Source organism: Bufo bufo, chromosome 2, assembly GCF_905171765.1.
Source record: "Bufo bufo chromosome 2, aBufBuf1.1, whole genome shotgun sequence".
Classification (NCBI taxonomy): domain Eukaryota; kingdom Metazoa; phylum Chordata; class Amphibia; order Anura; family Bufonidae; genus Bufo; species Bufo bufo.
Window position 1 is genome coordinate 821,393,200 of NC_053390.1, and position 72,089 is coordinate 821,465,288.

Sequence of the window (72,089 nt, forward strand, 5' to 3'; positions counted from 1 at the left end):
GTGTGTGTCCGTATTGATCAGAGGCTCACCGAGAGAAGGAAAGAAAGGCTCTGGTTCCAAGGCGACAGACCCACTTACTCTACTACCCAGCAGGTCGCCCAACCTCCCATCGAGCCGATGCTGGTTGACGGAGTGCGCAAGACTCTGTCCATTGCAGAAAAAGAACGACGACTGGCCTCTGCCTCTACTGTGGGGAGCCAGGGCACATTGCCATCAAATTCCCCAACAAATCCCGCAGAACCATTGCCGTCACTAAACTGCGAGAGCAGAGGCAGGCCGCAATCCCACCGGTGACGGCAGAGACAACTGAGTTAGCAGCCACCGGGTCCCACTTCACCATTCCAATTGTCTTTACCATCGGGGATCGACAACTTCTCTGTTCTGCAATGCTCGACTCCGGGGCTGGCGACAATTTTATGGATCAAACTTTTGCTCACGAGAACAACATTCCGCTTGTAATAAAGACAGCCCCCATCGATCTGGAAACGATGGATGGGTCCCCACTCTCCTCGGGACCCGTTACACATCAGACCACAGATTTACACTTCTCTTTGATTGCCTCCCCCAAGTTTCCGGTGATCTTGGGCATCCCGTGGTTAGCCACTTCAGTGGACTGGGAAACCCGCTGTCTACGGTTCACATCCGAGTTATGCTCTTCGAACTGTCTGCATGAACCTGCTTCCCCAACACCCAAAGTATCTATCATCTCGAAACAAACGGTCAAGGAGCTGTTGCCTCCACAATATAGCGAGTTTCAGGATGTCTGCAAAAAAAAAACGCAGACAAGCTGCCCCCGCATCGACCATACGACTGCCCAATTGAATAATTACCTGGGGCTGAAATACCTTTCGGCAGCATCTACTCCCTCTCGGAGCCTGAACTCAAGGCCCTGAAGGACTACTTGGACGAGGACCTAAAGAAGGGCTTCATTCGACCCTCCACCTCCCCCGCGGGAGCACCCTTCTTCGTGGAGAAAAAAGACTCCTCTCTACGCCCTTGCATTGACTACCGCAAGCTGAATGATGTTACGGTAAAAAAACGTTACCCTCTCCCCCTGATTTCGGAACTTCTCGAGAGACTCCGGGCGGCGAAAGTCTTTACGAAACTCGATCTTCGAGGGGCCTATAATCTGGTTCGCATTCGCACCGGGGATGAATGGAAGACCGCCTTTCGCACACGATATGGACATTTTGAATACTTAGTTATGCCCTTCGGACTTTGCAATGACCCAGCCACTTTCCAACATTTCATTAATGACGTCCTTAGGGACATGCTAGATCTGTTTGTAGTGGTATACCTGGACGATATTTTAATTTTCTCGTAAAATCTCGATCAACATCGCGAACATGTCCGCAGGGTGTTACAAAGACTTCGCGAGCAGTCCCTTTACATCAAGCTCGAGAAATACGAGTTCGAACAGACCACCACCCAGTTTCTCGGTTACATCATCTCCCCGGAAGGGCTGAGTATGGATCCTCGGAAAATTCAGGCTGTAATAGATTGGCCTCCCCCTAAGAACGAAAAAGAAATACAGAGGTTTGTCGGCTTCGCCAACTTTTACCGAATATTCATTCGGAACTTCTCAAAAATCATTACTCCAATTACCCAGTTAACCAAAAAGACTGTGCCCTTTTCCTGGACACCCGAAGCACAGGAAGCCTTCACCAAGCTTAAATCCCTCTTCACGTCTGCTCCAATTCTGATCCATCCTAATCCCGAACTGCCATTCACAATCGAAGTGGACGCTTCCGACACCACAGTAGGCGCTGTCCTATCACAACGTACGGGAGAAAAGATGCTTTTACACCCTTGCGCCTTCTTCTCTCGCCAAATGTCCCCCGCAGAGAGGAACTATGACATCGGGAATAAGGAGTCACTGGCAATCAAAGACGCCTTCTTGGAGTGGAGACATCTATTGGAGGGGGCCATCAATCCCATAACTGTGTTCACTGACCACCGAAACCTCAAATTCATCCGTTCTGCCAAGAGGCTTTCCGCCAGACAAGCCAGGTGGAGTTTTTTTTTTTCTCAATTCAATTTCATTATCACATATCGCCCTGGGTCGAAGAATGGCAAAACAGATGCCCTTTCCAGGATGTTCTCTGAACCTTCACAGGACAACAAGGGCCAAGCCAGCATTCTACCCGAGAAAAAGGTCTTAGGAGCTACTCACCCAAAGGAACTCCTGGGGTCAATCAAGAAGGCTTATGAAAAGGACCCCTTCCTCACCCACCCAGCAGAAGACGTCAACCTCACCCTCAAGGGTGGCTTCTGGGTATGCCTGGGTCGACAACTGTACGTACCAGAAATGGCACGGCTTGATGTACTAAAATATAACCACGATACCAAGTTGGCTGGCCATCCAGGTACAAGAAAGACCCAGGAACTCCTGTCCCGCTCCTTCTGGTGGCCGACGTATAAGAAAGATACTAAAAGGTTTGTCTCCTCATGCACGGTCTGTGCCCGCAACAAGACTCCCCGCTCTTCACCCGTGGGGCTGCTGCGACCACTCCCCATCCCCTCCTGCCCTTGGGGTTCAATTTCTATGGACTTTGTGGTTGACCTACCCCCTTCAAAAGGGATGAACACCATCCTGGTCGTCGTGGACCGCCTTACCAAGATGGCCCATTTCATCCCCTGAAAGGGCCTACCCACCGCCAAACAGACGGCTGACCTAGTATTCCATGAAATCTTTAGGTTACACGGGGTTCCGGATGATGTGGTCTCTGACCGAGGAGTGCAATTCACCTCTAAATTCTGGAAATACTTCTGCCTGGCCCTTGGGATCACGGTAAACCTGTCCTCCGCTTTCCATCCCCAGTCTAATGGGCAGACAGAGAGAACAAATCAGACCCTCGAGCAGTACCTACGTTGTTTCATCACTCATTTGCAGGATGACTGGTTGGACCACCTTCCTACGGCCAAGTTTTCCTACAATAATGCGGAACACAGTTCCACCCATTACAGTCCTTTCTAGGCCAACACTGGCCTGCATCCAGCTTTCATCCCACACCTGCCCATCACCTCCACGCTTCCAGCTGTGGCCGAACGCCTGGAAAATTTACAAGAGGCACAAGAGAACATTTCCAATAATCTCCTTGAGGCTCAGAGACGCTTTAAGCGGGCGACAGACAAACGTTGTAGACCCGCTCCGGACTTTCAGATAGGAGATCAAGTGTGGCTCTCCACAAGAAACCTAAGACTGAAGGTACCTGCTCAGAAATTGGGCCAAAAATACTTGGGGCCTTTCCGGATCTCTGGCCGGATTAATGAAGTCACCTTCCGGCTGGACCTCCCACATTCCATTAGGGTGCACCCAGTCTTCCATTGCTCCCCCCCCACCACCAGTAAGGGTACAAGGCGAAGAGGAGTACATTGTCTCAAAGATCCTTGACTCCAGACTCCACCGAGGCAAAATCCAATACTTGATTTCCTGGAAAGGTTATCCTCCAGAAGACAACTCCTGGGAACCGGAGGAGAACATTCATGCCCCCAGACTTGTCAGGGAGTTCCATCTGCGTCACCTAGATAAGCCTTTCCCTGCGGTGCCCGGAGGTCACCTTGGAAGGGGGGGAGTACTGTCAGGATTCAAACCTGTGGCCAGTCATGTCCCAGGCGGTAGCTCTACCCACTAGGCTACAGTCTCTCCTTGGACTGTTCTCTAGCTAACTTCTAACTTCTAACTACCTCTCTTGTCCTTGCCTTGACCTGCTGATTATTCCAATCTCTTGCACCTGCTACTTCCCTATAAAAACCCAGCCCTTGAACCCAGCCCTTTGCTGGTTATTGTGCCTCCAAGCCTGTAGCAAGCTTCCTCTCTGCTCCTCCACCGCTATTGCTGATTTACCATCGTTGCCAACCCGGACCGTTTTGACCTTGCTGAATTGCCTCCTGCATTGACTCACTGCTTATCACCGACCACGCCTCCGTCTACTCCTGATGTTATCTCGCTGCCATCTCTGCTGCCGACCCGGACTGATCGACCACGCTACCTGCCTCATGCTTCTGTGGGCCTCTGCCACTGGACTCCATACTTCCAGCTCGGGTGTCCTCAGACTCAGGTGAGCCTCGATTGACACTACTCCATAACACAAGCCATCGAACAGATGCAAAATGACTTTGAGGTTTACTGGTTTTAAGTCAGATGAGAGCAGGTTTGGAATATCTCATATTGCACAAGGCTGCCATTGTAAGGTATGCTGGTTGTTATCTGTCTCATGGACAGATGGATGGCTTGCACATACCTGGCTTTTGGCATATAGCCTTTGTGTGGTTGTACATAATAGGAGTCTAAGTCTCATTCAACTATTCTCTTAATGGTGTTTCCAAACCATTTTGATAGGGTTTCTATCAATTTCTAACCTTTTTTTCATGAACCAGACACCCTCTTCTCTTCCGAGCAGGGGGTGCTTGGGGTTCTCCCATTGACTTCCATTGTGCTCGGGTGCTCGGTAGAACACTCGAGCATACTGATATGTTCAGCCAGGGCATACAAGCAATTTTGTGCTCGCTCAACACTACTTGTTTGCCCTTGTGCAGTGCAGTTATATGTTCTAAAGCATTTTTTGGCTTGTATTAGTGGGAAAAAAGGGCTTATTAGCCATTCTGTGGTGAAGTTCGAAAATTACTGCCTTTTTGGCGTGTATTAGTGGCACAAAAAAAATATTTACCGTTTAGCTGTGCAGTTATATGTTCTAAAGCCATTTTAGTCATTTATTAGTGGCAAAATAAAAATATATTTGACGTTCAGCGGTGCAGTTATATGTTCTAAAGCCCATTTTTGTGTGCATTAGTGGCAGAAAAAAAGTATTTGCCGTTGTGTATAGAGTTGAGCGAACACCTGGATGTTCGGGTTCGAGAAGTTCGGCCGAACTTCCCGTAAATGTTCGGGTTCGGGATCCGAACCCGAACCGAACTTCGTCCCGAACCCGAACCCCATTGAAGTCAATGGGGACCCGAACTTTTGGGCACTAAAAAGGCTGTAAAACAGCCCAGGAAAGAGCTAGAGGGCTGCAAAAGGCAGCAACATGTAGGTAAATCCCCTGCAAACAAATGTGGATAGGGAAATGAATTAAAATTAAAATTAAAAAAATAAAAATGAACCAATATCAATTGGACAGAGGTCCCATAGCAGAGAATCTGGCTTCACGTCAGCAGAGAATCAGTCTCTTCATGCCATAGCAAAGAATCTGGCTTCATGTCAGCAGAGAATCAGTCTCTTCATGCCATAGCAGAGAATCTGGCTTCATGTCAGCGCAGAATCAGTCTTCATGTCATAGCAGAGAATCAGGCTTCACGTCACCCACCACTGGAACAGGCCACTGTCACACATTTAGGCCCCGGCACCCAGACAGAGGAGAGCGGTCCCGTAACAGAGAATCTGGCCTTATGTCAGCACAGAATCTGTCTTCATGTCATAGCAGAGAATCAGGCTTCACGTCACCCACCACTGGAACAGGCCACTGTCACACATTTAGGCCCAGGCACCCAGGCAGAGGAGAGAGGTCCCGTAACAGAGAATCTGGCCTTATGTCAGCGCAGAATCTGTCTTCATGTCATAGCAGAGAATCAGGCTTCACGTCAGCCACCACTGGAACAGGCCACTGTCACACATTTAGGCCCCGGCACCCAGACAGAGGAGAGCGGTCCCGTAACAGAGAATCTGGCCTTATGTCAACGCAGAATCTGTATTCATGTCATAGCAGAGAATCAGGCTTCACGTCACCCACCACTGGAACAGGCCACTGTCACACATTTAGGCCCAGGCACCCAGGCAGAGGAGAGAGGTCCGGTAACAGAGAATCAGGCCTTATGTCAGCGCAGAATCTGTATTCATGTCATAGCAGAGAATCAGGCTTCACGTCACCCACCACTGGAACAGGCCACTGTCACACATTTAGGCCCCGGCACCCAGACAGAGGAGAGAGGTCCCGTAACAGAGAATCTGGCCTTATGTCAGCGCGGAATCTGTCTTCATGTCATAGCAGAGAATCAGGCTTCACGTCAGCCACCACTGGAACAGGCCACTGTCACACATTTAGACCCAGGCAGAGGAGAGAGGTCCCGTAACAGAGAATCTGGCCTTATGTCAGCGCAGAATCTGTATTCATGTCATAGCAGAGAATCAGGCTTCACGTCACCCACCACTGGAACAGGCCACTGTCACACATTTAGGCCCCGGCACCCAGACAGAGGAGAGCGGTCCCGTAACAGAGAATCTGGCCTTATGTCAGCGCAGAATCTGTCTTCCTGTCATAGCAGAGAATCAGGCTTCACGTCAGCCACCACTGGAACAGGCCACTGTCACACATTTAGGCCCAGGCACCCAGGCAGAGGAGAGCGGTCCCGTAACAGAGAATCTGGCCTTATGTCTGCGCAGAATCTGTATTCATGTCATAGCAGAGAATCAGGCTTCACGTCACCCACCACTGGAACAGGCCACTGTCACACATTTAGGCCCCGGCACCCAGACAGAGGAGAGGTTCATTCAACTTTGGGTTGCCCCGCAATATAATGGTAAAATGAAATTAAAAATAGTATTGAATGAGGAAGTGCCCTGGAGTAGAATAATATATTGTTAAGGGGAGGTAGTTAATATCTAATCTGCACAAGGGATGGACAGGTCCTGTGGGATTTATGCCTGGTTCATTTTTATGAACGTCAGCTTGTCCACATTGGCTGTAGACAGGCGGCTGCGTTTGTCTGTAATGACGCCCCCTGCTGTGCTGAATACACGTTCAGACAAAACGCTGGCCGCCGGGCAGGCCAGCACCTCCAAGGCATAAAAGGCTAGCTCTGGCCACGTGGACAATTTGGAGACCCAGAAGTTGAATGGGGCCGAACCATCAGTCAGTACGTGGAGGGGTGTGCACAGGTACTGTTCCACCATGTTAGTGAAATGTTGCCTCCTGCTAACACGTTCCGTATCAGGTGGTGGTGCACTTAGCTGTGGCGTGTTGCCAAAACTTTTCCACATCTCTGCCATGCTAACCCTGCCCTCAGAGGAGCTGGGCGTGACACAGCTGCGTTGGCGACCTCTTGCTCCTCCTCTGCCTTCGCCTTGGGCTTCCACTGGTTCCCCTGTGACATTTGGGAATGCTCTCAGTAGCGCGTCTACCAACGTGCGCTTGTACTCGCGCATCTTCCTATCACTCTCCAGTGTAGGAAGTAAGGTGGGCACATTGTCTTTGTACCGGTGATCCAGCAGGGTGGCAACCCAGTAGTCCGCACACGTTAAAATGTGGGCAACTCTGCTGTCGTTGCGCAGGCACTGCAGCATGTAGTCGCTCATGTGTGCCAGGCTGCCCAGAGGTAAGGACAAGCTGTCCTCTGTGGGAGGCGTATCGTCATCGTCCTGTGTTTCCCCCCAGCCACGCACCAGTGATGGGCCCGAGCTGCTTTGGGTGCCACCCCGCTGTGAACATGCTTCATCCTCATCCTCCTCCACCTCCTCCTCATCCTCGTCCTCCTCGGCCTCCAGTAGTGGGCCCTGTCTGGCCACATTTGTACCTGGCCTCTGGTGTTGCAAAAAACCTCCCTCTGAGTCACTTCGAAGAGACTGGCCTGAAAGTGCTAAAAATGACCGCTCTTCCTTCTCTTCCTCCTGGGCCACCTCCTCTTCCATCATCGCCCTAAGTGTTTTCTCAAGGAATCATAGAAGTGGTATTGTAACGCTGATAACGGCGTCATCGCCACTGGCCATGTTGGTGGAGTACTCGAAACAGCGCAACAGGGCACACAGGTCTCGCATGGAGGCCCAGTCATTGGTGGTGAAGTGGGTCTGATCCGCAGTGCGACTGACCCGTGCGTGCTGCAGCTGAAACTCCACTATGGCCTGCTGCTGCTCGCACAGTCTGTCCAGCATATGCAAGGTGGAGTTCCACCTGGTGGGCACGTCGCATATGAGGCGGTGAGCGGGAAGGCCGAAGTTACGCTGTAGCGCAGACAGGCGAGCAGCGGCAGGGTGTGAACGCCGGAAGCGCGAACAGACGGCCCGCACTTTATGCAGCAGCTCTGACATGTCGGGGTAGTTGCGAATGAAATTCTGCACCACCAAATTCAGCACATGCGCCAGGCAAGGGATGTGCTTCAAACCGGCTAGTCCCAGAACTGCAACGAGATTTCGCCCATTATCGCACACTACCAGGCCGGGCTTGAGGCTCACCGGCAGCAACCACTCGTCGGTCTGTTGTTCTATACCCCGCCACAACTCCTGTGCGGTGTGGGGCCTGTCCCCAAAACATATGAGTTTCAGAATGGCCTGCTGACTTTTACCCCGTGCTGTGCTGAAGTTGGTGGTGAAGGTGTGTGGCTGACTGGATGAGCAGGTGGAAGAAGAGGAGGAGGAAGCTGAGTAGGAGGAGGAGGAGACAGGAGGCAAAGAATGTTGCCCTGCGATCCTTGGCGGCGGAAGGACGTGCGCCAAATAGCTCTCCGCCTGGGGCCCAGCCGCCACTACATTTACCCAGTGTGCAGTTAGGGAGATATAGCGTCCCTGGCCGTGCTTACTGGTCCACGTATCTGTGGTTAGGTGGACCTTGCCACAGATGGCGTTGCGCAGTGCACACTTGATTTTATCGGATACTTGTTTGTGCAGGGAAGGCACGGCTCTCTTGGAGAAGTAGTGGCGGCTGGGAACAACATACTGTGGGACAGCAAGTGACATGAGCTGTTTGAAGCTGTGTGTGTCCACCAGCCTAAATGACAGCATTTCATAGGCCAGTAGTTTAGAAATGCTGGCATTCAGGGCCAGGGATCGAGGGTGGTTAGGTGAGAATTTACGCTTTCTCTCAAATGATTGTGAGATGGAGAGCTGAACGCTGCCGTGTGACATGGTTGAGATGCTTGGTGACGCAGGTGGTGGTGTTGGTGGTACATCCCATGTTTGCTGGGCGGCAGGTGCCAAAGTTCCTCCAGAGGCGGAGGAAGAGGCCGAGGCGGCAGCAGCAGAAGAGGTAGCAGGGGGAGCCTGAGTGACTTCCTTGTTTTTAAGGTGTTTACTCTACTGCAGTTCATGCTTTGCATGCAGGTGCCTGGTCATGCAGGTTGTGCTAAGGTTCAGAACGTTAATGCCTCGCTTCAGGCTCTGATGGCACAGCGTGCAAACCACTCGGGTCTTGTCGTCAGCACATTGTTTGAAGAAGTGCCATGCCAGGGAACTCCTTGAAGCTGCCTTTGGGGTGCTCGGTCCCAGATGGCGGCGGTCAGTAGCAGGCGGAGTCTCTTGGCGGCGGGTGTTCTGATTTTGCCCACTGCTCCCTCTTTTGCTACGCTGTTGGCTCGGTCTCACCACTGCCTCTTCCTCCGAACTGTGAAAGTCAGTGGCACGACCTTCATTCCATGTGGGGTCTAGGACCTCATCGTCCCCTGCATCGTCTTCCACCCAGTCTTGGTCCCTGACCTCCTGTTCAGTCTGCACACTGCAGAAAGACGCAGCAGTTGGCACCTGTGTTTCGTCATCATCAGAGACGTGCTGAGGTGGTATTCCCATGTCCTCATCAGGAAAAATAAGTGGTTGTGCGTTAGTGCATTCTATCTCTTCCACCCCTGGGGAAGGGCTAGGTGGATGCCCTTGGGAATCCCTGGCAGCAGAGTCTTCAAACAGCATAAGAGACTGCTGCATAACTTGAGGCTCAGACAGTTTCCCTGATATGCATGGGGGTGATGTGACAGACCGATGGGCTTGGTTTTCATGCGCCATCTGTGCGCTTTCTGCAGAAGACTGGGTGGGAGATAATGTGAACGTGCTGCATCCACTGTCGGCCACACAATTGACTAATGCCTGTACCTGCTCAGGCCTTACCATCCTTAGAACGGCATTGGGCCCCACAAAATATCGCTGTAAATTCTGCTGGCTACTGGGACCTGAGGTAGTTGGTTCACTAGGACGTGTGGCTGTGGCAGAACGGCCACGTCCTCTCCCAGCACCAGAGGGTCCACTAACACCACCACGACCATGTCCACGTCCGCGTCCCTTATTAGATGTTTTCCTCATTGTTCCCGTTCACCACAATTTTGAGAATGTCAAATTTGGGAATGCTTTTTCAACCCAGAACAAAAAGTCTGCTTTTACGGTCACTACAAATAACTTGACCAGCTAAAACTGTGCAAATTTGGTTAAATAGAGATGTGAGACCTGTTTTTTTTTTGCGCTGTGTGACAGTTATAGGTTTAATCACAGAATGACACTTCTATCAGCACGCTAGCGTGTGTCTTAGGTTTTTCTGAATGACACTATCAATACCTTCAATGTAAGATTTTCTTTTTGGGATAGATTTCAAGTAGGCCTCAAATACCACAAACTAGTTATTTTCAGAATGGCAAATTTGGGAATGCTTTTTCAACCCAGAACAAAAAGTCTGCTTTTACGGTCACTACAAATAACTTGACCAGCTAAAACTGTGCAGATTTTGTTGAATAGAGATGTGAGACCTGTTTTTTTTTGCGCTGTGTGACAGGTATAGGTTTAATCACAGAATGACACTTCTATCAGCACGCTTGCGTGTGTCTTAGGTTTTTCTGAATGACACTATCAATACCTTCAATGTAAGATTTTCTTTTTGGGATAGATTTCAAGTAGGCCTCAAATACCACAAACTAGTTATTTTCAGAATGACAAATTTGGGAATGCTTTTTCAACCCAGAACAAAAAGTCTGCTTTTACGGTCACTACAAATAACTTGACCAGCTAAAACTGTGCAGATTTGGTTGAATAGAGATGTGAGACCTGTTTTTTTTTTGCGCTGTGTGACAGTTATAGGTTTAATCACAGAATTACACTTCTATCAGCACGCTAGCGTGTGTCTTAGGTTTTTCTGAATGACACTATCAATACCTTCAATGTAAGATTTTCTTTTTGGGATAGATTTCAAGTAGGCCTCAAATACCACAAACTAGTTATTTTTAGAATGGCAAATTTGGGAATGCTTTTTCAACCCAGAACAAAAAGTCTGCTTTTACGGTCACTACAAATAACTTGACCAGCTAAAACTGTGCAGATTTGGTTGAATAGAGATGTGAGACCTGTTTATTTTTGCGCTGTGTGACAGTTATAGGTTTAATCACAGAATGACACTTCTATCAGCACGCTAGCGTGTGTCTTAGGTTTTTCTGAATGACACTATCAATACCTTCAATGTAAGATTTTCTTTTTGGGATAGATTTCAAGTAGGCCTCAAATACCACAAACTAGTTATTTTGAGAATGGCAAATTTGGAATGCTTTTTCAACCTAGAACAAGAAGTCTGCTTTTACGGTCACTACAAATAACTTGACCAGCTAAAACTGTGCAGATTTGGTTGAATAGAGATGTGAGACCTGTTTTTTTTTGCGCTGTGTGACAGTTATAGGTTTAATCACAGAATTACACTTCTATCAGCACGCTAGCGTGTGTCTTAGGTTTTTCTGAATGACACTATCAATACCTTCAATGTAAGATTTTCTTTTTGGGATAGATTTCAAGTAGGCCTCAAATACAACAAACTAGTTATTTTCAGAATGGCAAATTTGGGAATGCTTTTTCAACCCAGAACAAAAAGTCTGCTTTTACGGTCGCTACAAATAACTTGACCAGCTAAAACTGTGCAGATTTGGTTGAATAGAAATGTCAGGTCTATTTTTTAGGCGCTGGGTGACAGGCTCAACTTGCCCCTGATGTAATATATGGCCAAAAAATAACCACACTGTTGATGGTTAAATGCACTTGGGTGACACAGGCTCAGCCTGCACCAGATGTAGTATATGGCCAAAAAATAATCAGACTGTTGATGGTTAAATGCACTTGGGTGACACAGGCTCAGCCTGCAGCTGATGTAGGATATAGCACAAAATAACCACACTATCGATGGTTAAATACACTTGGGTGACACAGGCTCAGCCTGCAGCTGATGTAGTATATGGCCAAAAAATAATCAGACTGTTGATGGTTAAATGCACTTCGGTGACACAGGCTCAGCCTGCAGCTGATGTAGGATATATCACAAAATAACCACACTATCGATGGTTAAATACACTTGGGTGACACAGGCTCAGCCTGCAGCTGATGTAGTATATGGCCAAAAAATAACCAGACTGTTGATGGTGATAGCTCGTGCTGACGCACCACAAGTCACAAAATGGCCGCCGATCACCCCAGAAAAAAAGTGATCTAAAAACGCTCTGGGCAGCCTCAAAAAAGTGAGCAAGTCAATAATAGCACTTCAATGATCCACAGCTGCAGATCGATCACAGAATGAAGTGTTTTGGAGGAGTTAATCTGCCTAATCTCGCCCTAACGTCGCAGCTGCAACCTCTCCCTATACTGATCATAGCAGAGTGACGTGCGGCGCTACGTGACTCCAGCTTAAATAGAGGCTGGGTCACATGGTGCACTGGCCAATCACAGCCATGCCAATAGTAGGCATGGCTGTGATGGCCTCTTGGGCCAAGTAGTATGACGCTTGTTGATTGGCTGCTTTGCAGCCTTTCAAAAAGCGCCAAGAAAGCGCCGAACCCCGAACCCAGACTTTTACGAAAATGTTCGGGTTCGGGTCCGTGTCACGGACACCCCAAAATTCGGTACGAACCCGAACTATACAGTTCGGGTTCGCTCATCCCTAGTTGTGTAGTGAAGTGAGAAAATTACAGCCCTTTTTGGCGTGTATTAGTGAAAAAAAAAGGGCTTATTAGCAGTTGTGTGGTGAAGTGAGAAAATTACAGACTTTTTTGAGGTGTTTTAATTTCCTTTTTATTTATTTAATCTAACAGTATGTCAGACAGAGAAGTGCCAGGCCCTACACAGGGGAGTGGCAGAGGCCTAAATGTTTCTGGCGCAGGCACAGGTTGCAGCAAAGTAAGGGCGTGGCAGCAGGAGTTGCAGTGAGAGGCCTGAGCTCCCGGTGTCATCTAGTGGTCATGTCTTGACCAACAACCCAGCGGTTCTTAAATGGTTGACTCGGTCATCCACTTAGTCCCAAGTGACACCAGACACCCTCAGCCAATAGTCAGTGGGTTTGTCAGACACAGCCCTTAGTTGGCATGACTCGGGAGCAGGCCCTGTGCCCTCACTTGTCCTCAACATGCCTCTGTTCTTTTCTGTTCCCTCAGCCACATAAGTATTATATGCTATGGGCTCAGCCCCATTTTTCAGCGAGGACCAGCTACTAGAGGACAGTCAGCAGCTACTGGCCCGCCAAGAGTTGGTGGGCTCCTCTGATAGTTGGCATGGCCCGGGACCAGGCCCGGCCCTCACCTGTCCTCAACCTGCCTCTGTCCTTTTCTGTTCCCTCACCCAGAGACGTATTGTATGCTTTGGGTTCAGCTCCACCATACAGTGAGGATGAGCAACTAGAGGAGAGTCAGCAGCTACTGCCCAGCCAAGATCTGGAAGAGATATTCGCCACTTCCTATGCTAGGCGGGCAAGTAGTGATGAGGAGAGTGGCTTGGGAGGTGGTGCTCCCGACCTAGAGACTGTTGAGGACATCAGTGACGTGCAGACAGTAATCAATGATGATGATGTAGCTGATTGCACTTGGGAGCCGGGTGAATTAGGGGCTTCATCATCATCGGGAGAAGAGGGTGGCAGCTTGCCCATTAGGCAGCAGTAGAGACAGCAAGTCGCAAGCGTGGCCGGAAGTCAGCAGGGGGGCAGCAGTGGGAGGTCGGTAGCCAAACGTGCCTGGGGTCGACCACCTGCTTTTCAGAAGCCTACCGGTCAGGAAAGTAGTGGTGCATGGGTTCATGGAAGCAGAGGCGGTAGCAGTCAGTCAGTGCATAGTGTTGGGGATAAAATCACTTACTCGGCGGTGTGGCAGTTTTTTGCTAAGCAGCCGGAGGAAGTGAACCTGGCTATATGTGGAATCTGTGGGCAGAAGGTGAAGCGTGGCCAGGGAGAACCGTGGCTTCAATGTGAAGGTCCAGCCTGCTGCAGCAACTGCTGCATCACCCAGTGGCACGCACTCTGTTTCAGGCAATCAAAGCTCCACCACTTCGGCTGAAGGGAGCTGTTTGTCCTTCTGTCATCTTCTGGTCCTGATGCTTCTGCTCCTCCCTCTCCTACTCCTCGCTAGTCATTCCATCAGCAATCGATCACCAAAGCAATTGCCAAGAGACAACAGTATGCGTGCACTCATCCAACGGTGTAGAAGCTGAATGTGTTCCTGTCCAGGTTGCTGGTACTGCAGTCCCTCCCTTTCCAAGTGGTGGACTCTGCCTCTTTCAGAGAACTGATGGCTTGTGCCGAGCCGAGGTTGAGAGTCTCAAGCCGTAAATTCTTTGCCAAAAAGGCAGTACCAGCCCTGCACACACATGTAGAACAAAAGGTGGGCCAGTCCTTGAGCCTGTCGGTGTCTGCCAAAGTGCAACGCAGTGCTGACGCATGGAGCTGTAACTACGGTCAAGAACAATACATGTCCTTTACGGCCCACTGGGTGAATGTGGTTCCTGCAAAGCCACACCAGTAACTTGGCCAGGTGACGCAGCTTCCGCCTCCACATTGTTACGCCTTTGGTTCTGCGACAATGTCCGCCTCTGCCTCCTCATCCTCCACCATGTCCTCAGACTCCACTGCAGGGACAATTCACAGTGCCTCTCCAGCATACCACATGTGCAGGGCACAGCGGTGTCACGCTGTTCTGCACCTCGTTTTCCTGCGCGAACGGAGTCACACAGGGGAGGAACTGCTCCGTGTCCTTAATCAAGAAATCGAATCCTGGCTTTCTCCGCGACAACTCAAACTTGGAACCATGGTGACCGACAATGGGAAGAACATGGTGTCGGCGCTGCGTCAAGGAGGGCTGAGTCATGTGCCCTGCATGGCACACGTGTTCAATCTGGTTGTCAAGCGGTTCCTGAAGTCTTCCACCAATCTGCAAAACAACCTAAAATGGCCAGAAGCTTTGCATGCACTTCAGCCACTCATACACCGCAAAGCACACCCTCCTTAAGCTGCAGCGGCAGAACAGCATTCCCCAACATAGGTTGATATGCGAAATTTCCACCAGTTGGAATTCCACGCTCTGTATGTTGGACCGACGATATGAACCAAGAAAGGCCATAAACAATTTCTTGATGATCCAAGCGGACAGGAGTACTCCTCTGTGTAACTTTGATGTTAGCCAGTGGCAGCTCATGTGTGACACCTTCTGTTTGCTCAGGCCCTTTGAGGCCACGTTATCTGTCAGTCGCCAGGACTACGGGATAAATAACGTCATTCCACTGCTTCATATCCTGGAACAGATTCTGGTAAATCTGGCTGGTTAGGGGACTGGAGACGTGGTGCCTAGATCTCATGGCCACATGAGCCCTGTGAGGGCTGAACTGGATAAGGAGGAGGAGTGGACATTGGAGCACAAGCAATGTGTAGCAAAATGGGTGGTTTTTCCCCGGCGCCTCCACAACGGCATTCACAGGAGGGTGTCCCCGCCTCCAGGACAGGAAACAACGAGGAAGCACAGGATTTAACCACCTCCGGACCGCCTAACGCAGATTCGCGTTCCGGAGGTGGCAGCGCTGCGCACAGTCACGCATATACGCGTCATCTCGCGAGACGCGAGATTTCGCTCAAAGCCGGCTCGCTCAAAGCCGGCCCGCGCATGCGCATCGCGGGCCGGCAAAAGTTAAAGAACAATTTCGTCACCAGCCTGCCAGCAATGATCATTGGCTGGCAGGCTGGCGATTTTCAAAAAAACCAATCACAAGCCATATAACAGATCATATTAGTAAATATGATCTGTTATATGGCTTGTCTGCTCCTCTGCTGGTCCTTTTCGTCGGTTGGATCCAGCAGAGGAGCAGACTTTCACAGTGAGTAGCACCAACACTACACCTTAGCCCCAGATCACCCCCTGCACCCCAATTAACCCTTTGATCACCCCTTTGATCGCCCCTGTCAATCACTTAGTGAAAGACAAAAAGTGATCAGTGTAAACTGACACTTTTTTTTTTCACTAGTATTGGCTGTTAGGTTTTAGGATAGTTTAGGCCCCTTGGTTAGGTAGTTAGCGATCGGTTAGCGCCCAGCCCACCGCACCGCAGTCACTGATTCGCTGATTAGCGTATTGCTAATCAGCATTTGTACTTTTATAGTATCTGTAAGTGATCAAAACTGATCACGGTCAGATCTATAATTGTATTAGTGTCACCTTAGCTCACCCTCCACCCAAAACGCAGTGTTTGCCCGATCAGGCCTGATCGGTCGCCCACACGTGCGTTCACCCACGCCCGCCCCACCGCAGTGAAAAAAAATATATTTTTTTTGATCACTGCACATTCATTTTACACGCACTGCGGCGATAAAAAAAAATCAGTTTTGATATTTTTTATCAACCGCAGTGGCCTCCGGTACTTCGCTAGCCTCCCCTTTGTAAGACAGGCTTGCTTTTTTTTCTTGGGTAGTCTCAGGGAATACCCCTAAATTTAGTAGTCCAAAATGTCAAACAGGGGGTATTCTTCTGAAGAGGCCTACAGGATTCTGACCCAGTCGGATGAGGAATGGGAACCCTCATCTGACGAATCTAGCGGGTCAGAATATGAACCTGTAGAAAGCAGTGGCTCTCTGACCCAAAGTTCGGACGAGGAGGTGGAGGTCCCTGATAGAACCAGGCGTACCCGGCCCCGTGTCGCTAGACCACAGGTTGTGCAGGATCCGCTTCAAGAGCAGCAGAGTGGGGCTGGCGCTGCCGGATCACGTGGTGAGGCATACACCAGCAGCGCAGCCCCCCCTGGACCTAGTACCAGCACTGCCGTACAACATGGTGACGTGGCTAGCACCAGAAGGGCAGTTGAAGCTAGTACGGTGGCACGTGCAGTAGTTACCCCGTCGCAGCCACCGCACAGACAGGCCCGTAGAGCCCCTAGAATCCCTGAGGTGCTGGCAAACCCTGATTGGCAGTCACCAACTTCAGCCGCACCATTAGTTCCCCCTTTCACCGCCCAGTCTGGAGTTTGGGTTGAGACGGCTCAAATCGGTTCGGCCCTGGGATTTTTTGAGCTGTTCTTGACTGCGGAGCTCTTGGACTTAGTCGTGGCAGAGACAAACCGGTATGCCACACAATTTATATCCGCCAACCCGGGAAGCTTTTATGCCCAGCCTTTCCGGTGGAAACCAGTCCAAGTTTCCGAACTTAAAATTTTTTTTGGGCCTTCTCCTCAACATGGGTCTAACTAAAAAGCATGAATTGCGGTCATATTGGTCCACGAACCCGATTCATCACATGCCCATGTTCTCTGCTACTATGTCCAGGGCACGATTTGAGGCCATCCTCCGTTTCCTGCATTTTAGCGACAACACCACCTCCTGTCCCAGAGGCCACCCAGCTTTTGACCGGCTCCACAAAATTCGGCCCCTCATAGACCACTTCAACCCGAAATTTGCAGATTTGTATACCCCCGAGCAAAACATCTGCGTAGACGAGTCCCTAATACATTTTACCGGGCGCCTTGGCTTCAAACAATACATCCCAAGCAAGCGTGCCCGGTATGGGGTCAAATTGTATAAGCTCTGTGAAAGGGCCACAGGCTATACCCACAAATTTCGGATCCATGAGGGAAAAGATCAGACCCTGGAGCCGGTCGGTTGCCCTGACTACCTGGGGAGCAGTGGGAAGACAGTCTGGGACTTGGTGTCACCCTTATTTGGCAAGGGGTACCATCTTTATGTGGACAATTTCTACACAAGTGTGGCCCTCTTTAGGCATTTGTTTCTAGAATGGATTTGCACCTGTGGCACCGCGCGAACTAGTCGCGTGGGCTTCCCCCAACGGCTCGTTACCACCCGTCTTGCAAGGGGGGAGAGGGCTGCCTTGTCTAACGAAGAACTGCTCGCGGTGAAATGGAGAGACAAGCATGACGTTTACATGCTCTCCTCCATTCACGCAGACACAACAATACAAATTGAGCGAGCAACCCGTGTCATTGAAAAGCCCCTCTCAGTCCACGACTATAATGCGCTCATGGGAGGGGTGGACTTCAATGACCAGATGTTGTCTCCGTATTTAGTTTCCCGCAGAACCAGATGCTGGTATAAGAAGGTGTCTGTATATTTAATTCAATTGGCGCTGTATAATAGTTTTGTTCTCTACAGTAAGGCTGGGAGAACAGGATCCTTCCTCAAATTCCAGGAAGAGATCATTGAGAACCTCCTGTATCCAGGAGGTTCCGTGGCCCCAACCACCAGTGTAGTTAGCCGTCTACACGAGCGACATTTCCCCAGTGTCGTTCCTGGTACCTCAACCCAACCGTCACCCCGAAAAAGATGTTGTGTCTGTAGCAGGAGTGGAATAAGGCGTGACACCCGCTATTTCTGTCCTGACTGTCCTGACCACTCTGCCCTATGCTTTGGAGAGTGTTTCCGGAAGTACCACACACAGGTACACTTAGCATAGGGATTGCATCTCACAGGACAGGCACACAGGGCTATTAGGGCCCTTTTACTCACAGCTGCTGCAAACCTCTCCTTTCACCTGGGATAAAGTGCATAACGTACTTCGCCACATCTTTGGGCGATTTGCGCTTTGCACATTGTCCCATGGGGAAGGAGAGGTTTGTTCTATAAAGGTAAAAAAAACTAAACAAAAAATAAATACCGGTAAGTAAAAGAGTTAACGTTCAGTTAAAAAAGTTAAAAAAAGTTTATATGTTCTGTTCAAAATTTAATAAATTTATTGCGTTGCGGCCTAGTTTTTTCTTTTTTGTTTTGTTTTTTTTTACCTTCCAGGTGGACCAACCGATCGACTAGCTGCAGCACTGATGTGCATTCGGACAGAAGCATTGCGCTGCTGTCAGATTACACGCAAGTCGGTGTATGCGGCGCTGCAAGACGAGATTTCTCCTCTGCAGTAAAAGATACGTTTGCCGAGGCATATGAGCTGAGGAGGTGGCGGTGTTCATATACTTTGGCAAACACTTTGTATATATAAAAAAAAAAAATCCCGGCAATGATTTATTCATCCACATCGATTGATGTGAATGGAGAAATCTGGTTTGCCAGGGCATACGAGCTAAGTGGGTATGGATGTTGGGCGGAGCTCCTATGTCCTGGCAGACGCCTTTCCCCTCCATTTTTCTTTTTTTGGCAGAGATTTTTTCATCCACATTGATCGATGCGAATGAAGAAATCTGTGCCGTTCACTTTTTTCTTTCAGCCCAGAGGCTGAACGGAAAAAAAAAATCTCATTACCCGTATGCTCAATATAAGGAGAATAGCAGAAACTCCTAATGCTGGGCATACATGTAATGATTGCGGAGACCCTCAAATGCCAGGGCAGTACAAACACCCCACAAATAACACCATTTTGGAAAGAAGACACCCCAAGGTATTCGCTGAGGGGCATATTGAGTCCATGAAAGATTGAAATTTTTGTCCCAAGTTAGCGGAATGGGAGACTTTGTGAGAAAAAAATCCAAAAAATCAATTTCCGCTAACTTGTGACAAATTTTTTTTTTTTCTATGAACTCGCCATGCCCCTCATTGAATACCTTGGGGTGTCTTCTTTCCAAAATGGGGTCACATGTGGGGTATTTATACTGCTCTAGCATTTTAGGGGCCCCAAAGCGTGAGAAGAAGTCTGGTATCCAAATGTCTAAAAATGCCCTCCTAAAAGGAATTTGGGCACCTTTGCCCACCTAGGCTGCAAAAAAGTGTCACACATGTGGTATCTCCGTATTCAGGAGAAGTTGGGGAATGTGTTTTGGGGTGTCATTTTACATATACCCATGCTGGGTGAGATAAATATCTTGGTCAAATGCCAACTTTGTATAAAACAATGGGAAAAGTTGTCTTTTGCCAAGATATTTCTCTCACCCAGCATGGGTATATGTAAAATGACACCCCAAAATACATTCCCCAACTTCTCCTGAATACGGAGATACCACATGTGTGACACTTTTTTGCAGCCTAGGTGGGCAAAGGGGCCCACATTCCAAAGAGCACCTTTCGGATTTCACTGGCCATTTTTTACAGAAATTGATTTCAAACTCCTTACCACACATTTGGGCCCCTAGAATGCCAGGGCAGTATAACTACCCCACAAGTGACCCCATTTTGGAAAGAAGACACCCCAAGGTATTCCGTGAGGGGCATGGCGAGTTCCTAGAATTTTTTATTTTTTGTCACAAGTTAGTGGAATATGATGATTTTTTTTTTTCCTTACAAAGTCTCATATTCCACTAACTTGTGACAAAAAATAAAAACTTCCATGAACTCACTATGCCCATCAGCGAATACCTTGGGGTGTCTTCTTTCCAAAATGGGGTCACTTGTGGGGTAGTTATACTGCCCTGGCATTCTAGGGGCCCAAATGAGTGGTAAGGAGTTTGAAATCAAATTCTGTAAAAAATGGCCAGTGAAATCCGAAAGGTGCTCTTTGGAATGTGGGCCCCTTTGCCCACCTAGGCTGCAAAAAAGTGTCACACATGTGGTATCTCCGTATTCAGGAGAAGTTGTGGAATGTGTTTTGGGGTGTCATTTTACATATACCCATGCTGGGTGAGAGAAATATCTTGGCAAAAGACAACTTTTCCAATTTTTTTATACAAGTTAGTGGAATATGAGACTTTGTAAGAAAAAAAAAAAAAATCATCATTTTCCGCTAACTTGTGACAAAAAATAAAAAGTTCTATGAACTCACTATGCCCATCAGTGAATACCTTAGGGTGTCTACTTTCCGAAATGGGGTCATTTGTGGGGGTTTTCTACTGTCTGGCCATTGTAGAACCTCAGGAAACATGACAGGTGCTCAAAGTCAGAGCTGCTTCAAAAAGCGGAAATTCACATTTTTTTACCATAGTTTGTAAACGCTATAACTTTTACCCAAACCATTTTTTTTTTTTACCCAAACATTTATTTATTTTTTATCACAGACATGTATAACAATAAATTTAGAGCAAAATTTATATATGGATGTCGTTTTTTTTGCAAAATTTTACAACTGAAAGTGAAAAATGTCATTTTTTTTGCAAAAAAATCGTTAAATTTCGATTAATAACAAAAAAAAGTAAAAATGTCAGCAGCAATGAAATACCACCAAATGAAAGCTCTATTAATGATAAGAAAAGGAGGTAAAATTCATTTGGGTGGTAAGTTGCATGACCGAGCAATAAACGGTGAAAGTAGTGTAGGTCAGAAGTGTAAAAAGTGGCCTGGTCTTTCAGGGTGTTTAAGCCATAGGGGCTGAGGTGGTTAAGGAGCCTCCTCCCCTTACCTTACCAGTCATTGTTTCCTGTCCTCGGACGTACGTGGAAGCCACTCCTGGGGTTATCCAGGAATTTGGATACATGCACCAGCCTGGTCCTTTCCCTGTTGTTCAGGAGGGCTGGTGCAGGGATTGGGGGCTCCGGGGACGCATTGCCTCCCTTCCTCGATCCTGCGGAGTAAGTCCTGATCTCAGGCATCCCCGGGCTTGCGAGTTCGCCGGAACTCGCGCGGGATCGGGCGTTGTGACGTCACCGGAACGAGATCTCCTTGGGCAAGAGATTCTCGCGGGATGTCTCCTGTGCGCGGCGGGAGATTTAAAAGGAAAGCTCACATCCACCACCGTCGCTGATCTGCAGAGATGCCTTCCAGCGACAGAGAATCGTCAAAGCGCTCCGGTAATCCCGCTGTTTCGGCCCGAAGCCCGGTAAGGCTACTTTCACACTAGCGTTCGGAGAGGATCCGTCTGATGTTTCATCAGACGGATCCGCTCCGATAATGCAGACGTTCGCATCCGTTCAGAACAGATGCGTCTGCATTAAAACTTAGAAAATTTTCTAAGTGTGAAAGTTGTCTGAGCGGATCCGTTCAGACTTTACATTGAAAGTCAATGGGGAACGGATCCGCTTGAAGATTGAGCCTTATGGTGTCATCTTCAAGCGGATCCGTCCCCATTGACTTCCATTATAAGTCTGGACGGATCCGCTCGCCTCCGCACGGCCAGGCGGACACCCGAACGCTGCAAGCAGCGTTCAGGTGTCCGCTCACTGAGCGGAGCGGAGGCTGAACGCTGGCAGACTGATGCATTCTCAGTGGATCCGCCTCCACTGAGAATGCATTGGGGCCAGACGGATGCGTTCGGGGCCGCTCGTGAGCCCCTTCAAACGGTGCGCACGAGCGGACACCCGAACGCTAGTGTGAAAGTAGCCTATGCCTCCTCCCAGGGGGAGTTATCCCTATGCCTTTATATGTTTCCACATAGATATATAGGGTTAAGGAGTCCTGCACCTCTCCTCCCCCTACACGCTGGGTGTCTGTAATTTTACTATACTGACCCCTCACCACCCTTACTCTGGGTCCCTCCTTTGTCCTATACAAAGTTTGTTTTATTCCCTTTAGGACAGTGAGTCCAGAAAACTTAAAACCAAAGGGGATTCGGGGCGCAGAAAGTGTGGTGGTTGCCGTAAAGGCTTGGTGTCGGACCCGAAAAAGACCCTTTGCCCCAGATGTATTGAAAAAGTTATCTCAGAAGAATCCCCTTCCTTCGTCGAGTCCATACGAACCCTCATTAGAGAAGAGATTAAGGCTGCGGCTGATTCTAGACAATTGGCGCTTTCCCCTGGGCCTTCCCCTTCCCTAAATCTGGAAATATCAGACCAAGTGGATCTGGATGAAGGGGAGTTACTTGATGATCAGGTCTCCTTATCCTCTGAGGAGGCTGCAGGAAGGCCTATGTGCTTTCCCGAAGAAACGCAATCTCTACTGAAGGATATTAAATCTACCCTAAATTTAGAAGATGTGAAAAAGACTCAGTCTCTTCACGATCAAATTTTTCAGGGGTTGGGGGGAAAAAAAGAAGAGATCCTTCCCCATCCACAATAATATTAAAGCCCTTATTTCCAGGGAATGAAGGGATCCTGATAAAAGGTGGACTGTATCAGCCGCCTTTAAGCGCAAATACCCCTTTTCAGAGTCTGACTCTGATTTGTGGGATAAAACTCCCAAAATAGATGCTCCGGTGGCCCGTATTTCAAAGAAATCCTCGATGCCCTTTGAGGATATGGGTCTCCTGAAAGCCTCAATGGACAAAAAATGCGAAAATCTATTAAGGAAATCCTGGGAGACAAATATGGCGATGTTGCACCCCAGCATAGCGTCCACTTGTATGGCCAGGACCCTCTCAGTGTGGCTAGATCAGCTAGAGAGCAATCTGTCAGGGGGTACGTCCAGAGAAGAAATCTTAAAAAAAAGGTTTCCCATCTGATAATCGTTACTATCAACAGAGGTGTTCCTTTCAAAATCAAAAAAGGTCAAGAGCAGATCAGAGTAAAAGGGACGGATCAAAAAGATGGCAACCTTCTAGAGGTAGAGGAAGGGGATACCTTTTTAAGCCAGAGGCCTCTACCCGCCCTACCCAGTGACATGCTGATCCAGGTAGGAGGCAGACTAAAACAATTCTCCTCCGCCTGGCAAGAAATTTATGCCTCCCCTTGGGTCACTCGTACCATAAGAGAAGGCCTAAAGCTAGAATTTGTTTCCCCACCCGCAAAACATTTTTTTATCAACCAAATACAGCAGCCCGACAAACAGGCATCCCTAGAGTCAGAGATAACTACGTTAATCCTCAAAGGAGTCCTCATCCCTGTACCAGAAGAACAACACGGCGAAGGATTCTATTCCCCTATATTTTTAATAAAAAAAACAAACGGCTCCTTTCGCCTAATAATAAATTTAAAGTCCTTAAACAAATCCATCATTTACAAGAGATTCAAAATGGAGACCATAAAATCTACCACACAGATCCTTCCGCAGGACTGCTTTATGGCCACTGTCGACCTACAGGATGCTTATTACCACGTCCCCACGTACCAATATACCACAGGCATCAGTGTTTTCTAAGGATTACAATTTATTATCAAGGAAAATTGTCCCATTTTCAGTTCACAGCCCTTCCTTTCGGCCTATCCTCTGCCCCCAGAGTTTTTTCAAAAATAATGTCAGAAGTCACAAAATTTCTTCACCTTCAGGGGGTACAGATGGTTCCATACCTGGACGACTTTCTGGTGTTCCACATGCCTCAAGCAGATCCGGGGCTGTCTTACAAATCTAGGGTGGATAATAAATCCAAAAAAATCTGACCTTATCCCCAATCAGGAGAAGGTATTTTTAGGGGTGCTGTTGGACTCAAGGCATCTAATGTCTTTCCTTCCTCAAGACAAACAATCTCACTTAATCCAAACAGTGTCTCATTTTTCCAGCAGGGATCGGTCCTCAATAAGAGACATCATGGCTGTACTAGGGCTGCTAGCAGCCGCAATCCCGTCAGTAAGGTGGGCCCAAAGTCACACAAGAGTCCTTCAGGCCTTTCTCCTATCCTCATGGGACGGGAAGAACTCATCTCTAGACAGAAAGGTTCACGTTCCCAGACAGGTAAAACAGTCACTAACTTGGTGGAGAATAAAGGGAAACCTGAGCGTAGGGGTTCACTGGCGCCCAAGAGATGTTATGGTCATTACAACAGACGCCAGCAACTCAGGGTGGGGAGGTCATTCTTCAGGATCAGTAGTTCAGGGATCCTGGGAGAAAAACATGCAGGACGCCTCCTCAAATTTAAAAGCACTGTCAGCAGTCCACAGAGTTCTCCTTTCCCTTTACAAAACTTCCTCTCCAAAACACGTAAAAATATTGACGGACAACACTACAGTTGTGGCGTACGTAAACAAACAAGGGGGAACCAGAAGTCGCTCACTGGCGGAAGTATCAAAAAACATTTTTTGTTGGGCAGAAAGAAGCCTTCTGTCCCTTTCTGTGGTGCATATCAAGGGGGAAAAAAACGTGGTGGCCGATTATCTCAGTCGACATCTCATAAGAGAAACCGAATGGTCCCTAAATCACCACGTTTTCGGCCAGATCTGCCAGATGTGGGGGACCCCAGTGTTAGATCTGTTCGCCACCAAAAGCAACAGGCAGGTCAGAAAATTCTGTTCCCTCTCGCAAAAAGATCATCCGGTATGGCTAGACGCCCTCTCCCGGCCGTGGCCAAAACAGCTCCTTTATGCCTTCCCTCCATTCAGCCTCATTCCAAGAGTCCTGGTAAAAACTCAGGAAGAGAGGGTCCATGTAATTATGGTGGCCCCCTTCTGGCCAAGAAGGGCTTGGTTTCCACTCCTGCTCAAACTATCAGCCGGAGTTAATTGGACACTGCTGTCAAACCCAGACCTACTCCACCAGGGACCAATAAATCATCCCAGTGTAAAGCAACTCAGTTTGATGGCATGGAATCTGAACGCCTCCTGCTAAAACGGAAGAGCCTGTCAGATGCGGTTATTTCCACGATGCTAAAAAGCCGGAAACCCATAACTTCCCGGATCTACTTGAGAACCTGGAATGCCTTTTTGTCTTTTTTGGGAAGTGTAGATTTTCCTGATGTTCCTCAGGTCCTCCAGTTCTTGCAAGCTGGGTTGGAAAAAGGCCTCCGCCCGTCAACTCTAAAGGTACAGATCTCTGCTCTCAGCGCCTTCTTGGACGTAAAACTGACAGATTCCCCTCTGATCAAACGTTTTTTGAGGGGGGCAGTAAGAACTTCTTTCCTCCCTCGTCCGGTGGTTCCTCCTTGGGACTTGGGCCTAGTTCTTTCTGCTCTCACTACTCCTCCGTTGGAGCCAATTGATAATATCCCTCTAAGGCTCCTCACCATGAAGACGTTTTTTTTAGTTGCCATAACCTCAGCCAGAAGAGTTGGAGAAATTCAAGCATTCTCATGCAAGCCTCCCTATCTTACAATTCTGGATGATCGTATAATCCTCAGGCACTGTCCTGCCTTTCTCCCAAAAGTGGTATCCAGATTTCATCGTGTATAGGAAGTCTCCCTACCTTCGTTTTTTCAGTCTCCAGCTACTGACTCGGAGGGAACTCTCCATAATTTGGACATCAGGAGATCAGTCCTTTCTTACCTTCAAGCCACTAAGCCGCTAAGAAAATCGGACCGCCTCTTTCTGCAATTTCAGGGCCCTAATAAGGGGCAAGCGGCTAGCAAATCAACCATAGCTAGATGGATTAGGAACGTAATATCCTCCTGCCTACGTTACCAAGAGCTGTTAGCCACCAGAGGTATTGAGGGCTTATTCTACAAGGGCAGTGGCCTCATCCTGGGAAGAGACGAAAGCAGTCCCTCTGGAACAAATCTGCAAAGCCGCCACATGGGCCAACCCTATGACTTTTTTCAGGCACTATAAATTAGATGTAGTAAGGGATCAGGACTTGTCCTTTGGTCGTAAAGTTCTATCTGCTGTGCCCCCCCCCCCCCCCCCCCCCCCGATATTGATTACTCTGTTAGTCCTCCTGTGAATGCCGTTGTGGAGGCGCCGGGGAAAAGGGTAAATTACTCTTACCGGTAATTGGATTTTCCAATAGCCTCCACAACGGCACTGGTTTCCCTCCCAAATTTTGAATGTAGACGAATGATGTAATTTGTTTACTATAATATATAATTTTTTCTGTGTCCTCTCTTATTGACTGGTAAGGTAAGGGGAGGAGGCTCCTTAAATCCTGTGCTTCCTCGTTGTTTCCTGTCCTGGAGGCGGGAACACCCTCCTGTGAATGCCGTTGTGGAGGCTATTGGAAAATCCAATTACCGGTAAGAGTAATTTACCCTTTTACACAAGGTCATATGAGAGGAGGAGCAGGAGCAGCCAGATGAGCTACAGCGCGATGAGGAAGACGAGACAGAGGACCCAGACACACGTAGCACTATGCAGTGGATATGGAGGCAGGGAGTCCCTCCAGGTCATTTGCACAAATGGCAAGCTGCATGCTCACTTGCTTGCGTAGTGACAGCAAAATTTTTACCATTCGGCAGAGGGATGACTTCTGGCTCTTCACCTTGTTGGACCCTTGTTACCAGCCAAAATGGGGCTTTTTTTAAACCCACTGAGAGGGAGGACAAACTAACCTACTACAGAGACATCCTATGTAGTCAGTTGATCGCTGCCAAACAGGATTTGTGGCCGCAACTAACATAGTTTGCCCCGTAAAAGCTTTCCTGCCCGGCCAGTAGTGTGGCATCAGAGCGGGTGTTTAGTGCGGCAGGGGCCATAGTTAGCCCAAGAAGAACTCACCTGTCAACCCAAAATGTGGAGAGACTGACCTTTGTCAAGGTGGATCAGGGGTGGATCAGCCAGGATTTCCACCCACCAATACCTGATGCATCAGACTAGATCATCCATGGTGCCACACCAACACTTTAACAAAATAGACTGGTTTCTTCTGGCTACCTGCTACTATTCTGATGCTGCCATCCGCCTGATGCCACACATCTGCTGCCAAGTGCTCCTTCTTTCACCCATCATCTTCAGCTGGTACTCGTATTGCCACCCACCTCCCCAGCAGGTCACTCTGTGGTCTTTTGATGCTGCTGTCACCTCCACATTATGTCACCTTGCCACTCTGTGGTCTCCTGATGCTGCTGCCACCTCCTTATTCTGTCACAGGTTACTCTGTGGTCACCTGATGCTGCTGCCACCTCCACACTATGTCACCTTCCCACTCTGTGGTCTCCTGATGCTGCTGTCACCTCCTCACTATTTCACCTTGCCACTCTATGGACTTTCATGCGATTCCCACCCTCCCCACTTCATGACTGGGCCACTATTTTGCCTTTCGGCCTGGCTGACATCATTTATTTGACCCTTCTTCTGATCTGTCAGAGGGAAAGAAAAATGAGATGCACAACGGATCCTGTCTGTGTAGCAGCTGTAAGGCCTGTATGGCTCCATCAGAATTGGCTTCTAATTTGGTAGCCAAAAGCAGGAGTGGGTACAAAACACAGAAGACATGCAAATATTCCATTCACATGACATCTCTGTTTTGGATCCACTCCTGTTTTTTTGGCCATTAGCAATATTGATGGATTACTGACCAAATGCTGACCGAGTGAAGGTGGATGCTCAACAGACGGGATCCGTTTTATGGGGGTTATTTTTCTGACGGATCAGAGGAAGGGAAAAATAATCTGTGATGTCAACACAAACTTACTGCTGACACCCTCTCCACTCTGTCAGGGGGGCTCTACTTGTATAAGTGTTTAATAGAACAGGTTCTGTAGAAATCTATGTGAAATCAGCTGACGACAGTGTAAAAGGAGTGTGCTTGTTCTTGGTGCTAACATCGACCTGTAAGGCTGAGTTCACACTTGAGTTGTTTGGTCAGTTTTTGCCCCATGACCTACCAAATAAGTGTAGTGTGAAGTGATTCTAAGAGCGACGGCCTGTCATCTGCATGTCATATGGACTCACAGTATTTCACTACCACAGCAGACTCCCTATGCATGTTACTGCAAGGCACAGGGTTCTACACCACTATAAAGGCTCTATGCAGCCAGGAAATAGCCGTTTTTTAACGCGAGTTAATTGAGTTTAAATAGTTTATTGAGTTTTTGAAAAATTCGCCCATTTCTAACTAGAACCCCCATAAAATACCCATTTTAAAAACTGCACACCTCAAAGTATTACAATTACATATAGGAAGTGTTTTAACCATTTAGATTTTTCACATGAATTAATGCAAAATTCAGGTGAAATTTCATCTTTTTTTGCAGTTTTTCAATTTTAAGCAAAAAAAATCCATGATTATTATTATGATTCTGCAGTTTTTAAAAATATCCCAAATGTAGTACTAATGGGCTACTGTGAGATTGTGGATGAGCTCTGCCTGTATAATGTTTGTTTAAATTGTATTGGAGCTGTCATTTGGCATTCCGGTCACTAGAGGCCACTGTTTTGCAGCACAGTCAGCACACTCTGGGGTCTGGATATGCAAAGCAGATGATGACTCATGCATGCTTCTTCTGTGTGAACCAGGAAGCGCTGATCTGACATGGTGAAAGGAGTGTGCTGTGAGGGACTGAATCCGATTCCATCCTGGCTTGTGGATGTCCGGCAGCGAATGGACACTCAAAGGAAGGAGAGTAGCTGTTGTCCCCTTACTGGATCCCGCTCTTTGAAAGAGAGGTTGTCCCAGGAAGACCATTTTCTGTGTGTGGACAAGAAGCCTTATCAAGCAAGGTTGCACGGTTGCTGAGAGCTTGGTGGCCATCCCGGGTAAGTGGCATCCTAGGGCCCAGAACGGACGCAGGTCAGTACACCTGATTACCAATTGTACTATACTGTTTGGCACCTAAAGTAACAGAGACTAGCTTAGGCCTTGTATTAGCTAGTTAGTTAGGGTTATAGCTTTGTTAGGCCTTACTGTACTGGACTGCAGCGCAGTAATTGACTTGCAGGCTCTGCTGCGTCTGCCCACGGTTAAATGTGTCCTCTATAGCGGCACAGCACGACTTGTAGGCTCTGCTGTGTGCGCCAAAGGGCTAGGCCTGTCCCTCGGACAGGGACGGTGACTGTGGGCCTGGGGTATTACTTATCCTGTCTGAACTTGTGTTATTACTGTTTCCAAAGTAAAGTTTCTGTTCTTGTATATAAAGCTGGTGTCAGTGTCGCTTTCTTTGTCTGTGACTTTGCTGTATCCTGGGGAGCCCACCCCGATACACGGCTTACACTACTCAAATACCAGACTCAGATCTGAAGGAGCACCTTGTGAGTTTTTGAACCTCAATTTTTAGGAAGGCTTTAAGACACTACTAAGGTTAGCAGAGGACTTGAGGTGCTAGGAAAAAAAATAAAAATAAACAAACTTTGAAAGAATTCATATAAGAATGTAGTGAGCGTGTTGACCCCACAGATGTTTAATATACTTTATTTGAATTGAGGCGTGAAATAAAAAAATTGTTACCAATAATATGTAGTTTTACCGCAACATATATTTTTACGAGGGTTAATAGTAGAAAAAGCAACCCCAAAATGATGTACTTTCTCTCTGGCAATACCCCATCTTTGGCCATAACCTGTTTAAGCAAATGGCAGAGTTCAGAAGGGAAGGAGCTCCAATTGGCTTTAGAAATGCAGTCTTTACTGGAGTGAGTTTGACAGCAATTTTATACTTGCAACTCACTGAGAACAGTACAGAGTAAATCCGGAGAAACATCCCGCAAGGCATTTTTGAGGCTACACTGGCAAGGAATCCAACTAGGCTGTAGTGATAGTTTTTGACAGTACAGGTGTTTTATAGATTTTATTTTCATTGGACCATTACATTTTTTTCCAACACTACATTGATTTAGCCCCAAATGTTTTATTTTTACAAAGGTTAAAAGAAGAAAAAACACCACATGATTTGTTACACATTTTCTCATGAGCACAGATATACCCCAGAGGTAGTCATAAATTGCTGTTTGGGCAAATGTCAGGGCTTAACCACCTCAGCCCCCCTAGCTTAAACACCCTTAATGGCCAGGCCACTTTTTACACTTCTGCACTACTCTAATTTCACCGTTTATTGCTCGGTCATGCAACTTACCACCCAAATTTTCTTCTCACTAATAGAGATTTCATTTGGTGGTATTTCATTGCTGCTGACATTTTTACTTTTTTTGTTATTAATCGAAATTTAACAAAATTTTTGCAAACAAATGAAATTTTTCACTTTCAGTTGTAATTTAAAAAAAAAAAAAAAACGACATCCATATATACATTTTTCTCTAAATTTATTGTTCTACATGTCTTTGATAAAAAAAAATGGTTTGGGTAAAAAAAAAAATGGTTTGGGTAAAAGTTATAGCATTTACAAACTATGGTACAAAAATGTGAATTTCCGCTTTTTGAAGCAGCTCTGACTTTCTGAGCACCTGTCATGTTTCCTGAGGTTCTACAATGGGCAGACAGTACAAACACCCCACAAATGACCCCATTTTGGAAAGTAGACACCGTAAGGTATTCACTGATGGGCATAGTGAGTTCATAGAACTTTTTATTTTTTGTCACAAGTTAGCGTAAAATGATTTTTTATTTTTTTTTTCCTTACAAAGTCTCATATTCCACTAACTTGTGACAAAAAATAAAAACTTCCATGAACTCACTATGCCTATCACGAAATACCTTGGGGTGTCTTCTTTAAAAAATGGGGTCACATGTGGGGTAGTTATACTGCCCTGGCATTCTAGGGGCCCTAATGTGTGGTAAGTATTTTGAAATCAAAATGTGTAAAAAATGACCTGTGAAATCCAAAAGGTGCTCTTTGGAATGTGGGCCCCTTTGCCCACCTAGGCTGCAAAAAGTGTCACACATCTGGTATCGCCGTACTCAGGAGAAGTTGGAAAATGTGTTTTGGGGTGTCATTTTACATATACCCATGCTGGGTGAGATAAATATCTCGGCAAAAGACAACTTTTCCCTTTTTTTTTTTATACAAAGTTGGCATTTGACCGAGATATTTCTCTCACCCAGCATGGGTATATGTAAAATGATACCCCAAAACACATTGCCCAACTTTTCCTGAGTACGGCGATACCAGATATGTGACACTTTTTTGCAGCCTAGGTGGGCAAAAGGGCCCACATTCCAAAGAGCACCTTTAGGATTTCACAGGTCATTTTTTACACATTTTGATTTCAAAATACTTGCCACACATTAGGGCCCCTAGAATGCCAGGGCAGTATAACTACCCCACAAGTGACCCCATTTTGGAAAGAAGACACCCCAAGGTATTTCGTGATGGGCATAGTGAGTTCATGTAAGTTTTTTTTTTGTCACAAATTAGTGGAATATGAGACTTTGTAAGAAAAAAAAAAATAATGACCTGTGAAATCCGAAAGGTGCTCTTTGGAATGTGGGCCCCTTAGCCCACCTAGGCTGCAAAAAAGTGTCGCACATCTGGTATCGCCGTACTCAGGAGAAGTAGGTCAATGTGTTTTGGGGTGTCTTTTTACACACACCCATGCTGGGTCAGAGAAATATCTCGGCAAAAGACAACTTTTCCCAGCATGGGATATGTAAAATGACACCCCAAAACACATTGCCCAACTTCTCCTGAGTACGGCGATACCAGATGTGTTACCCTTTTTTGCAGCCTAGCCTAGATGCGCAAAGAGGCCAAAATTCCTTTTTATGAGGGCATTTTTAGACATTTGGATCCCAGACTTCTTCTCACGCTTTAGGGCCCTTAAAATGCCAGGGCAGTATAAATACCCCACATGTGACCCCATTTTGGAAAGAAGACACCCCAAGGCATTTTAGGGGCCCTAAAGAGTGAGAAGAAGTCTGGAATATAAATGTCTAAAAAATGTACGCATTTGGATTCCGTGAGGGGTATGGTGAGTTCATGTGAGATTTTTTTTTTTGACACAAGTTAGAGGAATATGAGACTTTGTAAAAAAAAAAAAAAAATACTATTTCCGCTAACTTGGCCAAAAAAATGTCTGAATGGAGCCTTACAGGGGGGTGAACAATGACAGGGGGGTGATCAGGGAGTGTATATGGGGTTATCACCCCCCTGTCATTGATCACCCCCCTGTAAGGCTCCATTCAGACGTCCATATGTGTTTTGCGGATCCGATCCGTGGATCCGCAAAAAACATACGGACGTCTGAATGGAGCCTTACAGGGGGGTGATCAATGACAGGGGGGTGAACAATGACAGGGGGGTGATCAGGGAGTCTATATGGGGTGATCACCCCCCTGTCATTTATCACCCCCCTGTAAGGCTCCATTCAGACGTCCGTATGTGTTTTGCGGATCCTATCCGTGGATCCGTAAAAAACATACGGACGTCTGAATGGAGCCTTACAGGGGGGTGATCAATGACAGGGGGTGATCAGGGAGTATATATGGGGTGATCAGGGGTTAATAAGTGACAGGGGGGGTGTAGTGTAGTGGTGTTTGGTGCTACTTATTACTGAGCTGCCTGTGTCCTTTGGTGGTCGATCCAAGCAAAAGGGACCACCAGAGGACCAGGTAGCAGGTATATTAGACGCTGTTATCAAAACAGCGTCTAATATACCTGTTAGGTGTTAAAAAAAATCGCATCTCCAGCCTGCCAGCGAACGATCGCCGCTGGCAGGCTGGAGATCCACTCGCTTACCTTCCGATCCAGTGAACGTGCGCGCCTGTGTGCGCGCGTTCACAGGAAATCTCGTGTCTCGCGAGATGACGCGTATATGTGTGACTGTGCCTGGAGCTGCTGCCTCCGGAACGCGATCCTGCGTTAGGCGGTTAAAGGGGTTCTGCAGTTCTTTTAAACTGATCAGCTGTTTGAGAAGGCCTTCTTGCTGTTTACCGCAGGCCCAATGACGTCACAACTAGTATTACAGGCCTGGGCGCGGCTAAGCTCCATTTAAGTGAATGCGGCTTAGTCCCGTCCAGACCAGTGATACTAGTCGTATTGTCACTGGGCCTGAGGTAAACAGAAAGAAGGCTGCTGCACTCCTGAAGCGTGGCTGCCTTCTCAAACAGCTAATCAGCATGGGTCTCGGGTGTTTAAAAGAACTGCAGAATCCCTTTAAAACTGAAAGGCACTATTTGGATTTTGGAACATGGGGTTTGCGGAAATGTTTTTTTAAGAGCCATAACTGTTTTTTTTTATTATTTTATTTACTGAGCTGTCTTAGGGCTTTTTTATTTGTGGGACAAGCTGTAGTTTTTATTGGTACCATTTTGGGGTACATTTGGCTTTTTCACTTTTTTTTTAATTTTTTAGAAGGTGAGGTAGGCAAAAATTAAAATTCTGCCTGTTTTTATTTTTATCTATTATGGGGTTCACTATAAGTTGCAAATAATTTTATAGTTACATGGTTACATAGTTAATACGGTTTAAAAAAGACATAAGTCCATCAAGTTCAACCAAGGGATGGGTAGGGACGTGAATCTCAGAAGGAAGTGAGACATTTTTATAAGCATTAATCTTTAAGAATTAATCTAAACCCTTTTTAAAACCGTCCACTCCTCCTGCTGTGACCACGCCCTGAGGAAGTCTATTCCACAGATTCACAGTTCTAAGGCCTCTATCACACGGGCGTCGCGTGTGTGGGACGGACAAGATGCGGGTGCGTTGCGGGAAAATGCACGATTTTTGTGCGGGAGTGCAAAGCGTTTTAATGCGTTTTGCATGCGTGTGAGAAAAATCGGCATGTTTGGTACCCAGACCCGAACCCAGATGGTTAGATGGTTATAAGGGAAAATAATAGCATTCTTAATACAAAATGATAGGTAAATTAGGGATGGAGGGGTTAAAAAATAATAATCCATTTGTTCGCGCTGCCCGGCTTCTCTTCTTTCTTCTCCTTTTGAGGACCTCGGAGGAAAAGGTCCTTTGGTGACGTCACTGTGGTCATCACATGGTCCATCACCATGGTAATGGGCCATGTGACTGACTATGTGATGAGCGCAGTGATGTCACCAAAGGTCCTTTTCCTCCCAGGTCCTTAAAGAAGACAAGCCGGGCTGCGCGAACAAGTGTATGAGGTGAGTTAAATTTTCTTTTCTTTTTTTTTTTAACTTCTCCATCCCTAATTTACTTAGCATTCTGTATTAAGAATGCTATTATTTTTCTTTATAACCATGTTATAAGGGAAAATAATAAAGATCGGGTCTCCATCCCGATCGTCTCCTAGCAACCGTGCGTGAAAATCGCACCACATCCACACTTGCTTGCGGATGCTTGCGATTTTCACGCAGCCCCATTCATTTCTATGGGGCCTGCGTTGCATGAAAAACGCACAATATAGAGCTTGCTGCGATTTTCACGCAACGCACAAGTGATGCGTGAAAATCACCGCTCATATGCACAGCCCCATAGAAATGAATGGGTCAGGATTCAGTGTGGGTGCAAAGTGTTCACCTCCCGCATAGCACCCGCATGGAATTTTTGCCTGTGTGAAAGGGGCCTTACAGTAAAGATGTTATGGGGGCTCTGTGGATGACACACTGTTATGGGGGCTCTGTGGATGACACACTGTTATGGGGGTTCTGTGGATGACACACTTATGGGGGCTCTGTGGATGACACACTGTTATGGGGGCTCTGTGGATGACACACTGTTATGGGGGCTCTGTGGATGACACACTGTTATGGGGGCTCTGTGGATGACACACTGTTATGGGGGCTCTGTGGATGACACACTGTTATGGGGGCTCTGTGGATGACACACTGTTGTGGGGGGGGGCTCTGTGGATGACACATTGTTGTGGGGGGCTCTGTGGATGACACATTGTTGTGGGGGGCTCTGTGGATGACACACTGTTGTGAGGGGGCTCTGTGGATGACACACTGTTGTGGGGGGGCTCTGTGGATGACACACTGTTGTGGGGGGGGGCTCTGTGGATGACACACTGTTGTGGGGGGGGCTCTGTGGATGACACACTGTTGTGGGGGGGGCTCTGTGGATGACACACTGTTGTGGGGGGCTCTGTGGATGACACACTGTTGTGGGGGGGGGATCTGTGGATGACACATATATAGCAGCATATATAGTGTCATCCACAGATACCCCATAACAGTGTCCCTGTGAGTGAATGATCCCCAATACACTGCGCATGCGCGAAAAAGACGACTTGGCGCAAGCGCAGTAGAGGTTAACAAAATGCAAACAAAAATAAAGGTTAACAAAATGCAAATATCTAGACCTCTTCAGCACCTCTGTGACGTTTAATTGACAGTATTAGGTCTATATCGTGGAAAATAGTTTTAAGGAAATGAAATAAAGATTTAAAATTTTATATTAGTCAGCACTTCAAGCTAGAAGTAATGCAAAACTATCTCCCACGATATAGACATAATACTGTCAAGTAAAGGGAACACCGGCATCTGGTGCTGTAATGGCAGCGGGGCCCGGTGCAGTCACTGTATTCTATTACACCGGGCCCCGCTCACTGTAATACTAATATTCATATGTGAACAATTTGAAATCCTCTGCGATCCTCTCCCTCTCTGTACTCACAACCTCAGTAGCAGGCCGGGCGGCAGCGCAACTCACTGACGTCACACGCCTGCTCCTCCCACTTTATGAATGAAGCAGGCAGAGCAGGCGCGTGACGTCAGTGAGTTGCGCTGCCGCCCGGCCTGCTACTGAGTTTTAGAGATGGGAAGTTCGGATCTTTTTCATGAATCGATTCATTTGAATCAGTTCATTCAAAAGAACCGATTCATGAATCGGATCTTGGGTTCACTTCCTGAGCCGGCAGAAGCAAGTGAACTGAAGATCAGTGCGCATGGTCAGCTCATCAAATCTTCGGTTCACTTGCTGAGTCCGCTCTCAAGTGAACCGAAGGTCTGGAGGGACTCGCTCCTGGCAAACACAGCTCTGCTGCAGTGGAGCAGACTGATGTAATTACACTGTATAGTTATTGCAGGGATTTAGATAATGGTCTAAGAGTTTATTAGTTAAAAGAATCAAATGAGTCAGACTCATTTGATTCTTTGAGTTAAAATAATCCTGTCACCGAGTCCCTGCCAGGCTTCCTGCTCTGATACATTGCTGCAAGCACCCTGTACACACACAGCTCTGCTACATTGCTGCAAGCACCCTGTACACACACAGCTCTGCTACATTGCTGCAAGCACCCTGTACACATACAGCTCTGCTACATTGCTGCAAGCACCCTGTACACACACAGCTCTGCTACATTGCTGCAAGCACACTGTACACACACAGCTCTGCTACATGCAATACTATACCACCCCCCCGGACGGACTTGTCAGGAGACAGGGAGCCGCAGAGCAGGAAGCCTGGCAGGGACTCTGTGACACAGTCTCTGACTCATTCGATTCATTAAACTCAGACGATTCTGAGTCCCTGCGACTCCTCCCCCTGTGCTGTGAGTCAGTGCTGGACTGCTGGTTGCCTCTGATTGGTTGGAGGGCGGGGCTAGCTTCCACTGTCGGCTCCTATTACACTGCCTGCTACTGAGGTTGTGAGTACAGAGAGGGAGAGGATCGCAGGGGATTTCAAGTTGTTCACATCAGAATATTACTATTACAGTGAGCGGGGCCCGGTGTTATATTATTCTGGGGCGGGCCCCCATCCCGGCCGGGCCCTCGGACCATGTACGAAGTGCCCGACCGGTCAGTCCGCCCCTGTGTATTACAGAAGTAGAGAAACTGAAACTTTGAAATTCGCTAATTTTTCTAAATTTTGGGTAAATATGGTATTTTTTATGCAAAAAAATTAACTTTTTGGACCCAATTTTAGCAGTGTCATGAATTACAATATGTGACGAAAAAACTATCTCAGAACGGCATGGAAAAGTCAAAGCGTTTTAAAGTTATCAGCACTTAAAGTGACACTCGTCAGATTTGCAAATAATGGCCTGGTCCTTAAGGTGAAATAGGGCTGTTTCCTTAAGGGGTTAATGACAGCAATGAAATGCAGTGGAAAGTTTTTTTTGGGATTAAGTTAATCCAGTTTTTATTAAACATCAGATATATTTTTCATCAGTAACATCCATAACATTTTCATATCCATAATCATTTTTATAGTATTAACTGTGTTGGATACTTAATGTCATTCTCTTATAGATCAGGTCATCATGAATGGGGTGATGCCAATTATGTGTAGTTTATTTTCTTTTTTCATTTTTTACCAATTATAGGATCACTGTATAAGGAAATTTCAATGATTTAAGATTATAACAGTCCAATTGTTGGTATAATATACTGCGAAAGTTATTTGTTGCAGTGTATTGTACCTCTCAGGACTTCTGTACATGGCAGACCCAGAGGCCTACGGCTGCCATAGCAAACATCAAGACCCTTGAGAAAACCAAATGACTATCGAATTGTCTTTAAAAGAAAAAAAGTACAAGTTTTGTAAGGGAGAAGATGTTACAGTATATGCAAGTTACTCCTCATTATCAATAATAGATGTAGAATTGGGATAACAGTCTGACAGCTTTGTTGTTCTAGCAATAAGCCTAAAGATACCCAAACGTCTGAATGGGAAATTTAAGCAAGGCTATTTGCTCTGCTCTTTTTCCTAGATCAGTTATGGAGCAAGAGATCTTCTAAGTGATAAAAGACTTTACCCAAACTTCTTTCGAACTGTCCCCGATGACAAGATACAATATTCAGCATTGGTGAAGCTACTGGAGAGGTTCCAGTGGAATTGGATTGGGATCATCACACCAGATGATGACAGTGGACGGCAGGAGTTACAGCAGTTAATCAAGAAGTTTACACATCATCAGATTTGTGTGGAATTCAGCATTTTTGTATCTGAGAATAATTATGAGCATGTACCTGTATCTTTACAGACATCGTCCACTGATGTTATTATTATTTGTGGCACCTATAGTCCGACTTACATTATGTTTTTGCGCAAAGCAGTCCATGTCCTAAGGAACAAGACTCTTATTCTTCCAATTTCATGGTCACATGCTACAGAGCTTACCAATATATATTCTACAGAAGGTACAGTTCCTGCTAATTGCAGTTTGGTGTTTTCACCGTACAGATACAATATTACTGGGATGCAGGAGTATTTCTTGAAAGTACAATTTTCCAGTCAAGCTTCTGATTCGTTCCTGGAAGATATTTGGATGGCTGTATTCCGTTGTTTGTCAATTAATAAATTAAAGAACTTGCTTATTCCGGGAACATATCACTTTCCTTTCCATAACTGCTCAGGAGAGGAGCGATTTACAGATGATATTTTTTATTTTCCTGAAGACTCAACTCCTTATCAAGTGTATGTGGCAGTCCTACTGATGGCTCAGGCTTTACATAATATAGATATAGCTCTTCATAATCATAGAAAACACAAGATCTCAATAGGTGAATATAAATACAAGGTGAGTAGGATATGCTGAGTACATGTATAACAGCCATGACTTGAGATGAGCAAAGTTTTCAAAAATTTGATTCAGATTATTCGGCAAAGTTCTTCAAGAAGTTTCATTAATTAATTCATCATGAAATGTGATAAATCAGGTATACCCAGGTCACTCTACAGTCACAGAAAATAATGCACTATAATAATAGATGCAAGCATAACATATGGACTAAGCCCTCACTCTATTGATAAAATCTGAGATACTTGGTCAATATATTTTGATCAAAACACATCTAAGCCCACCTACCAAACGACAAGGTGGTCTCAGTTCAGGTGGGTCCTACGCTAAACCTGCCTATGCCGTTATGAATTTATGTTCGAGAGCGCAGACCACGCACATATAGTGTCTTGAATGAGTGGCACCTTCATTTGTGAATATGCTCCTATCTTGGGTGTAGCATTCATGTGCAGTTGCCCCACCTATCTAAAAGGTGACCTTGATTAAGGTGGTACATACAGGGAGTGCAGAATTATTAGGCAAGTTGTATTTTTGAGGATTAATTTTATTATTGAACAACAACCATGTTCTCAATGAACCCAAAAAACTCATTAATATCAAAGCTGAATATTTTTGGAAGTAGTTTTTAGTTTGTTTTTAGTTTTAGCTATTTTAGGGGGATATCTGTGTGTGCAGGTGACTATTACTGTGCATAATTATTAGGCAACTTAACAAAAAACAAATATATACCCATTTCAATTATTTATTTTTACCAGTGAAACCAATATAACATCTCAACATTCACAAATATACATTTCTGACATTCAAAAACAAAACAAAAACAAATCAGTGACCAATATAGCCACCTTTCTTTGCAAGGACACTCAAAAGCCTGCCATCCATGGATTCTGTCAGTGTTTTGATCTGTTCACCATCAACATTGCGTGCAGCAGCAACCACAGCCTCCCAGACACTGTTCAGAGAGGTGTACTGTTTTCCCTCCTTGGAAATCTCACATTTGATGATGGACCACAGGTTCTCAATAGGGTTCAGATCAGGTGAACAAGGAGGCCATGTCATTAGATTTTCTTCTTTTATACCCTTTCTTGCCAGCCACGCTGTGGAGTACTTGGACGCGTGTGATGGAGCATTGTCCTGCATGAAAATCATGTTTTTCTTGAAGGATGCAGACTTCTTCCTGTACCACTGCTTGAAGAAGGTGTCTTCCAGAAACTGGCAGTAGGACTGGGAGTTGAGCTTGACTCCATCCTCAACCCGAAAAGGCCCCACAAGCTCATCTTTGATGATACCAGCCCAAACCAGTACTCCACCTCCACCTTGCTGGCGTCTGAGTCGGACTGGAGCTCTCTGCCCTTTACCAATCCAGCCACGGGCCCATCCATCTGGCCCATCAAGACTCACTCTCATTTCATCAGTTCATAAAACCTTAGAAAAATCAGTCTTGAGATATTTCTTGGCCCAGTCTTGACGTTTCAGCTTGTGTGTCTTGTTCAGTGGTGGTCGTCTTTCAGCCTTTCTTACCTTGGCCATGTCTATGAGTATTGCACACCTTGTGCTTTTGGGCACTCCAGTGATGTTGCAGCTCTGAAATATGGCCAAACTGGTGGCAAGTGGCATCTTGGCAGCTGCACGCTTGACTTTTCTCAGTTCATGGGCAGTTATTTTGCGCCTTGGTTTATCCACACGCTTCTTGCGACCCTGTTGACTATTTTGAATGAAACGCTTGATTGTTCGATGATCACGCTTCAGAAGCTTTGCAATTTCAAGAGTGCTGCATCCCTCTGCAAGATATCTCACTATTTTTGACTTTTCTGAGCCTGTCAAGTCCTTCTTTTGACCCATTTTGCCAAAGGAAAGGAAGTTGCCTAATAATTATGCACACCTAATATAGGGTATTGATGTCATTAGACCACACCCCTTCTCATTACAGAGATGCACATCACCTAATATGCTTAATTGGTAGTAGGCTTTCGAGCCTATACAGCTTGGAGTAAGACAACATGCATAAAGAGGATGATGTGGTCAAAATACTCATTTGCCTAATAATTCTGCACTCAGTGTATAGGTGTGTGTGCTCCTCCACCCACTGCACATAGAGTTAACTAGGAGCAACACGCTATATGTGTGGGGTCTGCGCTCCTGAACATAAATGCATAACGGCATAGGCAGATTTAGCGTAGGAACCGCCTGAACTGAGAACACCTTGTCGCTTGGTAGGTGGGCTTAGATGTGTTTTGATCAAAATGTATTGACCAAGTGTCTCACATTTTATCAATAGAGTGAGGGCTTAGTCCCTATGTTATGCTTGCATCTATTATTCTAGTGCATTATTTTCTGTGATTGTATACTGTAAATGTAGCCATGTACATCCGCAACATTCATTATCATATCGTGCAGGATGTTTTATATATTTTTTTTCCCCTATGATTTGTTTATAGCCAGGCCACTCTGCCTAATCATATACATCCCACTTGTGTATTGGTATTACATGTCAATAAAAGTGTCAAGTCTAATTTATCACTGTGGGCTTAACCATGCAGTGGCCCAAGATTGAAGTAGTTGTCCCATGACAGAGTGGGGATGGTGGCAGCACGAGCAGTGGCAGTAAGGTGGTGTTAACATCACAGTTTATGTTTGCGTGCTTCTGATCTGTCAGAAGTACATAAAACAAACAAACAAAAACAATCCTGTATTTTGACTATCCATAAAACCTCTTTCAGACACTTAATATTTAGTCAGTATTTTGCATCAGTATTTGATCAGTAATTGTAAGCCAAAAACAGGAGTGGGTCCAAAACAGAGATAAAATGTAATGGAAATATTTGCATCTCATCTGTGTGTTGGACCTACTCCTGATTTTGGCTTACAAATTCTGATCAAATACTGATGCAAAACACTGACCAAACACTAACTAAAAGAACATATTAGCTACGATGAATTTGGGTCAAGTTGGTGGAGTGATTTGTGTGGTTCATTCCAATAACCAATGACACCCCTCCCTTATGGCAATAATCCAGCTGCCATGTTTGATCCATCCAGCAAGTTTAGCCCATCTGATTTTAATCCTAATATGTGTTGAAAGCAAAATACCATAAAGTTCATAGTATGGAGGGATCCCGGATCTTATGGAGGGATCCACATGGGCTACAATTTAGTTAAACTGTACAGTAAGTTATAATAAATCTTAAATAATGTTAAAACCCTTTTCAATGATCTTTATTCCCGTTACAGTCCCTGGAGAATTATATTAAAGCCAAAATAGTTCCAAAAGGCATTAAATTACATTAATACCAGCATTACGTTCACAATCACGAGACTTAATTATCAAATAGGAATAGGCATTAACAGATAGCTCTATTAGTTTGATGAAATTATTTCTAGCAGAAGAAAATTAGACACTGATTAAAACATCAACTAAACTGAACAAACTTATTGAACAGGCCCTTAAACATAAAACCGATTCTGATTTTCCTAAACGAGAAATCAATTTACAAACATCCATAGAGAAGTTCGATGATTCTATTAAGAAACGTAAGCATAAACAATTCAAAAGGGACCTGTTAGAGTTTAAAGAAAAAAAGAGTATACTCATACAGTCCTGATCAAAAGTTTAAGACCACTTGAAAAATGGCAAAAAATCATATTTTACATTGTTGGATCTTAACAAGGTTCCAAGTAGAGCTTCAACATGCAACAAGAAGAAATGAGAGTGAGACAAAACATTTTTTGAGCATTCAATTAATTGAAAATAACGATTAAACTGAAACAGGCTGTTTTTCAGCTGATCAAAATTTTAGGACCACATGGCTTTAAAAGGCCAAATCTGTGCAAAGATGTGGATTCATTGTCATTTTCTGCCAGGAAGTCACACGTTGTGATGGCAAGACACTGGACGATCCTCGACCCAAATTAAAGCCCTTACTGGTGCTGACTGCAGCCCCATAACCATCAGACGGCATCTGAGACTGAAGGGCTTAAAAAAAAAATAAAAAAAAAGTTTTAAAGACCTTGTCTCCTTGAACGCCACAGAACTGCTTGTTTGCACTATGCAAGAGAGCACCAAACATGGGACATTCAAAGGTGGAAGAAAGTTTTATTCTCTGATGTTTTAACCTTGATGGTCCTGATGGTTTCAACTTTACTGGCATGACAAGCAGATCCCACTTGAGATGTTTTCTACGCGCCACAGTGGAGGGGGCGCCATAATGGTCTGGGGTGCTTTTTTTTTCAGTGGAACAATGGAGCTTCAGGAAGTGCAGGGGCGTCAAACACCCGCTGGCTATGCCCAGATGTTGCAGAGAGCATTCCTCATGACTGAGGGCCCTCGCCTGTGTGGTAACGACTGGGTTTTTCAACAGGACAACGCTACAGTACACAATGCCCGCAGGACAAGGGACTTCTTCCAGGAGAATAACATCACTCTTTTGGCCCATCCTGCGTGTTCCCCTGATCTAAATCCAATTGAGAACCTTTGGGGATGCATGGCAAGGGAAGTTTACAAAAATGGACAACAGTTCCAGACAGTAGATGGCCTTCGTGCGGCCGTCTTCACCACTTGGAGAAATGTTCCCACTCACCTCATGGAAACGCTTGCATCAAGCATGCCAAAACAAATTTTTAAAGTGATAAACAATAACGGTGGAGCTACTCATTACTGAGTTCATGTTTGGAAGTTGGATTTCTGTTTTGGGGGGATTTAGTTATTTTTTTGGAGGTGTGGTCCTAAACTTTTGATCAGCTGAAAAAATGCCTGTTTCAGTTTATTCGTTGTTTTCATTAAATTGAATGCTCAAAAAATGTTTTGTCTCACTCCCATTTCTTCTTGTTGCATGTTGAAGCTCTACTTGGAACCTTGTTAAGATCCAGCCATGCTAAATATGATTTTTTGCCATTTTTCAAGGGGTCTTAAACTTTTGATCAAGACTGTACCATAGCGAAAGTAAAAAAAAAAAAAACTGTTGACAGAGGCCTCATCATCTGAATTAGAAACCTCAGATACAGAAAGGTCAACTGACCGATTACCTAGAGGCAAACTAAGGAATAGAGGTAAAGAGGTAATAAAGGAGGGGGGCCCCAAAAATCGAGGAAGAAGATGGGGAACCCAAAATTGAGACAATCATACAGTATGTCAACAAATAGAGATGGCCTTGCGGTTCACCCGGCATTCGTTTCGCGGCGAACTTTGCTCGTTCGCCGAATGGGCGAACATATGGCGATGCCCGCTGGCGCCATATTCTTTTACATTGTGAAGAACTTTGACCCATGACACATCCATCAGGTGGTACAGGACAGCCAATTGAAAAGTTTCAGCACATGGACATACACCCTACCTTATAATTAAACCCGATCTGGGCGCCCTTTTTACATTCAGTCTTTTGCCAGTGTAGGGAGAGGTTGTTGTGTGGAGCACGGACAGACTGTTAGGGACACCAAACACTAGCTAATACGGCCACAAAAGTTTTTTTAAGGACTGGTATAGGTGTGCTATCAATAGTAGGGATGAGCGAACCCGAACTGTATAGTTCGGGTTCGTACCGAATTTTGGGGTGTCCGTGTCACGGACCCGAACATTTTCGTAAAACTTCGGGTTCGGTGTTCGGCGCTTTTTGAAAGGCTGCAAAGCAGCCAATCAACAAGCGTCATACTACTTGCCCCAAGAGGCCATTACAGCCTTGCCTACTATTGGCATGGCTGTGATAGCCAGTGCAGCATGTGACCCAGCCTCTATATAAGCTTGGGTCATGTAGCGCCGCACGTCACTCTGCTGATTCAAGCATAGGGAGAGGTTGCAGCTGCGACGTTAGGGAGAGATTAGGCAGATTAACTCCTCCAAAAGACTTAATTGAGTGATTGATCTCCAGCTGTGGATCATTGAAGTGCTGATATTGAATTGCTCACTATTTTAGGCTGCCCAGAGCGTTTTTATATCACTTTTTTCTGGGGTGATCGGCGGCCATTTTGTGGCTTGTGGTGCGCCAGCACAAGCTACCACCAAGTGCATTTAACCATCAATAGTGTGGTTATTTTTTGCTATATCCTACATCAGGTGCAGGCTGAGCCTGTGTCACCCAAGTGCATTTAACCATCAACAATGTGGTTATTTTTTGGCCATATACTACATCAGGTGCAGGCTGAGCCTGTGTCACCCAAGTGCATTTAACCATCAACAGTGTGGTTATTTTTTGCTATATCCTACATCAGGTGCAGGCTGAGCCTGTGTCACCCAAGTGCATTTAACCATCAACAGTGTGGTTATTTTTTGGCCATATACTACATTAGGGGCAAGTTGAGCCTGTCACCCAGCGCCTAAAAAATAGGCCTGACATTTCTATTCCTCCAAATCAGTACAGTTTTAGCTGGTCAAGTTATATTTAGTGACCGTAAAAGCACAGTTTTTGTTCTGGGTTGAAAAACTATTCCCAAATTTGCCATTCTCAAAATTAGTAGTTTCTGCTATATCAGGCCTACTTTAAATCTATCCCAAAAAGGATATCTTAGATTCAAGGTGCTGATAGTGTCCTTCTGAAAAACTTAACACACACGCTACCGTGCAGATACAAGTCTAATTCTGTGATTAAAGGTATATCTGTCTCACAGCGCGTAAAAAATAGGCCTCACATTTATATTCAACCAAATCTGTCATTACTTGTCTGCCTGTATTAGTGTAATACGGTACCTAAATAGATAGCCAGACAGTGTTAGGGGTCTGTAAAAAAAAAGGCCTGAATTTTAATTCAATACATTGGCCCGAATAATATTTTTCTTATTGTGGTGAACGGTAACAATAAGGAAAACAACTAGTAAGGGACGCGGACGTGGACATGGTCGTGGTGGTGTTAGTGGACCCTCTGGTGCTAGGAGAGGACGTGGCCGTTCTGCCACAGCCACACGTCCTAGTGTACCAACTACCTCAGGTCCCAGTAGCCGCCAGAATTTACAGGGATATTTGGTGGGGCCCAATGCCGTTCTAAGGATGGTAAGGCCTGAGCAGGTACAGGCATTAGTCAATTGGGTGGCCGACAGTGCATCCAGCACGTTCACATTATCTCCCACCCAGTCTTCTGCAGAAAGCGCACAGATGGCGCATGAAAACGAAGCCCATCAGTCTGATACATCACCCCCATGCATATCAGGGAAACTGTCTGAGCCTCAAGTTATGCAGCAGTCTCTTATGCTGTTTGAAGACTCTGCTGCCAGGGTTTCCCAAGGGCATCCACCTAGCCCTTCCCCAGGGGTGGAAGAGATAGAATGCACTAACGCACAACCACTTATGTTTCCTGATGATGAGGACATGGGAATACCACCTCAGCACGTCTCTGATGATGACGAAACACAGGTGCCAACTGCTGCGTCTTTCTGCAGTGTGCAGACTGAGCAGGAGGTCAGGGATCAAGACTGGGTGGAAGATGATGCAGGGGACGATGAGGTCCTAGACCTAAAATGGAATGAAGGTCGTGCCACTGACTTTCAGAGTTCGGAGGAAGAGGCAGTGGTGAGACCGAGCCAACAGCGTAGCAAAAGACAAATAGGGAGCAGTGGGCAAAATCAGAACACCCGCCGCCAAGAGACTCCGCCTGCTACTGACCACCGCCATCTGGGACCGAGCACCCCAAAGGCAGCTTCAAGGAGTTCCCTGGCATGGCACTTCTTTAAACAATGTGCTGACGACAAGACCCGAGTGGTTTGCACGCTGTGCCATCAGAGCCTGAAGCGAGGCATTAACGTTCTGAACCTTAGCACAACCTGCATGACCAGGCACCTGCATGCAAAAAACAAAGAAGTCACTCAGGCTCCCCCTGCTACCTCTTCTGCTGCTGCCGCCTCGGCCTCTTCTGCTGCTGCCGCCGCCTCGGCTTCTTCCTCCGCCTCTGAAAGAACGTTGGCACCTGCCGCCCAGCAAACATGGGATGTACCACCAACACCACCACCTACGTCACCAAGCATCTCAACCATGTCACACGGCAGCGTTCAGCTCTCCATCTCACAAACATTTGAGAGAAAGTGAAAATTCCCACCTAGCCACTCTCGATCCCTGGCCCTGAATGCCAGCATTTCTAAACTACTGGCCTATGAAATGCTGTCATTCAGGCTGGTGGACACAGACAGCTTCAAACAGATCATGTCGCTTGCTGTCTCACAGTATGTTGTTCCCAGCCGGCACTACTTCTCCAAGAGAGCCGTGCCTTCCCTGCACAACCAAGTGTCCGATAAAATCAAGTGTGCACTGCGCAACGCCATCTGTGGCAAGGTCCACCTAACCACAGATATGTGGACCAGTAAGCACGGCCAGGGACGCTATATCTCCCTAACTGCACACTGGGTAAATGTAGTGGTGGCTGGGCCCCAGGCGGAGAGCTGTTTGGCGCACGTCCTTCCGCCGACATGGATGGCAGGGCAACATTCTTTGCCTCCTGTCTCCTCCTCCTCCTACTCAGCTTCCTCCTCCTCTTCTTCCACCTGCTCATCCAGTCAGCCACACACCTTCACCACCAACTTCAGCACAGCCCGGGGTAAACGTCAGCAGACCGTTCTGAAACTCATATGTTTGGGGGACAGGCCCCACACCGCACAGGAGTTGTGGCGGGGTATAGAACAACAGACCGACGAGTGGTTGCTGCCGGTGAGCCTCAAGCCCAGCCTGGTGGTGTGCGATAATGGGCGAAATCTCGTTGCAGCTCTGGGACTAGCCGGTTTGACGCACATCCCTTGCCTGGCGCATGTGCTGAATTTGGTGGTGCAGAAGTTCATTCGCAACTACCCCGACATGTCAGAGCTGCTGCATAAAGTGCGGGCCGTCTGTTCGCGCTTCCGGCATTCACACCCTGCCGCTGCTCGCCTGTCTGCGCTACAGCGTAACTTCGGCCTTCCCGCTCACCGCCTCATATGCGACGTGCCCACCAGGTGGAACTCCACCTTGCACATGCTGGACAGACTGTGCGAGCAGCAGCAGGCCATAGTGGAGTTTCAGCTGCAGCACGCACGGGTCAGTCGCACTGCGGATCAACCCCACTTCACCACCAAAGACTGGGCCTCCATGCGAGACCTGTGTGCCCTGTTGCGCTGTTTCGAGTACTCCACCAACATGGCCAGTGGCGATGACGCCGTTATCAGCGTTACAATACCACTTCTATGTCTCCTTGAGAAAACACTTAGGGCGATGATGGAAGAGGAGGTGGCCCAGGAGGAAGAGGGGTCATTTTTAGCACTTTCAGGCCAGTCTCTTCGAAGTGACTCAGAGGGAGGTTTTTTGCAACAGCAGAGGCCAGGTACTAATGTGGCCAGACAGGGCCCACTACTGGAGGACGAGGAGGACGAGGATGAGGAGGAGGTGGAGGAGGATGAGGATGAAGCATGTTCACAGCGGGGTGGCACCCAAAGCAGCTCGGGCCCATCACTGGTGTCTGGCTGGGGGGAAACACAGGACGATGACGATACGCCTCCCACAGAGGACAGCTTGTCCTTACCTCTGGGCAGCCTGGCACACATGAGCGACTACATGCTGCAGTGCCTGCGCAACGACAGCAGAGTTGCCCACATTTTAACGTGTGCGGACTACTGGGTTGCCACCCTGCTGGATCCCCGGTACAAATACAATGTGCCCACCTTACTTCCTACACTGGAGCGTGATAGGAAGATGCGCGAGTACAAGCGCACGTTGGTAGACGCGCTACTGAGAGCATTCCCAAATGTCACAGGGGAACCAGTGGAAGCCCAAGGCGAAGGCAGAGGAGGAGCAAGAGGTCGCCAACGCAGCTGTGTCACGGCCAGCTCCTCTGAGGGCAGGGTTAGCATGGCAGAGATGTGGAAAAGTTTTGTCACCACGCCACAGCTAACTGCACCACCACCTGATACGGAACGTGTTAGCAGGAGGCAACATTTCACTAACATGGTGGAACAGTACGTGTGCACACCCCTCCACGTACTGACTGATGGTTCGGCCCCATTCAACTTCTGGGTCTCCAAATTGTCCACGTGGCCAGAGCTAGCCTTTTATGCCTTGGAGGTGCTGGCCTGCCCGGCGGCCAGCGTTTTGTCTGAACGTGTATTCAGCACGGCAGGGGGCGTCATTACAGACAAACGCAGCCGCCTGTCTACAGCCAATGTGGACAAGCTGACGTTCATAAAAATGAACCAGGCATGGATCCCACAGGACCTGTCCATCCCTTGTGCAGATTAGATATTAACTACCCCCCCTTAACAATATATTATTCTACTCCAGGGCACTTCCTCATTCAATCCTATTTTTATTTTCATTTTACCATTATATTGCGGAGCAACCCAAAGTTGAATGAACCTCTCCTCTGTCTGGGTGCCGGGGCCTAAATGTGTGACAGTGGCCTGTTCCAGTGGTGGGTGACGTGAAGCCTGATTCTCTGCTATGACATGAAGACTGATTCTCTGCTGACATGAAGCCAGATTCTCTGTTACGCGACCGCTCTCCTCTGCCTGGGTGCCTGGGCCTAAATATGTGACAGTGGCCTGTTCCAGTGGTGGGTGACGTGAAGCCTGATTCTCTGCTATGACATGAAGACTGATTCTGTGCTGACATGAAGCCAGATTCTCTGTTACGGGACCTCTCTCCTCTGTCTGGGTGCCAGGGCCTAAATGTGTGACATTGGCCTGTTCCAGTGGTGGGTGACGTGAAGCCTGATTCTCTGCTATGACATGAAGACTGATTCTGTGCTGACATGAAGCCAGATTCTCTGTTACGGGACCTCTCTCCTCTGTCTGGGTGCCGGGGCCTAAATATGTGACAGTGGCCTGTTCCAGTGGTGGGTGACGTGAAGCCTGATTCTCTGCTATGACATGAAGACTGATTCTGTGCTGACATGAAGCCAGATTCTCTGTTACGGGACCTCTCTCCTCTGTCTGGGTGCCGGGGCCTAAATATGTGACAGTGGCCTGTTCCAGTGGTGGGTGACGTGAAGCCTGATTCTCTGCTATGACATGAAGACTGATTCTGTGCTGACATGAAGCCAGATTCTCTGTTACGGGACCTCTCTCCTCTGTCTGGGTGCCGGGGCCTAAATATGTGACAGTGGCCTGTTCCAGTGGTGGGTGACGTGAAGCCTGATTCTCTGCTATGACATGAAGACTGATTCTCTGCTGACATGAAGCCTGAATCTCTGTTATGGGACCTCTCTCCTCTGCCTGGGTGCCTGGGCCTAAATATGTGACAGTGGCCTGTTCCAGTGGTGGGTGACGTGAAGCCTGATTCTCTGCTATGACATGAAGACTGATTCTCTGCTGACATGAAGCCAGATTCTCTGTTACGGGACCTCTCTCCTCTGCCTGGGTGCCTGGGCCTAAATATATGACAATGGACTGTTACAGTGGTGGGTGACGTGAAGCCTGATTCTCCGCTATGACATGAAGACTGATTCTCTGCTATGACGTAAAGCATGATTCTCTGCTATGACGTAAAGCATGATTCTCTGCTATGACATGCAGACTGATTCTCTGCTGACATGAAGCCAGATTCTCTGTTATGGGACCCCTCTCCTCTGCCTGGGTGCCTGGGCCTAAATATCTGACAATGGACTGTTCCAGTGTTGGGTGACGTGAAGCCTGATTCTCTGCTATGACATGAAGACTGATTCTCTGCTGACATGAAGCCAGATTCTCTGTTACGGGACCTCTCTCCTCTGCCTGGGTGCCGGGGCCTAAATATATGATAATGGACTGTTACAGTGGTGGGTGACGTGAAGCCAGATTCTCTGCTATGAGACCTCTCTCCAATTGATATTGGTTAATTTTTATTTATTTTATTTTTATTCATTTCCCTAGCCACATTTGTTTGCAGGGGATTTACCTACATGTTGATGCCTTTTGAAGCCCTCTAGCTCTTTCCTGGGCTGTTTTACAGCCTTTTTAGTGCAGAAAAGTTCGGGTCCCCATTGACTTCAATGGGATTCGGGTTCGGGATGAAGTTCGGGTCGGGTTCGGATCCCGAACCTGAACATTTCCGGGAAGTTCGGCCGAACTTCTCGAACCCGAACATCCAGGTGTTCGCTCAACTCTAGTTAGGATATCAAAATCGGAACATAAGTTATATACATCACTTCTGTTCAGAGAAAACCTCATGATATTAAGATGGGCATGTCTAATCCTAGACATCAATATAGAATGCTAAATACATTCCACCCCCTCTAGCCAACTACACATCACATGACTTCAAGATGGGCAAATCCATTCAAGGATATAACTTAGAAGAGACAACTGTATCCTTCCGCCCCATCCTGGACTATTTTCACATATATAACTTTGGTAAGACCATTAAGACAAATAACAGAGATCTAGGATCTTAAATGGGAAGGATTTTAAACAAGTCTTTCCTGTGGGAATCCATCACTTAGCTTGGCGAAGAATGTTCTATCAATATATATATATAAAAGCAATAATTTAATGCTTTGCTAGATTATGAGTCTAGATTCCTCTGCAGGTAGAATGAAGCCTCTCAATATCCTAAGACTACATCTCAATATGGAGATGATCAATTAATTTAATTATTTATTTATTCGCCAATCTAGATGGTATAATTTCACCCACACTATCAAATTAGTCTTAATAAAATGAAATATCATTTTCTGTGTCTCTTACCAAGTCCTAGTAGGAATCTCACTTCTGCTCCTAGGAAAGCTGGGTGGTCCATCATAGCGCATCTCATTATGGCTTTCATCTCGACAGACCCCTCTAGAGAGCTCCACTTCTCTTCTTCTCTCTTTTTCCTTTCTCCTCTCCTTCCTTCTGTGTATGGCTTATGATCACAAACTTATCAGTTAGACACACCTTCCTAGTTTGGAACTTTCCAATGATTGTCGGATGGGCGTGACCATTGATAAAAAATGTGACATCATAACCTTACCCAGAATGCACTTTTGCTACTGTTGTAATGTCACCTACTCATACTAGGTGGCACTGCTGTATAAGCTATCTGCATCATAGTATAAAGGGTTAACTTATGTAAGTCTAAATATACATTTTGACCTTAGAAGCTTTAATTCAAAGCTATAGGGATTAATTCTGACACTTGTAGCAATTAGAGACAGACCTCTAGGCGTCTCTCTGAATGTTTCTCACACTGTTGATTTATGGACTCATAAATAGTTTGAATGGCTTTGTTTTCTCACAGAGATATCAGTACCTCCTGTCATGCCAAAGATGTGAATAATTGTTACTAGACACACATCATTACAGACACTCTTTTAGAGACAGATACTCCTAATGAGAAATATATATAATATACTGGATACATGTTGTCTTATTAACATATAGCAATATAATATAACCAAATATATATATATATATGTCCTACTGATTGTCTTATGCTAAGGACTAACTAAGGCTCATTAAATGAATACATACATATTATATATTTTGCTTCATTAACAAATGCCTAATTGTATAGGTAATTATCACCAGCTGCATAGAGCTTATCTTTATCTCCCGTCATAAATTTAAAAGTAGACAAGGAGGCCTCTTCTCAGACTGGTACAGTCATGAGAAGAATAACACTGAAGAGTATAAACTTTTGTGTGACCTTAATTTGGCCTACTCAAGACATACAAAATTGTAACTATAGTCGAGCATGGCTCTTAAAAGCAATGAACATCCATCTTGACTAGAATAAATTGGATATCAATGCATTTACCTATGAAAAGGCACAACACTCTGGCACACAGTGTCGGTGCCAAGATACATCTGACCACAGATACGTGGTCTAGCAAACACGGGCAGGGAAGGTACATAACTTTTACTGCCATTGGGTGAACCTTCTGACGGCTGTCCACACCCGTGTGGATTTGGTGTTACCGCCACGGATTGCATGCAGGCCTGCCTCTTCTTCTCCTCCTCCTACTCCATCCTCCGTCTCCTCCTCTGCTGACTCCTCCTTTTCCGCTGCTACCGTCTCTTCTGCTGCGCCCCCCAAGCTCCCCAGAACCTATTTGATGTGCCAGATGAGACGTTGCCATGCTGTGCTGCGTCTGTTGTGCCTGGAAGCCAAGAGCCACACCGGTCCTGCACTCCTTTCAGCTCTGCGGTCACAGGCTGATCAGTGGCTAGCCCTGCTCAATTTGACAGTTGGTAAAGTGGTGTTCAACAACGGTGCCAATCTGCTGAGCGCGCTGAAACAGGGCAAAATGACACACGTGCCTTGCATGGCACAGGTCTTTAACTTAGTCGTGCAGCGATTCATTGCCAAATACCCCGGGATCCAGGACGTCTTGCGGCAGGCCAGGAAAATCTCTAGTCATTTTAGTTCTTACACGGCCATGGCTGCTCCTCAGACGTCTGATTTGTGACTGCCCGACGCGATGGAACTCCACCTTGTATATACACACCCAAATCGCAGAGCAAAAGAAACGCCCGGTATGGAGCTGTCCTTAATAGTTTCAATTAGATACCCAAAACTGACAGATAAGAACAGCGTGTAATATAGAATCACAAATTTTTATTCGACATACATGCAGTACGCAGCCCTGCAGGGTATTGCGATGGTGAGGTCACGGTTAATAGGCAAACGAGGGTTGCTCTTCGTTACTCACAGTTTATAGAAAGACCCTGGGCAGGCGTACAGCAGTGATGGAGAGGCTGGCACATGAATCCTCTGGGGCACTCTCTGTGTATAGGGACCAGGCCGGTGGTAGGTGAGGTGCCCTAGGTGTTGCAGGTTTAAGGTGCCGGTGGCAAGATCCCTTTAAGTTCATGACACCAGTGCCGGTAACGGTGGCACACCGATTTATGATAGGAATAATTGAACACAAGTTGCAGTGAACCAAAACTTCCTTTTACTGGAACAATTAACTATTTACAGTCTCTTGTAAAGTTCCATACATCAGCAGCAGTCACAAGCAGGCTTACATAAATGGCAGGCACAATGTTCTTGCAAGATACTCAGAGGGTTAAACACTTACAGATCAGGCTGCACTTTTCCTCAGAAATGCTGTGCACTATTCCTCAGAACTCCTGTCTGTCTTTATCCCAAGGCCCGTATGCCCTATTGTTGGCTTTATCCTTGGTTAGAGAAACTTCCTCAGGTATATATATATCCTTGCTTTTCATATAAATCCTTTTGCCCTTCAGCTCTATTTTCTGGCTGGAATAAAGGCTCTGCTCTGCTCTTTTCTGGGAACTTGGTTTCTCTCAGGAGGCAGCTTCTTCTCCTGGTGGCAAACTAGAAGCCTGGGCTGTCTAGCTGCATGTCAGAGCCTGCACCTCAGCTCCTCTCTGGCTAAGGTGTCTTCTTGCTTCTGACTCTACACACACAGAACTCCCTACCCTGAACAGGACCTGACTATATATATTAGGGGTTTCCTAGCTCCCTCTACTGCCTAGGAGGAGGAACTACACCCTAACAGGCCTGATACACAGATAAACAGGGAAAATGCACATAAAACATAGCAATACACATTAAAATGTGAGGTAAAATACAATGCCACTGTTCCGCAGGAGATGGAGAACAATGTGGCCCAATTGACCCTTGTGTAGTGCCCACATTTACCTAGTTGGACACTACATACCCCGTTGCTTTGACGTTGCCCGACCTCGGCGCAACACAAGGGGCCCTGCCCAGCTGGAAACTGTTACCTGAAAGACAAAAAAATATATACAAATACGTATCTGGGATAACCAGGATAGTCCATAATAAAATACAGTAGTCCCATAAAACAGCATCTCAGACGCCCACATGCGTTGGGGTCATCTCTGGGCACATCTCTTTAATTAAGATTTGCATATAAAAGTCACAGCACGAAAAGTCCACATTATTAAAATGGCATATAAAATAGTGCCGCAATGTCCCTATTCAACCTGAAAAGGGGGTTAAAAAGGGTTAAGGTGCAGGAAAAACAAACAGGCACAACTTGGCTTGAGTCCTGAAAGCAGGAATGGGGTCCTGTTAACAGTATGGCAGCAGAGCATTAGGACTTCTCAGTGGTTTTACAACTACCACTGGGCCGTGGGGAACTGGCAGTATCTCAATGATGCCAGAACATAGGACTCCTGTCCTGAAACAGATTGGTTCACTGTACTAAGGGTCCTCCAGAAAAATCAAATACGGCCTGGCAGGCCTACTCACAGGTATGTGTCGAATCCACTATGGTCATCAGTGGTACACCCTGGCTCCGCTTGAAGTCTTGGCCTGTAAAGAGGATCCAAGTATGGCTGGGCCCACAAAACAGTATTTGCTGGTAGTTGCAACATAAATGGGCCTGTCATGGGTATAGGCCCCATAGGTCTGGGGGTGAATGCAACAGGAGGCTCCAGGCATCGGGGTGATGCTGGCGGTAAGCGGCAGACCCAACTCCTTGAGTAACAGAGTCTCTCCGGTGCCGCGACGGCGGGTACAGTTACAGGGGTCGCCCAACTGGCAGGGACAGGAACCCTGACCTCAGGCTCAGATATGTCTGAGTTCTTTGGTGGATCCTCTTTTTCCGGTGGCAGAGGCGCCGCTCGGGATGCAACAAGCTGGCGCAGGCCATGAAGGTGGACTTCCAATCTGGAAATCTGGTCCTGCAATCTCTCGGGTGCTGCATCGCTGCAGGGATCCATCACAGTTGCAGCAGGCTCAGGTAAGGGGTCCGAACTGTCTGGCACAGTCGCCGCAGGTTCTGGCGCCGGATCCGAACTTTTTCCTCTCCGTATGGTATCCAGTGCTGCATGGAACTTTTCTAGGTTCTCCATATCTTTCAGAGTCTTTTCGCGGTGGGGCAGCTCAGGTGACGGGTAAGGGCTCAGCCATTTTTCTAGCACTGTGGGTTGCCAAAAGACATTGGGGCTGGTGAAGGAACCCCGCTCTTGATACGTATTATGCGCCGGCTCCATTGGGCGCTCCGGTTCACGTTCCGGACTAGAGGGCTCGTCGGGCTCCTCCCAATCTTCTGGTCCCGGCTTGGGACGGGCTACAGCTGTAGCGTATGGGCCTCTCAGGCCCTCAGCGGGGGTGAACTCCACCTCTTCTCCTTCACGGAGGTTATGTAGATGCTCCGGCAGGTAGCTGCGCTTGACAGACCTCCGGTTTACAAAGAGGTCCCGGCCGGTGGAATAGTCCTTAATAAAGCCGAACCCCCGGCTCTTGTCAAATGCCACCACTATCCCCATCCTCCTTTCCAGGCGAGGTTGAGCATTGGCGTGGTGCTCATAGACTGTCTTGGCAAGTTCTTCAAAGTAGATCTTCTTGCGCGTAGTCTTTTGTATGGCTGCATCTCGTATCTCAGCCATCAGCGCAGACCATTGCACACTGGGTTGAGCAAAGTCTCTCCATGAGCTTAAGTACGGCTCGGGCTGCGATCCCTGTGGCAAGCAGGGTGGTCACTCCGGTCCCGGAGTATAGGCCGGTGGAACTTCTTCCTGCTCCAACATGGTAGCTTCCATCATCTGGACGGCAGGTGCAGCCATTAAATCAGAGTAGTCCTCACTCTTCAGCATGCTCGATCCTTCTCTGGAGAGCGACAGGGCGGCACACATTATCTCGCCCTAGACCTCCCACTGCTAGGCCGCCCCCTAGGTACTCCAACATGGGGAGGCGGAGTCCATCTTAGCAGACATGCAAATTTCAAGAAAAGGCGGTGGCGCGGACATACAGTCTTTCCCACTCTTCTAGCAGAAGGCGCCAATTTTTCCCGCCAACACAGTAAAAATATGACAGAGCAATAAATCAATCAGCTTAAGCGGCCATCTTTAAACATAAAGCTGTCCATTCACTGACAACAAGCGGTGACTTAATAAGCGGCAAACAGTGATTTTCACAGTTCTTGGCCCAGCAATATTTCAAATAAACAGATAAAGCTTTATCACTTTATGGCAATAACGGCACACAGTTTATATTCCACAATGGCGTAGGAATAATCCGTAAATCCTATTCGTGATGCCAAAATATGTGGTACGCAGCCCTGCAGAGTATTGCGATGGTGAGGTCACGGTTAATAGGCAAACGAGGGTTGCTCTTGGTTACTCACAGTTTATAGAAAGACCCTGGGCAGGCGTACAGCAGTGATGGAGAGGCTGGCACATGAATCCCCTGGGGCACTCTCTGTGTATAGGGACCAGGCCGGTGGTAGGTGAGGTGCCCTAGGTGTTGCAGGTTTAAGGTGCCGGTGGCAAGATACCTTTAAGTTTGTGACGCCAGTGCCGGTAACGGTGGCACACCGATTTATGATAGGAATAATTGAGGAACACAAGTTGCAGTGAACCAAAACTTCCTTTTACTGGAACAATTAACTATTTACAGTCTCTTGTAAAGTTCCATACATCAGCAGCAGTCACAAGCAGGCTTACATAAATGGCAGGCACAATGTTTTTGCAAGATACTCAGAGGGTTAAACACTTGGATTTCTATGTTTTAAACAAGTGTATGTCCAAAAAAAATTGTGATTCTATATTACAGGCTGTTCTTATCTGTCAGTTTTTGGTATCCACCTTGTATATGCTTGTTAGGCTGCTCCAGCAGAAACGTGCAGTTAATGACTACCTATAAGAGCTCTGCAGCAGGACAGGTTCTGGGGAGATTGTTTATTTTTCACTGCGCCAGTGGCTGCTCATGCGCGACGCAAGCAGTCGCAGCTAGGGCACCATCAGTGATATTGTTCCTTACGCCTTCATTCTGGAGCGTGCATTGCGTCGTGTCATTTATCAAGCCGTCGAGGAGCAGGAAGATGAGGAAGTCGCAATGCTCAATGAATTCCCAAGGGGGCTACTCCATCTGAGACAAGTCAAATAGGAGTCTGAAGAGGAGTCAGAGGAGGATGGCGCCGGGGCGGAGGAGGAACAAGAAGAGCATGCCTTAAACGTTTCTGGGATCCCTGGTGTTGTCCGTGGCTGGAGGGAGGAGAACGAGGACGACATTATCCTGGATGATAAGCAGGAGCCGGGCCACTCCACCGCTTCCAGTTTAGTGCAAATGGGGCCTTCATGCTCCAGTGTTTTAAGAGGAACCCCAGCATAAAAAGCATAAAGGGCAAGGACCAGTAATGGGTGGCAACGTACTTAGACCCACGGTACAAACACAAAATGGCGGAAATGTTACCACCATCAAAGAGAGCTGACAGAATGCAGCACTTTCTTGGCCTTGCTTCGAGGAAATGCTGCATTCTGCTTTTGAGGGCACTGGCAGAGGAATTTCCACTCACAGAGAAACAGTTGCAGGTACGAATCCAACAGCACATGCAAGAAGAGGGCGTTTTGAAGATGTATTGGTGACTTTGGATATGAGATCATTCTTGCACCCAACCCATCCACAGCCGTCCTCCGGATCAAGTCTTAGGGAATGCCTAGACCGCCAGGTGTACGACTATATCGGGTTAATGGCCGATGTGGACGCTCTGAGAAGCGATGAACCCCTGGACTACTGGGTGTGAAGGCTTGACCTGTGGCCAGAGCTGGCACAATTTGCCATGGAACTGTTGGCTTGCCCCTCGTCCAGTGTCCTGTCCGAAAGGACGTTCAGCGCAGCAGGGGGGGATCGTGACCGATGAGCGCACTCGCCTAGCTCACTTCTAAAAATGAATGAGGCATGGATCTTGGAGGAATTCAACATATGTGACGAGTCGATCACATTTGATTGAATTTCCTCATGACAGCCCACAAATATCCGCCACCACCCAGAACAAATCATGGTCCCTGTCTTAAGTAAATACAGCGGCCTACAGTTACATTTTTATACTGTGAACGCCTGATGTACCTACAGCCAAAGAATCCAAAGTTCTTTACTGTCAGGTGAATGCCTATTACCTAATTTTTGGGGCCTGTACTGGCCTACAGTTACATTTTTATCCTGTGACCGCCTAATGTACCTTCAGCCACAGAATCCAAAGTTCTTTGCTGTTAGGTGAATGCCTATTGGCTAATTTTTGGGGGCTGTACTGGCCGACAGTTACATTTTTTATCTCTAGCCACATAATCACACCCCTTTCTCACTCCTCTGCCTCTCATTATGGTGGCGTCTGAACCGCATTCACCATAAGGACCTTCTAATATCACTGGGTCATGTGACTGTGCCCCCCACCCTGTACTGTGCCCCTCCACACCTTGCATTGTGCCCTTTTACTGCACCTTGTGCAGTGCCCCTAGTCATTCCCTGTACTGTGCCCTCTTATATTCGTTTATCCAGTCACGGTATGGCGGTGTTATCCGGTCACTGTACAGAGGTGTTATTAGGTCAATGTATGGCGTTGGTATCCAATATCTGGATGGCCATAACTGCATCCCTTTCCCTGCCCACGCCATCCTTTTTTAGAACTGGCATGAGCGTAAAAATCACCTAATTGAGTTATCATTCTGGGGTATGGCTAATATGTTTATATTATATAGATTCTAGTGTATTATACTCTGCTCTGTATTTACCAGTAGAAAATGATCCTTGGGAAACAGTCCTCATCCCTGACCACCAGGACCAGGTAGCGCTCTGTCTGTCATGGCGGCCTCCCCTCTCCGCCACGTTGCTCTGCTGTGTACTGGTGTTTATTCTGACACTAGGGCTGGCTTCACATCCTATTTTTGCCATCCATTTAATGCATACCAAAAATGTATGCGTTAACAGATGCCTCAGACTGATGCCGTACAGTGGCGTCCATTCACCATACAGTTAACGTATGCATTTTTTTTATGGACTCTGCAGGATACAAAGACATGGAGTGCTGCACATTTGTATACATCAAACCAATAGGAAATACAATTTTTCTAGGTTCCAGCAGGGCACGTTTTTGAGAATTTCCCTTTAACCCCTTAAGGACCACAGGTTTATACCAAAAGAAAGCTGTATTTGTAAGAAAAAAAGGAGGTAAAATTCATTTGGGTGCCAAGTTGCATGACCGAGCAATAAACCGTTAAAGTTGTGAAATGCCGATTTGTAAAAAAAGGGCCTGGTGCGCAAAGGGGCCCAAATTCTAAAGAGCACCTTTAGGATTTCACAGGGCATTTTTTACGCATTTGGATTCCAAATTACTTCTCACGCTTTAGAAATATCTCTGTAAAATGACAACTTTGTATAAAGTATATGAGTATATGTAAAAATACACCCCAAAACACATTGCCCTACTTCTTCTGAGTACGGCGATACCACATGTGTGACACTTTTTTGAAGCCTAGGTGCGCAAAGGGGCCCAAATTCTAAAGAGCACCTTTAGGATTTCACAGGGCATTTTTAACGCATTTGGATTCCAAATTACTTCTCACGCTTTAGGTCCCCTAAAACGCCAGGGCAGTATAAATACCCCACAAGTGACCCCATTTTGGAAAGAAGACACCCCAAGGTATTCCGTGAGGGGCATGGCGAGTTCCTAGTAGTTTTATTTTTTTGGCACAAGTTACTGGAAAATGATGTATTTTTTTTTTTTTTCTTACAAAGTCTCATATTCCACTGACTTGTGACAAAAAATAAAATTTTACATGAACTCGCCATGCCCCTCGCGAAATACCTTGGGGTGTCTTCTTTCCAAAATGAGGTCACTTGTGGGGTATTTATACTGCCCTGGCATTTTAGGGGACCTAAAGCGTGAGAAGTAGTTTGGAATCCAAATGCGTAAAAAATGCCCTGTGAAATCCTAAAGGTGCTCTTTAGAATTTGGGCCCCTTTGCGCACCTAGGCTGCAAAAAAGTGTCACACATGTGGTATTACCGTACTCAGGAGAAGTTGGTCAATGTGTTTTGGGGTGTATTTTTACATATACCCATGCTGAGTGAGAGAAATATCTCTGTAAAAGACAACTTTTCCAATTTCTTTAGACAAAGTTGTCATTTTACAGAGATATTTCTCTGACCCAGCATGGGTATATGTAAAAGGAGACCCCAAAACACATTGCCCAACTTCTCCTGAGTACGGCGATACCACATGTGTGACACTTTTTTGCAGCCTAGGTGCGCAAAGGGCGAAAGTCCAATGAGTAAGTTTTAGGAGGGCATTTTTAGACATTTGGATTCCAGACTTCTTCTCACGCTTTAGGGCCCCTAAAATGCCAGGGCAGTATAAATACCCCACATGTGACCCCATTTTGGAAAGAAGAAACCCCAAGGTATTCCATGAGGGGCATGGCGAGTTCATAGAAGATTTTTTTTTTTTGGCACAAGTTAGCGGAAATTTATTTTTTTGGGTTTTTCTCACAAAGTCTCCCTTTCCGCTAACTTGGGACAAAAAGTTAAATCTTTCATGGACTTAATATGCCCCTCAGCGAATACCTTGGGGTGTCTTATTTCCAAAATGGGGTCATTTGTGGGGTGTTTGTACTGCCCTGGCATTTGAGGGTCTCCGCAATCATTACATGTATGCCCAGCATTAGGAGTTTCTGCTATTCTCCTTATATTGAGCATACGGGTAATGAGATTTTATTTTTTTCGTTCAGCCTCTGGGCTGAAAGAAAAAATGAACGGCACAGATTTTTCATTCGCATCGATCAATGTGGATGAAAAAATCTCTGCCAAAAAATGTGCAAAAAAAAAAAGGAGGGGAAAGGCGTCTGCCAGGACATAGGAGCTCCGCCCAACATCCAAACCCACTCAGCTCGTATGCCCTGGCAAACCCGATTTTTCCATTCACATCAATCGATGTGGATGAATAAATCATTGTCGGGATTATTTTTTTAAATTTTTTTTTATACAAAGTGTTTGCCAAAGCATATGAACACCGCCCCTCAGCTTATGAGCCTCGGCAAACGTATCTTTTTTACTGCAGAGGAGAAATCTCGTCTTGCAGCGCCGCATGCACCGACTTTTGTGTAATCTGACAGCAGCGCAATGCTTCTGTCAGAATGCACATCAGTGCTGCAGCTGTTTGGTCCACCTAGAAGGTAAAAAAAGAAAAAAAAGAAAAAAAAAAAAACAGGCCGCAACGCAATAAATTTTTTAACATTAACTTAATATAACATTTGAACAGAACATTAACTTTTATAAACTTTATTGAACTTTTGAAACAGAACATTAACTTTTTTGCTTACCTGTGATTTTTACTTTTTTTGTTTTTTTACCTTTAGAGGATAAACCTCTCCTTCCCCATGGGACAATGTGCAAAGCGCAAATCGCCCAGAGATGTGGCGAAGTACATTATGCACTTTGTCCCAGGTGAAAGGAGAGGTTTGTGGCAGCTCTGTGTGAAAGGGCCTAAGACCCCTGTGTGCCTGTGTCACGCAATCCCTATACTAATAGTGTACCTGTGTGTGGAACTTGCGGAAACACTCCCCTATGCATAGGGCAGGCTGGTCAGGACAGTCAGGACAGAAAAACACAGACACAACATCTTTTTCTTGGGGAACTTTGAGTTGGGGTACCAGGATAGACAGACGGGAAGTGTCTGCCATGAAGCCGGCTCATTACATCAGGGACTTGGGGCACGGACCCTCCTGGATACAGGATTTCCGAAATGATCTCTTCCTGGAATTTTAGGAAGGATCGTGTTCTCCCAGCCTTACTGTAGAGAACTAAACTATTATATACAGCCAATTGAATTAAATATACAGACACCTTCTTATACCAGCGTCTGGTGTGGCGGGAAACTAAATAGGGAGCCAACATCTGGTCATTGAAGTCCACCCCTCCCATGTGAAGGTTATAGTCGTGGACAGAGAGGGGTTTCATAATGACTCCAGTTGCCCTTTCAATTTGGACAGTCGTGTCTGCGTGAATGGTGGACAGAAGGTAAACGTCCCTCTTGTCCCTACACTTCACCGCGAGCAGTTCTTGGTCACACAAGGCAGCCTTCTCCCCTCGTGCAAGTCGAGTACTAACGAGCCGTTGGGGGAAGCCCCGGCGACTAGGTCGCGCTGTGCCACAGCATTGAATTCCGACTAGATGTAATTCCCGAAAGAGGGCCACGCTTGAGTAAAAATTGTTCACGTATAAGTGGTACCCCTTGTGGAGTAAGGGTGACCCCTAGTCCCAGAAAATCTTGCCACTGCTCCCCAGGTAGTCAGGACATCCGATCGGCTCCAGTTTTGAGTCTTTTTCCTCATAGACCCTAAAACAATATATATAGCCTGTGGCCCTTTCACAGAGCTTATACAGTTTGACCCCATACCGGGCGCACTTGCTGGGGATGTACTGTTTGATGCCAAGGCGCCCGGTAAAATGTACTAGGGACTCGTCTATGCAGATGTTTTGATTAGGGGTATACGCATCTGCAAATCTGGATGACAAATGGTCTACGAGGGGCCGAATTTTGTGGAGCCGGTCATAAGCAGGGTGGCCTCTTGGATGACAGGTTTTATTGTCAGTGAAATGCATAAAGCACATGATGACCTTAAAACGTGCCCTGGACATTGCAGCAGAGAACATGGGCATGTAATGTATTGGGTCATTAGACCAATATGACCGCAATACATTTTTTTTTGTTAGACCCATGCTGAGGATCAGGCCCAAAAAAATGTTAAACTCGGAAACTGTGACTGGTTTCCACCGGTAAGGCTGGGCATAAAAGCTTTCTGGATTGGCGGTAATAAACTGTATGGCGTAGCGATTGGTTTCTGCCACAACTAGGTCATAGAGATCCGCGGTGAAGAACAGCTCAAAAAACTGAAGAGCCGATCCTAAATGAGCTGTCTCCATGCGAACTCCAGACTGGGCAGTGAAAGGGGGCAACACGGGTGCGGCGGAAGCAGGGGAGTGCCTATTAGGATTTGCCAGCACTAGAGTTGAGCGAACACCTGGATGTTCGGGTTCGAAAAGTTCGGCCGAACTTCCCGGAAATGATCGGGTTCGGGATCCGAACTCGATCCGAACTTCGCCCCGAACCCGAACCCCATTGAAGTCAATGGGGACCCAAACTTTTCGGCACTAAACAGGCTGTAAAATAGCCCAGGAAAGGGCTAGAGGGCTGCAAAAGGCAGCAAAATGTAGGTAAATCCCCTGCAAACAAATGTGGATAGGGAAATGAATAAAAATAAAAATAAAATAAATTAAAATTAACCAATATCAATTGGAGAGAGGTCTCATGGCAGAGAATGAGGCTTCATGTCATAGCAGAGAAACAGGCTTCATGTCACCCACCACTGGAACAGGCCATTGTCAGATATTTAGGCCCCGGCACCCAGACAGAGGAGAGAGGTCCCATAGCAGAGAATCAGGCTTCATGTCATAGCAGAGAATCAGGCTTCAAGTCATAGCAGAGAATCAGGCTTCATGTCATAGCAGAAAATCAGGCTTCACGTCACCCACCACTGGAACAGGCCATTGTCAGATATTTAGGCCCTGGCACCCAGACAGAGGAGAGAGGTCCCATAGCAGAGAATCAGGCTTCATGTCACCCACCACTGGAACAGGCCATTGTCAGATATTTTTAGGCCCCGGCACCCAGACAGAGGAGAGAGGTCCCATAGCAGAGAATCAGGCTTCATGGCATAGCAGAGAATCAGGCTTCACGTCACCCACCACTGGAACAGGCCATTGTCAGATATTTAGGCCCCTGCACCCAGACAGAGGAGAGAGGTCCCATAGCAGAGAATCAGGCTTCATGTCATAGCAGAGAATCAGGCTTCATGTCATAGCAGAGAATCAGGCTTCAAGTCATAGCAGAGAATCAGGCTCCATGTCATAGCAGAGAATCAGGCTTCATGTCATAGCAGAGAATCAGGCTTCAAGTCATAGCAGAGAATCAGGCTTCATGTCATAGCAGAAAATCAGGCTTCACGTCACCCACCACTGGAACAGGCCATTGTCAGATATTTAGGCCCTGGCACCCAGACAGAGGAGAGAGGTCCCATAGCAGAGAATCAGGCTTCATGTCACCCACCACTGGAACAGGCCATTGTCAGATATTTTTAGGCCCAGGCACCCAGACAGAGGAGAGAGGTCCCATAGCAGAGAATCAGGCTTCATGGCATAGCAGAGAATCAGGCTTCACGTCACCCAACACTGGAACAGGCCATTGTCAGATATTTAGGCCCCGGCACCCAGACAGAGGAGAGAGGTCCCATAGCAGAGAATCAGGCTTCATGTCATAGCAGAGAATCAGGCTTCATGTCACCCAACACTGGAACCAGCCACTGTCAGATATTTTTAGGCCCCGGCACCCAGACAGAGGAGAGGTTCATTCAACTTTGGGTTGCCCCGCAATATAATGGTAAAATGAAAATAAAAAAAGGATTGAATGAGGAAGTGCCCTGGAGTAAAATAATATATGGTTAAGGGGAGGTAGTTATAAATGTCTAATCTGCACAAGGGATGGACAGGTCCTGTAGGATCCATGCTTGGTTCATTTTTATGAACGTCAGCTTGTCCACATTGGCTGTAGACAGGCGGCTGCGTTTGTCTGTAATGACGCCCCCTGCCGTGCTGAATACACGTTCAGACAAAACGCTGGCCACCGGGCAGGCCAGCACCTCCAAGGTATAAAAGGCTAGCTCTGGCCACGTGGACAATTTGGAGACCCAGAAGTTGAATGGGGCTGAACCATCAGTCAGTACGTGGAGGGGTGTACACACGTACTGTTCCACCATGTTAGTGAAATGTTGCCTCCTGCTAACACGTTCCGTATCAGGTGGTGGTGCAGTTAGCTGTGGCGTGGTAACAAAACTTTTCCACATCTCTGCCATGCTAACCCTGCCCTCAGAGGAGCTGGCCGTGACACAGCTGCGTTGGCGACCTCTTGCTCCTCCTCTGCCTTGGCCTTGGGCTTCCACTTGTTCCCCTGTGACATTTGGGAATGCTCTCAGTAGCGCGTCTACCAACGTGCGCTTGTACTCGCGCATCTTCCTATCACGCTCCAGTGCAGGAAGTAAGGTGGGCACATTGTCTTTGTACCGGGGATCCAGCAGGGTGGCAACCCAGTAGTCCGCACCCGTTAAAATGTGGGCAACTCTGCTGTCATTGCGCAGGCACTGCAGCATCTAGTCGCTCATGTGTGCCAGGCTGCCCAGAGGTAAGGACAAGCTGTCCTCTGTGGGAGGCATATCGTCATCGTCCTGCGTTTCCCCCAGCCACGCACCAGTGATGGGCCCGAGCTGCGTTGGGTGCCACCCCGCTGTGAACATGCTTCATCCTCATCCTCCTCCACCTCCTCCTCGTCCTCCAGTAGTGGGCCCTGGCTGGCTACATTTGTACCTGGCCTCTGCTGTTGCAAAAAACCTCCCTTTTTAGTCACTTCGAAGAGACTGGCCTGAAAGTGCTAAAAATGACCCCTCTTCCTCCTCCTGGGCCACCTCCTCTTCCATCATCGCCCTAAGTGTTTTCTCAAGGAGACATAGAAGTGGTATTGTAACGCTTATAACGGCGTCAACGTGACTGGCCATGTTGGTGGAGTACTCGAAACAGCGCAACAGGGCACACAGGTCTAGCATGGAGGCCCAGTCATTGGTGGTGAAGTGGTGCTGTTCCGCAGTGCGACTGACCCGTGCGTGCTGCAGCTGAAACTCCACTATGGCCTGCTGCTGCTCGCACAGTCTGTCCAGCATGTGCAAGGTGGAGATCCACCAGGTGGACACGTCGCAGATGAGGCGTTGAGCGGGAAGGCCGAAGTTACGCTGTAGCGCAGACAGGCGAGCAGCGGCAGGATGTGAACGCCGGAAGCGCGCACAGACGGCCCGCACTTTATGCAGCAGCTCAGACATGTCGGGGTAGTTGTGAATGAACTTCTGCACCACCAAATTCAGCACATGCGCCAGGCAAGGGATGTGCGTCAAACCGGCTAGTCCCAGAGCTGCAACGAGATTTCGCCCATTACCGCACACCACCAGGCCGGGCGTGAGGCTCATCGGCAGCAACCACTCGTCGGTCTGTTGTTCTATACCCCGCCACAACTCCTGTGCGGTGTGGGGCCTGTCCCCCAAACATATGAGTTTCAGAATGGCCTGCTGACGTTTACCCCGGGCTGTGCTGAAGTTGGTGGTGAAGGTGTGTGGCTGACTAGATGAGCAGGTGGAAGAAGAGGAGGAGGAAGCCGAGTAGGAGGAGGAGGCAACAGGAGGCAAAGAATGTTGCCCTGCGATCCTTGGCGGCGGAAGGACGTGCGCCAAACAGCTCTCCACCTGGGGCCCAGCCGCCACTACATTTACCCAGTGTGCAGTTAGGGAGATATGGCGTCCCTTGCCGTGCTTACTGGTCCACGTATCTGTAGTTAGGTGGACCTTGCCACAGATGGCGTTGCGCAGTGCACACTTGATTTTATCCGATACTTGGTTGTGCAGGGAAGGCACGGCTCTCTTGGAGAAGTAGTGGCGGCTGGGAACAACATACTGTGGGACAGCAAGCGACATGAGCTGTTTGAAGCTGTGTGTGTCCACCAGCCTGAATGACAGCATTTCATAGGCCAGTAGTTTAGAAATGCTGGCATTCAGGGCCAGGGATCGAGGGTGGCTAGGTGGGAATTTACGCTTTCTCTCAAATGTTTGTGAGATGGAGAGCTGAACGCTGCCGTGTGACATAGTTGAGATGCTTGGTGACGGAGGTGGTGGTGGTGTTGGTGGTATATCCTCTGTTTGCTGGGCGTCAGGTGCCAACGTTCCTCCAGAGGCGGAGGAAGAGGCAGAGGCGGCAGCAGCAGAAGAGGTAGCAGGGGAGCCTGAGTGAGTTCCTTGTTTTTAAGGTGTTTACTCCACTGCAGTTCATGCTTTGCATGCAGGTGCCTGGTCATGCAGGTTGTGCTAAGGTTCAGAACGTTAATGCCTCGCTTCAGGCTCTGATGGCACAGCGTGCAAACCACTCGGGTCTTGTCGTCAGCACATTGTTTGAAGAACTGCCACGCCAGGGAACTCCTTGAAGCTGCCTTTGGGGTGCTCGGTCCCAGATGGCGGTGGCCAGTAGCAGACTGACTCTCTTGGCGGCGGGTGTTATGCTTTTGCCTACTGCTCCCTCTTTTTCTACGCTGTTGGCTCGGTCTCACCACTGCTTCTTCCTCCAAATTCTGAAAGTCAGTGGCACGACCTTCATTCCATGTGGGGTCTAGGACCTCATTGTCCCCTGCATCGTCTTCCACCCAGTCTTCCTCCCTGACCTCCTGTTCAGTCTTCACACTGCAGAAAGACGCAGCAGTTGGCACCTGTGTTTCGTCATCATCAGAGACGTGCTGAGGTGGTATTCCCATGTCCTCATCATCAGGAAACATAAGTGGTTGTGCGTCAGTGCATTCTATGTCTTCCACCACTGGGGAAGGGCTAGTTGGATGCCCTTGGGAAACCCTGCCAGCAGAGTCTTCAAACAGCATAAGAGACTGCAGCATAACTTGAGGCTCAGACAGTTTCCCTGATATACATGGGGGTGATGTGACAGACTGATAAGCTTGGTTTTCAGGCGCCATCTGTGCGCTTTCTGCAGAAGACTGGGTGGGAGATAATGTGAACGTGCTGGATCCACTGTCGGACACCCAATTGACTATTGCCTGTACCTGCTCAGGCCTTACCATCCTTAGAACGGCATTGGGCCCCACCAAATATCGCTGTAAATTCTGGCGGCTACTGGGACCTGAGTTAGTTGGTTCACTAGGACATGTGGCTGTGGCAGAACGGCCACGTCCTCTCCCAGCACCAGAGTGTCCACTAACACCACCACGACCATGTCCGCGTCCGCGTCCCTTACTAGATATTTTCCTCATTGTTATCGTTCACCACAATAAGAAAAAAATTATTTGGCCTAATGTATTGAATTCAAATTCAGGCCTTTTTTTACAGGCACCTAACACCAGGGGCGGACATACCGCATGTGCAGCCTGTTTGGTTGCACAGGGGCCCAGAGCAGGAGGGGGCCCCTTCTTAACGGCTGCAGGGGGAGGTAAGCAACTCCCAGGGCCGTCTTTAAAGCAGGGCAAAGGCAGCTGCCACCGGCCCAGTTGATCCTGGGGGGCCCAAGCAGGGGCGTACAGGCCTGGTGGGGGGAGGGGGCCCGCTGAACTCCCATGTAATGGTAGCACTCTGACCGGGCCCAGCATGAAGTACAGTGAGAATGCCGGGCCCAGTCAGAGCGCTCTTCAAACAGGTGGCGCAGAGGCAAGGAGGAGGGGGAGGGGGAAAGCACTCACCCGGCCCGGCAGTTCTCGTCACTGTCGGGCTGTTAGTTTCTATAGTGAAGCAGGGAGACCTCTCTGCTCCCTGCTTCACTGATATTCAGAGCTCAGGCACTCCCCCTGCTGGCTGCACATTGCGCTGCTGGCTGTGGGAGGAGCGATGAATGCCCGGGAATCTGCCTCCAGCACAGCCAGCAGCACGATGTGAGTGTGGGAGATTGTCATCAGGGAAGAAGGTAAGTATTAAGTCCCCCCCCCCCCCCATAAAGCTGCAAAAAGGGGCAACCACTAAAGTGAGGGGGCACAAAAGAGCCACTGTGAGGGGCACATATCTGGGTAAAACAACTACTGTGAGGGGCACAGACATATATGCATAACTACTATGAGGGGCACATATCTGGCATAACTGTTATAAGGCAGCTCATATCTGGTATAACTATGGGCACATATCTGGCATAACCACTGTGAGGGGCACATATTTGGCATAACTGTTATAAGGCAGCTCATATCTGGCATAACTATGGGCACTGGGCACATATCTGGCATAACCACTGTGAGGGGCACATCTGGCAAAACTGCTGTAAGGGGGCTCATATCTGGCATAACTAGAGGCACATATCTGGTATAACTGCTGTGAGGGAGGCACATATCTGACCATAACGACTGACTGAGGGGGCACATATCTGGGCATAACGACTGAGGAGGCACACATCTGGCTATAACCACGGTGAGGGAGGCACATATCTGGCTATAACCACTGTGAGGGAGGCACGTATCTGGCTATAACCACTGTGAGGGAGGCACGTATCTGGCCAGAACTACTGTGAGGGGCACATATCTGGCATAATGACTGTGAGGGGGCACATATCTGGCATAACTACTGTGAGGGAGGCACATATCTAGCATAACCACTGTGAGGGAGGCACATATATGGGCATAACGACTGTGAGAGGGGCACATATCTGGGCATAACGACTGTGAGAGGGGCACATATCTCGGCTAATGACTGAGGGAGGCACATATCTGGGCATAACGACTGTGAGGGAGGCACATATCTGGGCATAACGACTGTGAGAGAGGCACATATCTGGGCATAACTAATGTGAGGGGGCACATATCTAGCATAATGACTGTGAGGGGCACATATCTGGGCATAACTACTGTGAGGGGGCACATATCTGGGTATAACTGCTGTGACGGCTTAATTACTGTGAGGGGCCACAATGTGGGCATTAGTACTGTATGGTAGCACTAGATTACCCTGCTATGCATTGGCATGGCTCAGTCTTACAGGACCAGGACCCCCTGCTGGCGATTTCACAGGGGCAGTCACCATCCTTTCGTTATGTGATTATTCTTTTTCTCTATCACCACAGGGACCTTGTTCTGGATCCAGCGGACATCGCGCCGACGCCAGTGACATCCTGGATGAGGTAGGACCAGATTTTATTAGGACTGGGTGAGTGTAGCCATGCATTGGGCTTAGAGCTCTTTCACACGAGCGGATCCTGTGCGAGTCGTCCACTGCGTGAAAGAGATCCAAGCCCCGCACCGGACAGCAGAGACACGGAGCATTAACATGATTGATAATGCTCTTTGCCTCTCTGTGACCTTTTTACTACAAAATCACGAGGACACTGTATGTTTTGTATTGCGATATAAGTAATCTTAGGACGGAATTGGTTATGTTGAGAACTTGGCTTGGAGGGGAGGGGGCCCAGGCACATTCTTTGCACAGGGGCCCTCTGCTGTCTGTGTCCGCCCCTGCCTAACACTATCTGGCTATCTATTTAGGTACCATATTACACTAAAACAGGCACAGCAGTAACGACAGATTTAGCTGAATATAAATTGTAGGCCTAGTATTTAGGCCCTGGATGACAGGTATCCCTTTTACGGACAGAATTAGACTTGTAAATGCACGGTAGCGTGTGAAGTTATTGAGGGTGACACTATCCGCACCTTCAATCTAATATACCCTTTTATGGATAGATGTAAACTTGGCCTGATACAGCAGAAACCACTGATTTAGGGAATTGCTAAGTTGGGAATTGTATTTCAACCCAGAACAAAAACTGCTTTGGCAGACACTAAATAAATTAACCAGCCACAGCAGTAACAACAGATTTAGCTGAATATAAATTGTAAGCCTATTATTTAGGCGCTGGATGACAGGTATACGTTTACGGACAGAATTAGACTTGGAAATGCACGGTAGCGTGTGAAGTTATTGCTATCGCACCTTCAATCTAATATACCCTTTTATGGATAGATTTAAACTTGGCCTTATACAGCAGAAAACAATTATTTAGGGAATTGCTAAGTTGGGAATTGTATTCAACCCAGAACAAAAACTGTGCTTCGGCAGACAGTATTACAATTGGCTAGCCACAGCTGAAACACCAGATTTAGGGTACTGCTATTTTGGCAATTGTATTTTACCCCTCAATAAAATAGCAAGCACAGCCAAGCCCCTGATGTAGGATATAGCAAAAAAAAAAACACAGTATTGATGGTTAAAAATGGACTTGGTGGCAGCTTGTGCTGGCGCCCCACAAGACACAAAATGGCCACCGATCACCCCAGAAAAAAGTGACTGAAAAACGCTCTGGGCAGCCTTAAAACAGTGAGCAATTGAATAGCAGAGGTTGTATGATACACAGCTGTATATCACTTCAGTAAGTAAATCACTGCCTAATCTCGCCCTAACAGCAGCAGCTGCATCCTCTCCCTACACTGATCATAACAGAGTGACGTGCGGCGCTACATAACTCCAGCTTAAATAGAGGCTGGGTCACATGAGGCACTGGCCAATCACAGCCATGCCAATAGTAGGCATGGCTGTGATGGCCTCTTGGGGCAAGTAGTATGACGCTTGTTGATTGGCTGCTTTGAAGCCTTTCAAAAAGCGCCAAGAAAGCGCCGAACACCGAACCCGAACCCAGACTTTTACGAAAATGTTCGGGTTCGGGTCCGTGTCACGGACACCCCAAAATTCGGTACAGTGCATTCAGTTGGATTAAAGATATAACTAGTGTTGATCAAGCATGCTCGGCCGAATACCATTTCCGGTCGAGAATCTCGATATTCGGCACATGGCGGTACTTAGCTGAGTAAAGCACGTGCTTGAGTGCAATGCTCGAGTCTCCTCCCCGCACGTTTTGCGGCTGTTAAGCACCAATAAACGTGCAGGTACAGTATTTTTCGCTTTATAAGACGCACTTTTTTCCCCCCAAAAGTGGGGGGAAAATGGCTGTTCGTCTTATAAAGCAAATACTTTGCTGGCCGCTATGCTGCACAGCGCGGCCAGCGAAGTATCAGTGACAGTGTGGAGGGAGGAGGCGGGACCCGGTGCAGTGACTCTACTCTAATACACCGGACCCCGCAACTGTTAAACATTCAATCGGATAGTATATGCTCTGTACGGCTCTTACTATAGTACCGTAAGTATAGCGCAGACCGGCATCTCCCTCGGTCATGCGCCGCTTGCCGCACCTCCTTCCTCATGCGCCGTCTGCTCCAGCTCCCTCTGTCATGCGCCGCCTGCCCCAGCTCCCTCTGTCATGCGCCGCCTGCCTGTTCATTCATAAAGTGAGATAAGCAGGCAGGCGGCGCATGA